At 40.8% G+C, this 62858-nt stretch overlaps 3 protein-coding genes and 2 non-coding genes across 5 annotated transcripts; 1 reads left to right on the top strand and 4 right to left on the bottom strand.

Annotated features, from left to right (window-relative positions):
- Positions 1 to 4310: 4310 nt before the first annotated feature.
- LOC125609684 lies at positions 4311 to 4416 on the bottom strand. Its single transcript, XR_007339836.1, has one exon. It is a non-coding gene; the product is annotated as a small nucleolar RNA R71 (small nucleolar RNA).
- A 5877-nt stretch (positions 4417 to 10293) lies between these two features.
- On the top strand, positions 10294 to 13062 carry LOC125608615. The gene is made up of 5 exons (XM_048779041.1): positions 10294 to 11409; positions 11595 to 11661; positions 11722 to 11829; positions 11911 to 12467; positions 12592 to 13062. Exons 1-5 carry the CDS (start codon positions 10294 to 10296, stop codon positions 13060 to 13062), a joined length of 2319 nt encoding a protein of 772 aa, XP_048634998.1.
- Positions 13063 to 21912: 8850 nt separating this feature from the next.
- On the bottom strand, positions 21913 to 23537 carry LOC106447795. The gene is made up of 2 exons (XM_048779040.1): positions 23274 to 23537; positions 21913 to 23163 (listed from the first exon to the last, which is right to left on the bottom strand). Exons 1-2 carry the CDS (start codon positions 23535 to 23537, stop codon positions 21913 to 21915), a joined length of 1515 nt encoding a protein of 504 aa, XP_048634997.1.
- A 3882-nt stretch (positions 23538 to 27419) lies between these two features.
- Positions 27420 to 30803, bottom strand: LOC106447794. Its single transcript, XM_013889760.2, has 4 exons — positions 29943 to 30803; positions 28874 to 29832; positions 28178 to 28279; positions 27420 to 28077 (listed from the first exon to the last, which is right to left on the bottom strand). The coding sequence occupies exons 1-4, from the start codon at positions 30801 to 30803 to the stop codon at positions 27420 to 27422; spliced, it is 2580 nt and encodes an 859-aa protein (XP_013745214.2).
- Positions 30804 to 36409: 5606 nt separating this feature from the next.
- LOC125609660 lies at positions 36410 to 36516 on the bottom strand. Its single transcript, XR_007339812.1, has one exon. It is a non-coding gene; the product is annotated as a small nucleolar RNA R71 (small nucleolar RNA).
- Between the last annotated feature and the right edge of the window lie 26342 nt (positions 36517 to 62858).

The raw sequence follows: 62858 nt of genomic DNA, 5'->3' as shown, positions 1-62858 counted from the left end.
GATGACCAGAAACCATATTTATGTTATTATAGCCATTATGACGGTACACGCTATCTACGCATTTAGTATTATTGATTGCTCTTAGTTAGGAGAGAAGGATAGGTTATGAAATCCTTGAGAGTACTTGAACTCCATGGTTTTATGTTGATTTCTATTATATTATTATTAGACTATGATTTCTATTATTGTTTCCATGTCTGAGTAATTATCTGTTTGACCTATATCCTAGGATTATTTGTGAAGCAAGCCTTAATGGTTGTAGCCACCAAGTCTGTTCTAATTTTTTACCTACAAAATCTTATGAAGCAAGCCTTAATGGTTGTAGCCACCAAGTCCTGTTCGAATTCCTCCTAATAAATCTCTAAAAATATATTAATAAATATATATATATATTTTTTTTTATTATCTATCTATCTATAATTCGAAAATAGAGAGAGAAAGGATGATAAATCTATCTACAACGGCTTTACCTTCCAAACTTGTTTGAAGAATACGATCCCATGTATACAAGCCCCAAGACAAGCAGTTGTGTCAAGTTTAGTGTTGGAAGTCAACTTTGGTTCCTTCAAACAATCTCAGCAAGTGTGAATAGTGACAGGTTGATCTACTTTAGTATCTTTAGTACTATCTGCAATCAGTAAGTCTAGAATAGTGCTAAAGAGTGATTAGATAACAAGCAAAAATCTAAAAGTTTATTATCCCCGTCTTGACTCAATAAAGACTTTTTGAAAAACGTTTTAATAAGACTCATATATAAATTACTATCAGTAAACTGTTGGGGTCGAAAACAGTTACGACGAAGTTAACATCCAAATCTCCGCAAAATACAATTATGAGTATCTATCCGCTACAAACTGTGTTTGGTCGGAAGAAAGTCGCGACATATGTTCACGAGATAAAACTTTGTTCAAATCCCGTTGGGATCAAACAGAACCTGTCTCAAGGTAACGGAAACGTATCTAAGCCAGCCACGGACAGGTTCGAATATGACGATCGGAACACGGACAAAACCAAGTTCAGTCACTACGCAACTACCGCACATGCACACTGCTCGGTCGCTACGTAGCGGCCGAGCGTGCGTTCCATTCGGTCGCTACGTAGCAACCGAGCTCTTCCGAAACGACGATACGACATGAATCCGTGCATTCTCGCCTATCCTTCGATGCTATCTCCCGAAGACCGTAGCGAACCCGTTTCATGTTTTCCGCCATTCGAAGTCATCAATCAAACTTTGCGATAAAAACCGCGGAAAGTTCGTTTTTATCGAAAGAAGTCGTATAAACGCTTCGAGTCGAAAGACGGCCCAAAGGGACCTAAGACATGACTCGAAGCCCACCTTATGATTTCCTAACCAGCAGCCCATAAACCGTGGGATGGTTTACGCTTGGTCGCAAGGAAAGATAAATGTCAAGTTTCCGTGGATAAATACGAAATTTGAAGATAATTACAAAGATCGGGAAAAATGGAATATCTCGCCGACAGCTCTCGTGGCCCAGGCTCTTACCTTGTTGTAACGCTCAAACGAGAATTCGGAAATAAGATCTACTTGCTCTCTTTTTACGATTTCTTATACTTTATCGTCTTTATTTCGTGTTCTGATTTCTTGGCGTGTGGCAATAGCAGATATCCGGGACCTCTGGAAAACTAGGGTTCTCCTACTTTCCTTATTTAAACAGAAATCGACAGTACGAATTTCGGTTCCACATAAACCTCCCCCAGACTTAAACTACACTGTCCCCAGATTAAATTCAGTCGGAGTTATGGTGAGAACTAAAGCATAAAGACTCAATGTTACAAGTGAGAACGATATACCATACCGGAATGGATGTCGACCGATGTAAGGATGTTGATATCGGTCACGGCAGGTAAGGCAGTGTCGATCGATGTCGACAGTTTCTCGTCGGTCGATACTCACGGCTATCATCTACTCGGATCTTTCTTTTTTTAATATGACCTGCCATAATTAAAACCAACATAAATTGTATATTAATAAAAACTAAATAAATATTACCTAATAGTGGGTTGCCTCCTTCTCAGCGCTTTGTTATAGTCATTTAGCTTGACTTAGGAGGTGATTGGGGTTGTGTTGAAAACTGGATATTCTGGAAAACAAGTGTCCATCTTATCTCTGCGCTTGTTGAACCATGTACCAGTGAAGTCTCTCATTGCTTCATCCCCTCTGCGCAGTTTTTCTTCATTGTTGCAGTTGTGTTTTCCGTCCTCTGCAATCTATCTTCAAGACTCTCATGGTGAACTGATGTCTTCTAGTGTGGTGTAAGTGTCAGCTGAGGTCTCCTTTCCATGGTAATGTGTGTCAGAATGTCTAATTTCATTTTTGGTACTAAACGGCCTTGGTTTGCAGCTTCGTCGGCCGATGTCTGTCTATGAATATCGGTCGATATGTTGTTGCGTCTGTCGATCGATGCAGATGCTTCTGATCGACGGGCAATGAAACCCTGAGTCTCCACCAATTCCCCTTGTGTAGCTTTAATCTTGGAAGTCAAAGCACTAATGCTAAGATCCATTGAAATAGATGTCATCACATTTCCCATCAAGCCTCTCTTCTGTAGTGTCCAGAGCTCTGTAGATCTCTTCTACCAACTGATCTATCTCTTCTCTGGAGTGAAAATCTTGTGGAAACTTCATCAGAGGTGAGTGTGGTGGATTGTTGTCGATCGATGCTGGTAAGCGATGGTAGCGATGGTTCGAACCGATGTTGTTAGGGATCTGAATGTTGTCTTCTGTCGATCGATGTATGGCGAGAAGCGTCACTCGCTTGCTGAATTGTGGCTATGTCTTGCCTCATCTCTTCCATGCATGTAGTTAACCACCGATGGTATCTTTCAGTGGATGGGTGGACACCATCAAGCTTCATCTGGAAATTACTGTTATACTTCTCTTGGGCTCCATAGACTCCATAGAACATCTCATTGATCTCTTCCTTGGTGTAGATCTCTTGTACAGCTTGGTCTGTGTGAATTAGCTAGCATGTTCAGGAAGAATATGTAGCTTGGCTCATCTCTCGAAGCTCTTTCCATTAGCTTTCTGATCTCCTCCTTGGACACACTGATGATGTGCCCATCCATATCTCTTGCACATCCCTGATCATTCTGTAGATTCCATACTCGTCCTTGTCTTCCCATTAGATTTTTTGGCTCCAAAAAGGTCAAAGGTGCTCCTGCCGAATTCTAGACGTCTATCGATCAATGTTGGCATGTTAACATCGAACGGTTTCTTCTTGGCTCTGTCGATCGATGCATGTATCTCTCTGTCGATTGCTGCTAGTCTATCTGCTTCACTGATTCGGCTGGAGCTTGTTCCTTTTCAAGAAGCTTCTGCAAGAAGTGAATCTGTTTCCACTTGTGCCTGAATCTCTGGTCTTAGAGGAAAAATTTGTAGACTATAATCCTTTCTTTCTGTATTCTTCATCATACAATCATCAGGGGTCTCAGGTGGTGCATTGATATACCTTGGATTTGACCCATTTTATCCATAGTATATTATTATTCTACTATATATATCTATGTTTTCTACTCTTCTAGGTATGTTTTCAGGTTCTGGTGCATTTCGGAGTAAAGCTATGACTTTGGAGCATAAAGGACATTTCACCCGAGCTGACCACTTAGAGGTCGACGAGAGGAAGAATAATCGATCGATGCGCATCAGTGCTGACGATCGATATCAGGAAATGCCTCAACAGATGAAGATTAATATCGATCGATGTACACAAGTACCATCGATCGATGTCGAGACACCAGACGCGACATTTTAGATTCAGCAGACTTAAAAACCAAGGCAAGCCAAATTACCAAAATGGCCTGACGAGTTTTTAACCTAGTAGAATATATACTGCCAGTGTTTTTGACGGCATGAGAGCTTTTCTTTTCAAGACCTAGTTTGTTACAAGTTCATTTGAGAGAAGATCACTTATGATTGGAACTCCTTGTTTCTATTTCCTTTTCATCTATTCTATGAATTCTTAATTCTCTATTGATATGAATTGCTTTGCTATGTGTGGTAGTTCAACTGTCTCAAGCTGAAGCCTCAATACTACACTCTCGTGTCGCAGATACCCTACTCTGGGTTACCGCACGAGCATCCTATGGACCATTTGGAACGGTTCGAGGATCTAATCACTGCCATTCGGATGGAAGGAGTCCCCGAAGATTACCTGCTGTGCAAGCTCTTCAGATACACGCTGAATGGAGAAGTGATGCACTGGCTTAGGCAGCAACCCACAGGATCTTTAACATCCTGGAGCGACATTAAGAATGCTTTCTTACGAACTTCTTGATGAGGCGCGCGCTGAAGAACTTCGGAACAAAATTTCCACATTCTCGCAGAAGGCTGGAGAGTCTTTCAAAGATGCATGGATTAATTTAAGTTCTTCCAGCGAGACTGTCCACACCACAGATTTAACAAAGTGCAGCTGCTAAGCACTTTCTTCCGAGGTCTCGCCTTACAGTATCAAATGGCCCTTGATACGGCGAGTGAAGGAAACTTCACTACTCGGAATCCGTTGGAAGCTGTGAGACTTATGAAAACCTTGCTAACAGCAGCAGCACCAAAAACACTGACTCTGAACGGAAGAAGTCTGTAGCCTCTATCGGGAAGGAACATATGGACGAAGTAAAGCTAAGTTAGATGTGGTGCACGAGCTTCTTAGGAAGCAAGTTTGTTCAGCTGAAGGAGAAGTAGCAGATACAGAAGGAGAAGAAGATGTGAACTACATCGGAGGTACCGGATTTCAAAAAATTTGGAAACCAGGGCGGAAACAGAAACTTCTTTGGAAATGGCCAAAGAAGTAACCAGAGTTCACAATTTCAAAAACCCTTCAACAACAGCAGCAAGATCAAAGAAAAGCAAGATCGAAGAAATGCTTGATCGAGTACTGTTGGGACAACAACAAATAACGTGGATTTCAACGGTAAGATAGACTCTGCCTACAACAATCTGAACACCAAAATCGAGACCTTAGGGACTCATGTGAGAAAAACCTGAAACCCAAGTAATTCAGACGGGCGAGACTATAAAGAGGCAAGAAGCTTTGCTAGAGAGGCAGGAGCCGACAAAGGAAAACACCACGTAAATGCCATCATAGATGATGAATTCTGGCAAGTGGTGAGAAATGAAAACCTTGAGGAAGGAGATTTCGAAATCGAAAGCTCCATGAGTCTCGGCGGATATCAATGGTGTCGACCGATGTCGATGAACTCGCATCGATCGACAGACCATGATGAAGATCGATGGACGGATTACTCCAGTCATCGATCGACGTCGTCTGCCAAATCGACTGATTGCAATGCGGTTCGAATTCTAACTCATGAAGAATTCGCAGCTAAGCATCCTCACCCACTCTCCCCTTTCTATGAAAAAATCGATCGATCGGTTGAGCCAACCATCGATCGACAGAGTGAGTCCGACGTCGATCGTCACAACACACCTCCCATCTATCGACAGGCACCTCTGACATACCGAGTGCGGTTACCCTCAATCGATAACGATTACATCAATGCACTCAGACCACCACCTAAACCATTAGCAAACCCACCCGAACCAAAACCCAACCCTTTAAATATTTCTCCAGAATCAGTTCAAGAAGAACAAGAATCTGACGGGAGAAGGTTAAGGAACAGAAAAGAGAAGATTCCTAAAAACCTTTAGAGGGAAGCTAACGATAAGGAGATGGATGGTTTCACTAAACGAGTCCTCATAATCCCAATCGAAAAACCTTTTGATGAAGCTTACTTCACACACCGGTTGTGGATGTTCTTCAGAGAAACAAAGGTAACTGAGGAGGACATTAGGAGAATGTTTCATCAAGTCAGAGAGAAGATGAAACACAGGATCACATTGACGAAGAAGAGTGATCCTGGAAAGTTTGCAATACCATGCGTAGTCAAGGGTGTTGAATTTCCCCATTCGATGTGTGACACAGGAGCATCAGTTAGTATCCCTAGGATCATGGCAGACCAGCTTGGTTTGACCATCGAACCCTCAACGGAATCCTTCACCTTCGTGGATCTTTCAGAGAAACGATCAGGAGGTATCATAAGAGATCTGGAGGTACTGATTGGTAATGCCCTTGTCCCTGTAGATTTTCATGTCTTTGACATCGAGCTTAACTTGAACTCTTCACTTCTGCTTGGAAGATCTTTCCTAGCTACAGTAGGAGCTTTATGTGACATGAACAAAAACAAATTGTGTCTAACGCTCATAGACCCAAACATCCACTACGACCCCATCCGACCTAAGAGAAAGGTAATTAATTCTGTGGATTATGGGAAAGAACTTGGCTTCATTGGCGCATGCCATTGTGGAGCAGGGTATGAATCAGAGTACAAAACAGAGTACTCGGAATCGATCGACACCCCAACATTTCCATCGATCGATTCCAATGAGTCAACGGTGACCGCTGACTGCAACAACACGTCCCTCGATGTTATGCACCCAGTTGACCATTTCGCTTCACCTAATCATTGTTACCAACATTTTGCCTTCCAACCTCCAACCAGGAGAGGACATGATGATTATTCCATAGGCACTTGGGCAGACAGTGGTTTCCATGAAAGTTTTGCAGTTGACACTGTAATTACTTCACCTCATGAGGAACATACCGAGGAATACGATGAGGATTACTGGAAAGAACGTGCAATAGAAATGTGTTTGCAAGATGAAAGACTTGAAACACATAAGTTCACCAACACGTTTCCAACATCGATCGACGCTGTGCACTCCACATCGGTCGATTCCCACCCTCGTCCAGCAAAACAACCGCTCACATCGATCGACACCCCGAAAGGAACATCGATAGATATTCGCGCCGCAGCGAAAATTCAGGAGCAGGAGAATATTCCCTCCCTAACTAGGTTTACAGATACCTATATAAATAGTTTTGTACCTCTGAAACCACCTACACAAATCAGAGCAAACACACAAGCAAATAAGATGAACACTCTTCCTTCTACATCAACAGAAAAATCCATGAAGAGCAATCATCTCAAGAACACAAGTTCTGCAGAAATTACTCTGCCATCGATCGATGTAATTGTATCTACATTGATCGATACTACTCTAAAATGAATAATTATGCAAACATTGATTACGGTTGTCTAACACCTGATGAATTTGGTATTTTCAGCGACCCAGATGGCAATGCACGTGCAATGGATGGAAGGATTTTACAAGTGTCCAGAGAGGACATAGCAGACATCCTTCAAGTAGCTAATGGACCTGACAACCTATTCTCACAGCAACGTGGCACTCCAGACGTCATTCTAACAGATCCTAACAACCACGCAGGAGTCGCCACAACAGAGACCAAACAAATCTATCACGCCAACCAAAAGGGCAAGCATCGATCGACGGTACAACGTAAAAATTGATCGACAGGGTAACACCAACGTCGATCGATATGGATGAACCGACGTCGATCGATAGACGGTATGAATGTGGGAACCGCGCTTTCGACATGTATGGAGCCAGAAAGTTCACTTGGGAACAAAGGGACGAGTATGGAGTCTACAGAGATGAGCGTGGACACGCACGAAGCGCAGCTGGTGAGATGATACCTGTCACAAAGGACAACATCAGGAAAATACTGGAGAGAGCATCTCTTTTTGAAGAGAGCCACATCTGTATTCCAGAACATGCCACATCCTTCACACTCACGAGACTAGCACCATAACTCTACACCAAAGAAGAAATCGATGAGATGGTGTTTGGAATTTGTGGAGCTCAGGAGAAAGTGGGAGAGGAGCTCAAAACATTGGTGGAAGATACACATCAGCCTTTGGATAGAGGCTACAATGAGCTTTTCAGATGTATGGCAGAAATGAGGACAGAAATTGAGAGTTTACGTCAGCAACTTGAGAAGGAAGCTACGACCTCAGCATCGATCGACACACCACGTGCAACATCGATCGACGTCAGTCTTCCTACAGCTCAGATCCCTGCAGAACCGCGATGTTCAACACAACACAGGGATGAATGGGAAATCTCATACATCGACACCAGGATAAACGACGTTTACTGCCCTCTCAACAACAACGTGGACTGGCTAAGCACTAAAATCGAGCTACTACAGCAAGATCTGGACACCATTCGCAAGAAGGACCAACAACCAGCCACATCGATCGACATGTGTACCTTCACATCGCTCGACGCCAAAGTCTCAGCCATGAATGAGAGGCTGAGGACTTACGAGGATATGCATGACCGTTTTATATCACCAGTCATGATAGATTTAAACAAATTGTCTAGTCAATTACTTCATGCCCAAAAGGATATTGAGAACATTACTGATCAAAGTTTTTTGCAGGCAAAATCAGCATCGATCGACAGGCTACGAGGACCTTGGATCGATGGCAAGAAACCTGTGGAGTTACTTCCTTACACAGCAGCAGAGGTTGACAAGAGCACATCCAAGATCTACACTGCTCTAGACACCATGGAGGAACGACTTGACAAACGCTGCGATGACATCTACTTTCCATTTGACAACAAAATCAGTGGACTAGACAACCACGCAGAATGGCTACAGAAAGAAGTCAAAGCCATTCAGAGGAACTCGCAGCTCAACACCAGATATCAGCATCGATCGATAGGACAAAAGCGAAATCGATCGACGGCAACTTGCCGAGATCGACCAACAAACACATAATCACATCGATCGACGCCGAGTCTACAACAATCGGCGAGCAGCTGATACACAAGACAGGAGAGTCAATGCAAAAGGAACTGACAGATCTTTTAGCATACGCCTATGACAACATAGGCTGGCACCAGGTGAGCATTGACAACGTTCAAGAAAGGCTACAGAACATCTCTAATGTACTTGAGAAGATGGATGACAAATGGACAAAAAATGATGAGGCCACAAGAAGTTTCATTGCATCTTGGCCCAGAATGCGCAGAGATGACGTGGATGCTTGCTTTCCAACAAGCAGCTGCTTCTCCACCCAATAGCCAATCACTACAACAGTCAAGCGAAATGACTATAACCAAGCGCTGAGTGGGAGGCAACCCACTATTAGGTATTTTATTTTGGTTTTATTAGCTAGCATTTAATTTCTTTCATTTTATCTCTTTCAGATTTAGGAGAACCAAGTAGGAGGACTTGAATATCGACCGACGACGAGACGTCGACATCGTTCGACATAGGCAACCACACGACGATCGATGTAACACTTACCCATCGATCGATATCTAATCCGGTCAGATGTATCTTCTTGTTATATTTCGTACATCATAAACTTTTCATCATAACTCCGGCTGAGTTACACTGGGACAGTGTAATTTAAGTCTGGGGGGAGATTTACTGATATAATTTATTTTAGGGAAGTTGACTGAGATATTATATATTTTAGGACTTATGACCAGAACCATACAAATCTTTTTTTTATTACTGGCATTTTTTAAATGCCAAGCGTGCCCTTTATCCATGTTATGAGAAAAAACGTATTTACGAGAATGCCATTACTTTTTAACGCCACGTAAGCAAAAATCCGGCGACACGTAGGAATACGCTTCCGTGTTTTCATTAAGTCAGCCGTAAAAGAATACGTCTTTCGTTACGGCTGGTATATGTATTAGTTTCGGCTGACTTATAATAAAATAGTTGACTTAGTAAAAAAAGCTGATTTAAGACAATAAGTAAACCACGCGTAAGGGTTGAGTTATATGAATCTAGTTGAGTTATTGGACAACGGCTGACTTACGTACTGAAGTAACGGCTGACTTAATCATCGATGGATTGATTTCTGAAAAATTTGGTTGAGTCGTAGTAAAGACACGACTCAGTTATATACCCACGGCTGAGTTAATGAACACCGAATGGCTGGGTTATGGGATGTTTGACGGCTGGGTTATCTTAAATCAGCCGAAACTGGATGGTTTAACATGAAACTCAGCTATATTGTGGTTGAGTTATTAGCGAAAGATTAATTACTAGAATAATATTGTTTTACTGCTGAATTGTTAAACGATATGGTTGGCTTATTGTATTTCATCCTATTTACAGCTGGGTTATCGAAAAAGATTAATTACTGAACTAGTATCCACGTTTCGGCAGACTTACTAACTACATGTGGACTGACTTAGGGTGTCTGAGTTATATATTATTTTGGTGGCTGAAAAACCAAATTTCCATGTCAGCTGCCATGTCATCAATTCGGATTTGCCATGTCATCAGTAACGAAAGAACTTCAAAACTAGGTTTTAATCAGCTTGTTCATATTCCTCTCCTCCCCTTTCATACCCGTTATTTCTCTTCTTCATATATCTCAGTTGGTTATGGATCTGGTTATTACTGTTTCCGGTAACTGGATTAAGAAAAACAAATATGTATTCAACGCTGATAGTAGAGGGTGTAGAGTTCTCCATTTAGATGAGAACTCTACACATGAAGCTTTCGCAAAGTCTGTTCTCGATGATTACGGATTGAATGAAATGAGTGATCATATTCAGCTAAGCTACATATTCTCGAATAAATCATTGAAAACAATGGCGCACGACACTCCACCAGTGTACGTGTCCAATACTCGGCAGTTGCAAGGTTTTGTAGCCCTAAAGAAAATCGAACAACTACGTCTTTGTGTTGAGATTACGGAGAACAAGGACGACAGAGCAAGAGAGAAGACTAAAACAAACTTCAGTTTTAGCTCAGAAGTAGAAGCGTCAGAAGTTGAGTCCAGAGACGATAATTACAGTGGGAGTTACGATGATTGCAGTTCGGAGAAGGAAGAAAAGGACAATGAGATTGATTGCTCTAGTATTGTGGAAGGAGAAAATCAGAACGTAGGCGGAGAAGATGAAACAGGCAAAGAAAAGGAAGAAGACGATGAATTTGATAGCCGATTTGATATGTTCGACGACTCGGACGGTGCGTCATCTGAAGATGATAACTTCAGCTCATACGGTGAGTCTCCTTTAGAAGACGAAGAGTCACCAACGATACCTCCCAAGAAGATATATCAGAACTTCTCGATGAGCGGGTCTAAAGAGAGTGAGGAGGTTCTTCTAAGGTTGGAGATGTCGTCGTTAAATCTTGCGGTAGGGCAACGATACGAGAGTAAAGCCGATTTGGAGAGACGACTGAAACTTCTTACAGTGAAGGATCGATTTGATTATGATGTAGACATATCAACCCGAACATTATTCATTGTTAAGTGTTGGGTTGATGGATGTATCTGGAGGGTTCGTGCTTCTACCAAAGGGGAATCCCCGGCGTTCTATGTTTGTATTTACGAATCGAATCATACATGTTCTACAACTGAGCGTTCTAATCGATGTCGAAATGCAACACCAGATATTTTAGGAGAGTTGTACAAGAACTTTCTCAGCGACGTTGGTCCGGCCGTTCGCCCTACGAGTGTTGGAATAGCTATCACTAAGCAGTTTGGTTTAAAGGTAATTACTTTGATGTAACTGAGTTATGTTTACGAAACAGCTGAGTAATATGTGTTTCTTAGCGGCTGATATATTTACACAATGCGGCCGAGTTATATTAAAATAGTGTTGAATTAGTTTTACGTTGTGACTGACTTAATTGTATGATGTGGCTGATTTATGTGTATCGTTTTTCATATGAACAGATGGAATATTGGAAATCTTACCGGACGCTGAAATTTGCAAGGGAAATCGTTAAGGGAACACCTGAGAGTGGGTTTGAACGCTTGCCTTCTTACTTATACATGATAATAACGTAAAATCCGAGTACAGTTGCGCGTCTTCAAATCGATGAGAATGGAAAATTCATGTATGTGTTTCTTGCGTTTGGTGCGAGCGTAAATGGGTTTCCTTTCATGCGCAAAGTTGTGGTTGTCGACGGTACGTTTCTTAATGGTTGATACAAAGGGACGCTTCTCACAGCACTAGCTCAGGATGGTAACTTTCAGATTTTTCCAATAGCCTTCGCAGTGGTTGACACTGAAAATGATGATTCCTGGCATTGGTTTTTTACGCAACTAAAACTTTTGATTCATGACGACGAGGGTCTTGCGATAATCTCGGATAGGCATAACTCGATTGGGAAAGCAATTACAAATGTGTATCCGCTTGCTTCTCGTGGAATTTGCACGTACCATCTATATAAGAATATACTAGGATGGTACAAAGAAAAAGATGCATTTCGTCTGGTGAAGAAAGCGGCGAGATGTTTTAGGATGTCTGACTTTACTCAGATTTTCGAGGAGATTGAAGCGATTAATCCAGCACTCCACGGCTACCTCCAAAGGGCTGATGTCCGACTGTGGACGCGTGTTCATTTCCCGGGCGAGAGGTACAATTTGATGACTACGAACATAGCGGAATCAATGAACAGAGCATTGTCGAATGCTAGAGGTCTTAGCATTGTTCGGATATTAGAATCGATACGGGTTATGATGACCAGATGGTTTGCTGAACGAAGAGAGGATGCCAGATCGCAGCGAACCACGCTTACTCGTGGTGTGGAGAAACTACTACATGTAAGTAAGCCTTTAAAAAAATTAGTCAGCCTTTAAATTCATAAGTCAGTCTTTACAGCTCTTAAGTCAGCCCTTAAGATGTACTAAGTCAGTCGTTTCACATTAATTATATATTTTTTAATAGGGTCGTGTAACTGCCGCCAGAGATTTGGCGGTACAGAGGATTGATGATCATCACACTGAAGTTAAATATGGATCTTCCGGCGAGTCTTTGCATGTTGTTAATTTGGTAGAGCGAAAGTGCACATGTCACCGTTTCGAACTCAAGAAATTACCATGTGTACACGCAATCGAAGCGGCGGAGTACAGGAATGTTTCTCGTATATCCATGTGCAGTCCTTACTATACCAGCAATTATTTGGTTAGCGCATACGCTGAATCAGTCATGCCGGTTGATTCAGCGCAACCTGTTCCAGAACTCGTGGCTAACCAACGCTGCTTGCCCCCGACTGTACGTCAACCACCAGGCAGACCGAAGAAAAATAGGATGAAATCTACTTTAGAAGTTGCACTATCAAACAAACGTCCTAGGAAAGAGCACACATGTTCTCGATGTAGACAGAGTGGTCATAATGCGAAAACTTGTCCGATGTAAGCAAGTGTTGTAGGATTTTCATGTTTTTGTATTACGGCTTAGTTTATGGTTTTAATGTTTTTGTATTACGGCTGATTTGTTTATTTTCATGTTTTTATTACGTCTGGGTTGTTGTAGGGATTTTCATGATTTTGTATTACGGCTTAGTTTATGGTTTTAATGTTTTTGTATTACGGCTGATTTGTTGATTTTCATGTTTTTCTTACGTCTGGGTTGTTGATTTTAATAGTTAATACTTATGGCCGGGCTGTTATTTTTCATGTCCTTTGGAAAGCATCTCAACGACTCTGATATGCGTAACGGCTGGGTTAGTGTTAACATGGGCTGAGTTTTTGTTTACTAAGGCTGAGTTACCTTTTTAACGGCTGAGTTATTTTGAATTAGTAGTATGAAATAGGATGATATCTGCTTTAGAAGTTGATAGTGCAACTTCTAAAGCAGATTTCATCCTATTTTTCTTATATCATTATGCGAAAACTTGTCCGATGTAAGCAAGTGTTGTAGGGATTTTCATGTTTTTGTATTACGGCTTAGTTTATGGTTTCAATGTTTTTGTATTACGGCTGATTTGTTAATTTTCATGTTTATTCTTTAAAAATTCCCGCCAAAAAAAAGAAAGGTCGTCAGACGACTGAGTTTCACACTGCCAATAAATAAGACTTTCAACTCTATATTTTTACACATTTTCTCTGTCTATCTAAATCAATTTCACCCCTGAGAGAGTAAATGAAATTTTTCCCTCTTCTTGAATTGCCTGAAGAAATTCAGGCGGTAGTGGTTGAACGTGCGGCCCGTAACTCCATCCAAGATCTCTATGGCCTCAAAGCATCGTCGAGGTCGATGACGGCGTTAGCAGAGCGGCGTGGGGTTTACCATTTCCTCGATGTTTTATCCGTTCCCTGGGGACTCAATATGCCTTCTGAGTTGTTGAAAGCTTGCTACGATGAGGGAAATCCAAGCACGCTTTATATAAAAGGTGTACAGTTTTTCTACTCCTTGGACCTTCATGAAGAAGGGCTTTCTCTCATTAAGCGTGCAGCAGATGCTGGATATGAGCGTGCTGTGTATACACACGCAATGACTCGAGCAATCTTTGAGGGTGAAGGGAAGTATTTTGATGGTATTCCATTTGAATCTGTTGACAGGATCGGTAAACTAGTGCACTCTGTTAAATGGGGTTGGGGTTTGTGGCATGGTGACTATTTTCGCGACCATAAGGTCCTGTTCATTTGATTTTTTATGTCATCGTTCTACAGATGCCCATGTGCAAATCTTGTGCAGCGACAATGTCACTGCTTGTGGCACATTGATGTCACTAAGGATGATAACATGTGTAACCGCTGTTTCTGGATCAAAGAGCTCGGCTTGTTCTTACGTGATTTTGAACCGATAAGCCTGTTAAGGGACACAAGGAAGTGGTGAAGATGTAATGTATCGAAACTTATCTTTTTATGTTATTTGCTATTCCAGTATGTTGTATGTCGAGACTAATATTCTATGGCTAAGTTGTTGTTTTCTAATATTTGATTAAATGCTATTTATAGGCTGAGTTAATTGTTTCGTTGGCTAAGTTAAATATATTTGAAGACTGAGTTAATGGTTCCTAAGGCAACGTAAAATCTATTTCGAAGCTGAGTTAATTTTTGTAAGGCTAAGTAAAATCTATTTAAGGGCTGAGTTAATTGTTTCCAAGGCTGAGTTAATTGTTTCTTAGGCTAGGTAAATGCTATTTGAAGACTGAATTATTTGTTTTTACAGCTTAGTTAATTTAATTTCACGGTTATTAAATGATTTGATTAAAACATAGGACTGAATTAAACTAACCTAACAAGAAACTCCATTAAAGAAAATTTTATTGTCTCGATAGTATAAAGGTCTCGATATTTGTTAGAAACTTGACTTATTTTCACACGCCTAAAATTAATTTTGATTTATTAAAATTCACGTGAAATCCCAACCGTCGCGAATCATGTTTCGACTGAGTTGGCTGAATTATATCTTACTGGCCAATTAGAGTCGAGGAAAACATCGAAAAACTCATGGCAACTGAATTTGATCACGCGCATAATAATGGTCTCGATTTACACTGGTCTGGATAAATGAACCGTCTTGCTGAGTTATTGTTAGTTATAATACATGAGTGCTTGCTGTATCCCTATATGTAAAGACATACTAATAATGAGTCTCGATATTATCATGGCAGCCAAAAATTCTCACACGCATAATAATGTTATTTTCTGATATTTGATTAAATGCTATTTAAAGGCTGAGTTAATTGTTTCCAAGGCTGAGGTAATTATTTCTTAGGCTAGGTACATGCTATTTGAAGGCTGAATTAATTCTTTTTACAGCTGAGTTAATTTTATTTCACGCCTAATATTGATGCATAAAAACTGATTTGTGTTAATTTATGTCACGACTGAGTTATATGAATAGGTAGAAAATAAAACATGATGTGTGTTACATAGTACATAAAATCCGGTCTTAAAAAACATAAAAATAAAAGAGAAGTTGATGACATGAGATTAATCATCCAGCATCCATTTTTCATGAAGCTTACACCAGTCAGGGTCGATGACCTTCACAGCTCCCAACTCTGCTTCGGCTTCACAATGCTGAGCGGTAAGTGTCTCCAACTCAGCCACGAGGTCAAATTCGCCTTCGGCCTTGATAATGGCATCAAGCAATTCCATGCGCGCAGCAATAGAATTTACTTTGCTGGAGGCGTCGTTCCTTTCAGATTCAGATTGCCTTTGTTCCTTGGCCAAGCGGAGAAGCGCCCTGTAATGCTCCGTCGTTTCCACTTTCCCTTTGTTATAACCTTCAACAGCATCCGCGCCATAGACATCCTCCATAGGACGTTTCATCGATATTTTCGATCCTTCCATTGCTACTTGATCACTTAATGAGGGTTTGGATTTCTGGCATTGTGCTCTTTATATTTATAGATAAAAATGATCTATTGGAGTCGTTTGGAAAGCATCTCTTCGACTACGAGATAATTCATGTCCTTTGGAAAGCATCTCTTCGACTACGAGTTAATTGTTTCCAAGGGCTGAGTTAATTATTTCAAAGGCTGAGTTAATTGTTTCTTAGGCTAGGTAAATGCTATTTGAAGGCTGAGTTAATGGTTCTTAAGGCTAAGTAAAATCTAATTAATTGTTTATTACTGGCATTTTTTACTGGCATTTTTTAAATGCCAAGCGTGCCCTTTATCCACGTTATGAGGCTAGGTAAATGCTATTTGAAGACTGAATTATTTGTTTTCACGGCTGAGTTAATTTATTTTTCCGGTTATTAAATGATTTATTAAAACATACTGACTTATCAAAAGACTGATTTACGGTTTCGGTCAGGTTATCGTTTAGATAGGACTGAATTAAACCAACCTAACAAGAAACTCCATTAACGAAAATTTTATTGTCTCAATAGTATAAAGGTCTCGATATTTGTTTGAACCTTGACTTATTTCCACACGCCTAATAAAGGGCGGCATAATTGATTGAAGCGACTAATATTAATTTTGATTTATTAGTTCGGATAACCACACAATATATAAGTATTATCTTTTTTATTTTAAAATATTTTTTAGATTTTAGATAATTCTTATTATTGTTAGTTATAATACATGAGTGCTTGCTGTATCCCTATATGTAAAGACATACTAATAATGAGTCTCGATATTATCATGGCAGTCAAAAATTCTCACACGCATAATAATGTTATTTTCTGATATTTGATTAAATGTTATTTAAAGGCTGAGTTAATTGTTTCAAGGCTAGGTAAATGCTATTTGAAGGCTGAATTAATTCTTTTTACAGCTGAGTTAATTTTATTTCACGCCTAATATTAATTTTGATTTATTAAATGCCAAGCGTGCCCTTTATCCACGTTATGAGGCTAGGTAAATGCTATTTGAAGACTGAATTATTTGTTTTCACGGCTGAGTTAATTTAATTTTCCGGTTATTAAATGATTTTATTAAAACATACTGACTTATGAAAAGACTGACTTACGGTTACGGTCAGGTTATCGTTTACATAGGACTGAATTAAACCAACCTAACAAGAAACTCCATTAACGAAAATTTTATTGTCTCGATAGTATAAAGGTCTCGATATTTGTTTGAACCTTGACTTATTTTCACACGCCTAATAAATGGCGGCATAATTGATTGAAGCGACTAATATTAATTTTGATTTATTAGTTCGGATAACCACACAATATATAAGAATTATCTTTTTTATTTTAAAATATTTTTTAGATTTTAGATAATTCTTATTATTGTTAGTTATAATACATGAGTGCTTGCCGTATCCCTATATGTAAAGACATACTAATAATGAGTCTCGATATTATCATGGCATAATTGATTGAAGCGACTAATATTAATTTTGATTTATTAGTTCGGATAACCACACAATATATAAGAATTATCTTTTTTTTTTTAAATATTTTTTAGATTTTAGATAATTCTTATTATTGTTAGTTATAATACATGAGTGCTTGCCGTATCCCTATATGTAAAGACATACTAATAATGAGTCTCGATATTATCATGGCAGCCAAAAATTCTCACACGCATAATAATGTTATTTTCTGATATTTGATTAAATGCTATTTAAAGGCTGAGTTAATTGTTTCCAAGGCTGAGTTAATTGTTTCTTAGGCTAGGTAAATGCTATTTGATGGCTGAATTAATTCTTTTTACAGCTGAGTTAATTTTATTTCACGCCTAATATTAATTTTGATTTATTAAAATTCACGTGAAATCCCAACCGTCGCGAATCATGTTTCGGCTTGAGTTGGCTGAATTATAAATAAGGTACTGAGAACAATCGGACTCTCAACAGTCAATTATTACACATTTTATCTATCTCTCTAAATCAATTATAGGCTGAGTTAGTGTAGATGAAATTTTTCCCTCTTCTTGAATTGCCTGAAGAAATTCAGGCGGTAGTGGTTGAACGTGCGGCCCGTAACTCCATCCAAGATCTCTTTGGCCTCAAAGCATCGTCGAGGTCGATGAAGGCGTTAGCAGAGAGGCGTGGGGTTTACCATTTCCTTGATGTCTTATCCGTTCCCTGGGGACTCAATATGCCTTCTGAGTTGTTGAAAGCTTGCTACGCTGAGGGAAATCCAAGCACGCTTTATATAAAGGGTGTACAGTTTTTGTACACCTTCGACTTTAAAGAAGAAGGGCTTTCTCTCATGAAGCGTGCAGCAGATGCAGGTTATGAGGGTGCTGTGTATACACACGCAATGACTCGAGCAATCTTTTGGGGTGAAGGGAAGTATTTATCTCGTATTCCAATAGAATCACTTGACAGGATCGGGAAACTAGTGCGATCTGTCAAATGGGGTTGGGGTTTGTGGCACACACCCGAGTTCAAAGAAAGAATTGCCCTGTTCATATCACATATTCTTCCAAAGTTCTACAGTTGCCAATGCGGAAATCCTGTGGAGCGAGACTGTCCCTGCTTGTGGCACATTGATGTCACTAAGGATGACAACATGTGTCCCCACTGTTTGTGGCTCAAAGAGATCGGCTTATTCTTACGTGAATTTGAACCGGTTAGCCTTTATAGGGACACAAGAAAATGGTGAAGATGTAATGTATCAGAACTTATCTTTTTATGTTATTTGTTATTCCAGTATGTATGTTATTTTCTGATATTTGATTAAATGCTATTTAAAGGCTGAGTTAATTGTTTCGTTGGCTAAGTTAAATATATTTGAAGACTGAGTTAATGGTTCCTAAGGCAACGTAAAATCTATTTAGAGGCTGAGTTAATTGTTTCTCAGGCTGAGTTAATTGTTTCTTAGGCTAGGTAAATGCTATTTGAATACTAAATTATTTGTTTTCACGGCTGAGTTAACTTAATTTTCCGGTTATTAAATGATTCTATTAAAACATACTGATTTATCAAAAGACTGATTTACGGTTTCGGTCAGGTTATCGTTTACATAGGACTGAATTAAACCAACCTAACAAGAAACTCCACTAACGAAAATTTTATTGTCTCGATTTGAACCTTGACTTATTTTCACACGCCTAATAAAGGGCGGCATAATTGATTGAAGCGACTAATATTAATTTTGATTTATTAGTTCGGATAATCACACAATATATATCCATATATGTAAAGACATACTAATAATGAATCTCGATATTATCATGGCAGCCAATTATTCCCACACGCATAATAATGTTCACGGTTTTCGATACTGGAATATGAACCGCAACTTTTAAAATAATTCTGATGCTGAGTATAACGAAAATTCGAGAAGGTTGAATAATATAATACCTATTTACAAAGGCGTGTTAAATACGAAACTTTACATCCCTACGACTCTGATATGCATAACGGCTGAGTTAGTGTTAACAGGGGCTGAGTTATTGATTAATAAGGCTGAGTTACGTTTGAATTAGTGTTAACGGGGGCTGAGTTCATTTTTACTTAGGCTGAGTTACGTTTGAATTAGTGCGAAGTTTTTATACTATAATTCATGTCCTTTGGAAAGCATCTATACAACTCTGATAAGGCTGAATTAGTGCGAAGTTTTTATACTAATGTGGTCGAATTTTTAAGAAAATAAACAAAATCTAATTCAAAAACCAAAATTATCAGGTCAAAACTCTTCAAACATGTCGACAAGAGCAAGCCAAACTCTAGTTATCATCCACTCAGGCTTATCGCCACCCTGCGCCCTACACCTTTTCAACCATCGCATTTGAGATCGAAACATCGTTCTGGCCACCAGATTGAAATGCGTCCATACTAAAAAAATTATGTCTCAGATCCCAAGTGTTTGTCCGCTAAAAGAAGAAGATAACAGAATATTAGAAACCCAGCGTTCCTTTAAACATATTACTGCTGTTTAATGGAATATATATACATAATCGGTGCTTACAGCGAGTATAAGAAACCAGCGTTCCTTAAAATGAGCAGGGATGAAGCGGTATGTCGGCCACTCATGAACCCATCCTTCTCGAAGAATTTTTGGATCGCCTGCGAAAGATCATGTAAAAATCTAAACCACGTAACAGAGGTTTTGTCAACGTAGACCCCTGGACCAGGGTTTAGAACCGGGAGGTTTTCCCGATCTGCAGAACTTAGAATGGCATTCACACTGCTGGCGAACTTTAATGACCAGCCAGGAACAATCTCCATATCCATATGGTTTAGGTTTTTATAAAGAGTGAATGATATTGGAAAGAGAATGAAAAGGGAAAATGGACATATATAGAGCCCAATGGAAATGCGAATAGTCGCCAAATTCAAAGAATAAAAATTCCTAGTTGCTATCTTATTTCCCCGCCAAACATCAATATTTATCAAACGTGGCGGCCGAGTTATATAGCCTATTACGGCTGATTTAATATTTGGGATTTAGGGTTTAGGGTTTAGTATTTAGAGTTTAGGTTTGTTTATTTAGGGATTTATGTTTAGGATTTGGAATAACGGTGTGATAAATATAACAAATAACATAAATTTAGTCTTAAAATGCGTTGTATATAGTTTAGGAGAGTTGTATTATGATCACACTCTATATCTACATGTAAAGTTTTAAGTAACTGCAAGACAACATATACATCAAGATCATGATCGATTCTAAACTCGTTAATTCAATAAATAAGAGACGTTCGGTTGATTATATATTCACTTATTAGGGAATGTTATAACCTTTTTAAGTATAAACATATCAATTATTTTAATTCAGGGTATGGTTTGAGTTATGGCTGAGCTATATCTAACGTAACGACTGACTTAATAAAATAAAACAACATTAAACAACTTAAGGTAATTGGAAAGTCTGATTGAAAATAACAAACACAGATTCATTTGGAAAGCTAATTGTTCTCCGCCCTGTTTCCTCCTTCATCGAGGATCTCTGCCGCCATCTTCAACCGTAAACCTTGAATATTTTTATCGTTTATCCCAGCAAAACTTACACCAAGCGCTAGACACTCCACAAACTCAACGCATACACCCCACAATCGCCAATCTGGGTGTTTTGTGGAGTGTACCTTTTGCTCCTCCTCCTGAATGCGAACTTCCTACTCGGGGTTCGGAGATTGGCAGGAATGTTTTGATTCAAAATATCGGGAAGCATAAACGTTATCGGTTTAAACTTTCAAGCATTTTCTTCTCACTTTTGGGTGTTACCTCTCCAATGATTGAATCATAGCAATCAACCTTCTCCTTCTTCAGATCCACGTGAAAAGCCACCCAGTGATTTCCGCCGGTTGGAAGACATCCGTACAAGTGATCCACGTGTTCATACCACTTCAAGTTTGTTTGAAAGTTACAGGGAAGCTTACCGTGTACAAGATTTTCATAACCATTCCCTGTGAACTTCATCATATTAGGTTTTATCTTGAACTGCTTGTAATCGTCAACCCACTTCTTCAAAAACCAAGGATCAATGAAGGCAATTCGCTTGGTCCAGAATGGGGTGGGATCTCGCATGGACCTCTTAATGAGGACGTTAATATACGCAGAGATATGCTACACAATAAATATTAACAAGTCAGCCGTAAACAAATATATAAGTCAGCCTTAATAGAAGATAGAAATCAGCTGAAATATAATGTAAAACTCTGTCGTAATTATAGACTTACATCATCAAACAACCATCCATATTGGCTATGCGGCCACGGTCTTTCAAGGATGAGTATGCTGTAGAAGTCACCCTCACGAGCGGCGGATCTTACAACTCTTTTCTTTGTTGGTGCTGGTGGTTTGGGTGGAATTCTCGAGATGTGTTGCATAAGTTTATCCAATACAATCGGATCAACAGGTGCTAGAGGGTCATATATTACTGATGAAGGCTCAACATTATTCCTCATGCATGTCGTTCCATTGTCTCCAATGTACAGAAAAACTGGTCTTGAAGAACTTCAGACAATGCAAACCCTTGTGGAGATAATTTAACCGTTTTCTCCCGATATTCCTTTACTATAGCAGATCTAATCAATTCCTGACTCTCCATAGGCGACTCCGGCAAGATTTCATTCTCCACCGCAAGAACTTCGTCGGTCATTACAGCAAATTCACTGTCCTCTACAGAATCTTCAACCTTGCATCTTTTTACATTGGCACGCGGTGTAGTTATATTCTTTCTCTTCTCATTATCGGCTTCTTGATTCTTTAACTCAGCCAGTTCTTCATTCATTAACTCAGCATGTTCTTGATTCGTTAACTCAGCCTGTTTTTGCTTCATTGAGGCAGCCGCTTTTCTCTTAGCGGCAGCTTTCTCCTTCCTCTTCAACACAGCCTCTGCTTGCACAGCTTTTTTCTTATCTTCTGCATCCTCATCCTTTATAGTACGGTTGCGCGTGGAGCGGCGACGTAAGTCTTCAGCCTTAGTTGCCTTTGCAGGAGAAACATATAGGAAATCAAGAACATTAGCACCCTCATCTTCAGCATGTGTTCCAAACTCCTTAGCCAAAGTTTTTTTCATCCCTCTCTCCTTATCAAGCTCGTTGGACAAATTGTTTCTAGGTCCCATATCCTTTCCAGGGGTTTCAGCTAACAGTGGACTACAGACAGACTTCTGCTGGGTATTAGGCTGCGGTGATGACAACGGTTCAGGTTGTTGGTCGGCGGCGACGTTTGAGAGGTTATCTTTGTTTTGGGGATTTTTTCCTATCCCCATAACTTTCAGACGCTCCTCCACTGCAACTTTCACCATGTCATCTATCGACTTCTGGTCCACCAATGGTTTTTTAAATCGCGCGTCCATCAGATCAAATTTTCTGGAAAGTTTATCCAGAGTACTCGCAATGGCCATCAGACTCGCGTTGTTCCCCGAATCTTTATTACCTTCTTCTTCGCTTGAACCCTTTCCCGTTGCAGCAGCTTTACCCTCATTGGTCTTAACTTTATTCTGCTTTTTAGTGGGTGGCTCAGCTTTCTTCTTCTTCTCGTTATCCTTCCCCTCCGCATTTCCATGCACTTCCCAAAAACCTTTTACAAATCTACCTGCATGTATGTCTGTTATCAAGTTAACGAGTTGTGGGTCGTCAGGTTGACACGACCATTCAGGAAACAACTCTTCGATTGACTCCTTCGAAACCATTCTCCTAACACGCACCTGTAACACCAGGGCATAATATAACTCAGCCACCAAATAAACACAACACTCAGCCATTAAGTCTAATAAATCAGCCATTTAAGAAATCAAAACGCAGCGTTACACCTTACCTGGCTATGTTGTTTTATCTCGGCAGACAACAAGTTTTCGAAATTTGCACGAGTACGCTTTCCACCCCATCGTAAAAGTGGAACGTCTTCATTATTCACCACTCTCCCAAAACACTCGCCAAAGCAGACGATGGATTCATACGCCCAAATCAATAACGCATCCTTTAGGCCGCTTAATGTGTATGACCCCCTGTCTGGAGCCAACGTTTTAATAGAGTCAATGAGAACTTCGTATGCAGTCCGACCCCATGGATACGACTTCATGGCTTCATCGTCAAACACTCTTTTGGCACTTTCAAATGGCACCCGAGAATTTTGATGCAAACAATAAAGTACCATGTGTTGAAGAACTAATAGCCCTAGCCATTTACGCTCTTAAAATGTCCAACTCGGGCAGACCTCTATTGAGTTCTTCAGTTCATCCAACGTGGGTCCCCTCCCAAGCGACACCTTCAGCTTCGCCCAAAACGGTTTGTATTTATCAGGATCAGGTTCAAAACTTTCTGTTGGCAATGGACCAGTGTTTAACCCAGTTATCTCACCAAATTCTACCAAGCTAAACCTGATAGGCTCATCAACCACCAGACTCCATATCTCCTTCCTATGTACTCGCAGCTGTCTACATAGTAGATAGTGTACTGTTCTACCAGACCACACGCTTCGGCGTTCAACTAGCCTAGCAACTACTCCAATGGGAAAGTTCACCAGTGCTTTCCATACATCTTCTCCTAGTGTTTCTATAATATGAGGTAAATCTCGTGAACGGAAATTGTGATTGATGTCTTTATTTTCTAGGTTAGAAGACCCTACAGGATAAAGTCTTGGAGGGTAACCCCGTGATTTAACATCAGAAACATCCATCTGAACAAATAAACAAACAATAACTCAGTCACGAAATATAACAATAACTCAATGAATATAAAAATAACTCTGCCACAACATTAAAATAACTCAGACACAACATAACAATAACTCAGAGAAAACATAACAATAACTCTGCCACAACATAACAATAACTCAGACACAACACAACAATAACCTAATCACAACTACACCCTAACTCACTCGAAACATAGCCCTAACTCACTCGAAACAACACCCTAACTCACTCGAAACAAAACCCCAAATCAATATTTAACGTCACGACATCCTACCGAAAAGATGAACTTGTAGATATGAATGCGGCGAAGACGATTTCGTACAAACGAACGATAACGATAACGGAGATCTCACAGTTATTTTTAGGAAGAGGAAGTAAACACAATGTCGACGACGATTTCGTATCCTTGCGGTTCCTTCTCCGTTTCCGACAATGTTTTTTTTTCTAATTGTTAGGTCAATCTGAGCATAAAAGTAAATAAAACTAACCAAAGGCTATTTATGTCATTTACCAGAGGTAACAAAACATTCTCGCTTTTATCAATTTGATTTAACGGCTGAGTTATATATTAATAAACGCATAGTTTTGTTTACATACGACTGAGTTAAAACAACTTAAAAGTTAATAAAGGCTGAGTTACATAACACGCGAAAGCTGACTTATGATGACAAAACATGACTAAACAGAGAAGTAGTAGTAGCAAAGTATCGCCATTCCAGCCACACAAACAACCACTTCCTCAAACACCGACTCTCACTCAAACATTCGCCTCCTTTTCTCTCAGATTCTGTCTTTACTCCATTCGCCAACCGAGCAACGTTAACTCGCAACTCCGAGATGTCTCTATTCATGCCATTTATCACTGCCTTAATATCTTCAACCTCTTCCACCAAGCACTCATCCGCCCATTTGAATAAATGACTCTGTTTTCACCAATGTAACCAGATCTAAGTATTACGTTTCCGAACATGGGAAATAAGAACCAGAACTAACCTTATGATATCCTTTTGCACAGCAATAGTACAATCTTCCTGGATTTGTTTCGCTTCCAGATGTAAAAATGTCAGATGGTGCACCACACCAACACTCTTTCGGCGTTCCTCTTTCCGTATTCCTACGTCGTCTGTAATAATTTCCTGAGGTGAAGGATGAGGAAGACATTGTTAAAATAGATTTCAAAGTCCTTGGAAACTAAAAATTGTTTTACTTTGTAAGAAGAGATACGACATCACAGATATAATACTATTAAATATATAAAATACAATATAATATCAGTGTCTCGATATTGTAAATGAAACATATATATAAAAACTCGTAATAATGAGTCTCGATATTATCATGGCAGCCAAATTTTCCCACGCGCATAATGATGGAACTTCCCATATACCGCCTCTTAAAATTAAATCGATGCTAGGTTATATAAATACAATGATGACTGAGTTATTTAATTACGATATGCCTGACTTATTTAAATAAAATGATCGCTGAGTTATACCTTAATTATATTAGATATGTGGCCGAGATAACATTCACAAACAGAAATAATGCGTTTCAAAATACAATTACGGCTGAGTTATTGAAACAAGTTATGGCTGAATTATATAAAATGTGTGGCCGAGATTACATTTAAACTAGTTGCGGCTGAAACATTGAAACAAGTTATGGCTGAAATAATGAAGTTCAAAATTCAGACACGAAAAGACTTTCAGGAACCAAAATTATCTGGACCGGACTCTTCAAACATGTGGCAGAGGTTACATTCAAACTAGTTGCGGCTGAATCATTGAAACAAGTTATGGCTGAAATAATGAAGTTCAAAATACAGACACGAAAAGACTTTCAGGAACCAAAATTATCTGGACCAGACTCTTCAAACATGTGGCAGAGATCAAGCCAAACGCTGGTTAGCATCCAAGTTGGCTTCTCGCCTCCTTCCAACCAAGTCCACCTCAAATGGCGCATCTGACAACGAAATAGACTTCTGGCCACAAGATTAAAATTACGCCAAACTGTCAAATGATGCCTTCGATCCCATGTGTTTGTCCGCTACGGCAAACAAAAAATACACAGATTACAGACCGATGGTATATATTAATATATATGAACAAATGTCGGGCCTTACAGCGAGTTGAAGAAACCAGCGTTCTTTAAAATGATCGGGAATGTCGCAGTATGTCGGCCATGCATGAACCCATCCTTCTGCAAGAATCGTCGGGATGACCAGGGAGAGATCAGTTAAAAATTTAAACCATGTAGGGCTGGTTGTGTCAAGCAAGTCACATGGACCAGGGTATAGAACAGGGAGGTTTTCACGATTTGCAGAGCTTAGTATCGCAAAAACACTGTTCTCTAACCTCTCTGAATTTCCAGGAACAATCGGCATGGCTTTTGATGGGGATAGAGAGATAGTGTTTAGGTTTTTTCTAGAGAGATAAAGGCGTAAGAAAGGTATTAGAGAGGGCACTATATATAGAGAAACATAGAAAGTGAAACGGCGGGAATTGAAATTTCTCAAAATTCATTTATCTTATTTCCCGCCAAACGACAACATTTAACAAACGTGGCGGCCGAGTTATATAGCCTATTACGACTGATTTAATATTTGGGATTTAGGGTTTAGGGTTTAGTATTTAGAGTTTAGGTTTGTTTATTTAGGGATTTACGTTTAGGATTTGGAATAACGGTGTGATAAATATATATAAATAACATAAATTTAGTCTTAAAATGCGTTGTATATAGTTTAGGAGAGTTGTATTATGATCACACTCTATATCTACATGTAAGGTTTTAAGTAACTGCAAGACAACATATACCTCAAGATCATGATCGATTCTAAACTCGTTAATTAAATAAATAAGAGACGTTCGGTTGATTATATATTCACTTATTAGGGAATGTTATAACATTTTTAAGTATAAACATATCAATTATTTTAATTCAGGGTATGGTTTGAGGTATGGCTGACTTTTATCTACCTTAACGGCTGCTTTATGAAGACGAATCGGCTGACTTATTAAATATTTTCCTATCTTAGGGTATGGTTTGAGGTTTGGCTGAGCTATATCTACCTAAACGGCTGTTTTATGAAGACGAATCGGCTGACTTATTAAATATTTCCCTATTTTAGGGTATGGTTTGAGGTTTGGCTGAGCTATATCTAACGTAACGGCTGCGTAATTTAAACAAGGTGGCTGAGTTACGATAAACAAATCATAACTTTAAGTCAAGTACAAAATATCTAGCCATAAGTCATACAAAACTCATCTTCATTCATCGCCAAATGACCCTACCAAACTACAACAACTTCCTTCATTGAAGACATCTGCTGCCATCTTCATTCTCAGACCTTGAATATTTTCATCCGATATCCCATCAAAATCTACACCAAGCGCTAGACACTCGACGAACTTCAATGAATACACTCCACAGTCGCCTCTCAGGTTGTTTTGTGGAACAATACGTTTTGTTCTTCGTCTGAATACAAACTTTTTCTTGGTAGGGACTCGGATATCATCAGGAATAAGGGCATTCAGAATCGCAGGGAGCATACGAGTAAGCGGCCCAAAGAAATTTAGCATTCTCAGATCACTTTCGAGTGTTTGCTCTCCAACGATTGAATCATAGCAATCAACCTTCTCTTTATGCAGATCCACGTGAAAAGCCACCCAATGATTGCCGCCAGTATTAATCACTCCGTACAAGTGATCTACATCTGTAAACCACCGCAACTTTGTCTGAATGTCTGTGGGGATCAAACCGTTTGCTAACCCCTCGTAACCACTTCCTTTGAATTTGACCATTTCCGGTTTGACTTCGAACTGCTTATAATCGTGAACCCAAGATTCAAGGAACCAAGAGTCTATAAAGGCAACGCGCTTGGACCAGAATGGGCTGGCATCTTGTTTGGACCTTTGAATGAGGACTCTAATATACGAAGCAATATGCTGCACAGATAATATATAACTCAGCTGTACCATACTTATAACTTAGCCGTAAAGTAAATATAACTCAGCTGCATACTTACATTTTGAACCAGCTATCCATATTCTTTGATGGGCCAAGGTCTTGGAGTGATGAGGATTCTGTAGAACTCAATATCCTCGTGAGCTTCCCATGTGGAATTTCCCTGATAATTTAACACAACTCAGTCTCTGCAAAATCTTTTTATTAGCTAAAATCAACGAAATGGTGCAAAAGTCCTTACTCGTGTGGCTTTAGGTGTTGCAAAAGATTATCCCTTTTAACCGGATCAACAGGTCCTAGGGGATCATATATTGCAGGTGAAGGTTCAAAACATTTTCTCATGCACGTCGTTACATTGTCTCCGATGTGGAGAAATGGTACAGAAGGACCAAATTCCGCACTCATTTGAGACCCATCTGGAGATAATTGAACAGCTTTCAGCCGATACTCCTTTATTCTTCCATACATTTTCCTTTCATCTTCCTCCACATCAGATTCCGGCCACAGTTCGTCTGAATACTTGGTGTTCTTAATTTTCTTAGTCGGAATGGGTATTCTTATTGTACCACTGCGAGTCCTTTTTGAAGCAGGAATATCCTTCTTTGAGTCATCCTCTTCTTGCTTCTTCTTCTTCTTCTTTAAATCAGCCTCTTCTTGCTTCTTTTTCTTCTTTAACTCAGCCTCTTCTTTCTTCTGCTTCTTCTTTAACTCAGCCTCTTCTTGCTTCTTCTTCCTCTTCAACTCAGCTTCTTCTTGCTTCTGCTTCTTCTTTAACTCAGCTTCATTCCTCTCCAAATCAGCCGCTAAGTTATTTCTTTTCTCTAAGCCCCTGCAACCGCGTCCGAATGGTGGTTCCTTACCAGGAGAATCAGAGACTAAATCAGCATTTGTTGCATCGGCATTACCAAACGCCGAATCCAAGTTCTTTTTCACCCCAGGAGCCTTATCCCTGACAACCTTCGAATTCAGCTTTGCTCCCATACCTTTCGCATCAGCTTTAGCAATATCATCTGCCAGATTCTTCTCAGATTGGCCTTTATCAGGGGTCTTTTGCGGTTGGCTGTCTTCGGACTGTTTATCAATAGGGGTCTTAGATGCAGGTTGACCACTATTGGAGTCCGGCTGTCGGTTGTCTTCTGAGACCATCACGTTTTGACCATCAGGTTGACCACTATTGGACTCCGGCTGTTGGTTGTCTTCTGAGACCATCACGTGTTGACCTTCAGGTTGACTACTATTGGACACCCCCAAAACTCTCAGACGCTCTTCAACTGTAGTTTTCACTGTATCTCCAATGGTATCCAAAAGGCCTTGGGAAAAATCTCCAAACTTGGTGTCGTATTCTGTTAATCTCGAGTCAAATTTTCGGTCCAACTTCTCGAGATGAGCAACTATGTTCAGCAGAACCGCTTCGCTACGACCCTTCTCCTTTGCACTCTCCTTCTCCTCTACAACAGCAGTTTCACCCTCATTGATTTTCACCTCCTTCTGTTTCTTACCTTTCTTCTGCTTCTTTGAGGGTGGCTCAGCCTCTGACGAAACTCCAGCCTTCGTTTTTTTGTTCTTCTCATTCGATTGCACATAAAAATCTCTAACAAACCTATCTGCATGTATATCTTTAATTAGGTTATCAAGTTGTGGGTCATCTGCTTCATCCTTCCACTGAGGAAACAGCTCTTCTAGACCCTCCTTCATCACCATTTTCCTCACACGCACCTACAACACAAAAACATAAATCAGTCATTAAAATTAACAACTCAACCATAAAATAATCCAATAACTCAGACATTACATTACAGGATTCATATGTCTGATTTAAACCTTACCGTTCCATGATCATTCATCTCCTTAGCTATTGTAGTAGCAAGACTTGCACGAGTACGACTTCCACCCCATCGCAAAAGCGGAATTTCGTCTGGATTCACTTTTCTGCCATAAAGCTCTCCGAACACTGTGACAGATTCATACGCCCAAACCAATAACACGTCCTTGAAGCCGCTAAGGGTGTACGACCCTCCTTGTGGATGCAACAACTTGATAGAATCAACAAGAAATTCATAGGCAGTCCGACCCCAAGGATAAGTCATCAGGGCGTCATCATCGAATACTCTTTTTGCACTTTCAAAGGGTATTCTACAATTATGATGCAAGCCATAAAGTCCAATGGCTTGAAGAAACAACAGCCCATACCATTTCCGCTGATCAGCACTCCAGAATGGACACTCCGTTAAAGCTTCTATAAGTTCATCAAACTTGGGTCCGTACCCAAGCGGCACTTTCAACAACTCCCACAACGCTTTGTAATTCTCTGGATCAGGTTCAAAATTTTCTTCTGGCAGTGGATTTGTGTTTAAACCCGTGATCTCACCAATTTCTATTAAGCTAAACCTGAGAGGTTGATCAACAACGAGAGACCAAATCTCCTTCTTATAGACTCGCAGCTGTCTACAAAGTAGATAATGTACGGTCTTACCAGACCACACCAATTTGCTTTCAGCCAGTTTAGCAATCAATCCAACAGGATACGTCTTCAGATTATCCCACACATCTATTCCAATTGCTTGTCTTAGTCGAGGGATCTCAGAAAAATTGCTATTCGTATTAATGCTTTTGTTTTCAAAAATAGAAGCCCCTTCAGGATAAAGTCTTGGAGGGTAATCCCTTGCTAGATCTTCGGAAACATCCATCTGATCAAAAAAGACATATATAACATATCAATGATAAATCAGAAGAAAGACATAAAATAAACAAGCCACAAAACATAACTCAGCCATCATTACATAAATAAATCAGTCTCAAAAAATACTAAATCAGTCACAATTACCTTCTATAAATCAGTCGTTAAGGATCCTAAATCAGCCGTAACGAATACTAACTCAAACTCAGACAAAACATATATCTAACTCACAGCATTAATTATACTCACTCAAATACTCGAAAAACTCAGAGCAAAACCTCGAAATATACCAGAGAATACGATTACGGAGATTTGAGGAGACAACCAATCTGAAGAAGAAGCTTACGGACACACGATTTCAGAGAAACGGAGACTAGAGAAGAAGATTACGGAGATTATTTCAGAGAAGCCGCTTTGCCGAGAAGAGTTGTAGTGAACACGATTTCGAAAACAGTTAGGGTTTAGTGGGAGAACAGTCTCGGAGAAGTTAATGATCGTCGTTTGATTTTCCTTCGTGTTAAGTGACGTGGTATCATTACTTCTGATGTGGATTTTCAAATTAAAATTAATCACAACTAAAAAAAATAATAAAGGGCTTAAACAGTAATTTACTAGGGTTCTAAAAACACTCTAGTTATTTTCAAAAGATTTGTATTAGTTTAGTCATTACCTCACTTTTTTGTATTAGTCTAGTCTTTTTCTCTTTATTTTATTCTTACGGAAAGAGGAATCTCAAATAAATTATGCTTAGCTATTGAAAATAGGGACTATAATCCTATATTGATTTAAACATAAACATCTAACCAATCTTTAGCACCATTTTAGATTTACAGATTGCAGATAGCACTAAAAATGCTAAAGCGGATCAACCTATCAACTACACACTTGCCTTGAACCGTATGAAGTAACCAAAGCTGATTTCCAACACTAAACCTGACATAACCGCTTGTCGTGGGGCTTTGTATACATGGGATCAGATTCTTCAGACAGGTCTTGAAGGTAACGTCTGGTTTAGATTATTTATCACATTTTCTCTCTCTAGATTTCGACCCTAGATTAGTTATAGAATAAAAAAAAATAATAATAATAAAAAAAATAATATATATATATATATATATAAGATCTATTGTTTAATTAGGATGAGTCTGAACATGACTTGGTGGCTAAAACCATTAAGGCTTGATTCATAAAGCCTCAAATAAAAGAGTTCGAAACGGGATTTGGAGGCGGCAATCTTCAAGGCTCGCTTTCGCAAAGAACTCTTGGATATAGGTCAAAAAGAAGTGAACAGAACTTAGTGGCAACCACCATTAAGTTTTGATTCATGGAAGCCTGTCCAATCTTGGTCACTGATCCTGCAATGGAAGCAGACTTTGACTCAAGAGAGAAATTTAGAGAGAGAGAAACTAGGAACTAACTTTTACCTTCAGCTCCAGATACCTGTCTGAAATCCTTGCATCTTGTGATCGATACTCCCAAGGTAAAGCATTCACTTTATACTTATGCTAAGAAATGAAATCAGTAAAGGGGATGTCAGACATGAATTGATGAGTTGTGTTATGTTAGAAATGGTTGCTAAGCTAGGATATTGCATAGTGTGCTTTTGTGATTAGGACTTTTTAAATGTGGTTGCAAAATTGCTGAGAAAAGATTTCTATGTTTTTAAAATCTAAAGTTCCCAAATATTTTCAAACTTCTTTTAGAGAGACTGCCTGTATGTTTTGCTTGAGGACAAGAAAAAGGGTAAGTCTGGAGGAGTTTATATACCTTGGATTTGACCCATTTTTATCCATGGTATATTATTATTTTACTATATATATATATATATATATGTTTTCTACTCTTCTAGGTATGTTTTCAGGTTCAGGTGCATTTCGGAGTAAAGCTATGACTTTGGAGCATTTTGGAGCATAAAGGACATTTCACCCGAGCTGACCACTTAGAGGTCGACGAGAGGAAGAATAATCGATCGATGCACATCAGTGCTGACGATCGATATCAAGAAATGCCTCGACAGATGATGATTAATGTCGATCGATGTACACAAGTACCATCGATCGATGTCGAGACACCAGACGCGACATTTTGGATTCAGCAGACTTAAAAACCAAGGCCAAGCCAAATTACCAAAATGCCCTGACGAGTTTTTAACCTAGTAGAATATATACTGCAAGTGTTTTTGACGGCAGGAGAGCTTTTCTTTTCTAGACCTAGTTTTGTTACAAGTTTCATTTAGGGGAGAAGATCACTTGTTATTGGAACTCTTTGTTTCTATTTCCTTTTCATCTATTCTATGAATTCTTATTTCTCTATTGATATGAATTGCTTTGCTATGTCTGAGTAGTTCAACTGTTAGATCCAGGGTTCAGATAGGTTTGTGGGATTAGCCCCAAACTATAGATCTGCCTTGTTGTGATATTCATGATAGATTTGTATTCATTGCTTGTTTTAGCCTTGCTAACTAGAACTTGATCATAGGATTGCATATTCAAGCATCCTTGTTATCCCATCCTGAAATATATCTATCATATTAGGATTGCTAGAGAGGGCTAACCGCCAATTTAGAATCTTAGTAGGGCATTTCATACTCGCGCATAGGCCTGGCTAGAACCCGTCGATCGATGTCCTCAATTGACAATCGATTGATGTTGGCAAAGGTGTATCGGTCGACGTCTTAATAGACTATCGATCGACACTCTCTTGTGTCTGCATCTAACCGGTGAGATACAAGATCTAGTCTGTTAACCAGTGGTACATGCGACAGCTGATCACTGAGTTAAGCGAATGAGCTCTAATATATCATGCATGCAACAGTTAGGCATCTATAGGAATTATAATCTCCAACACCTGAATAGTGGCCCTTCATCTAATATCATTTCCAACCTAAGTTACATTTTTCATTTACTCGCTTGTTACTATTGCTATTTCATTTAAATATTACAACCTTTAGAATTAATAAACACTAGATTTAATTGTTCCCTAGCTCCTTGTGGATTTGATCCCTAAGTACTACATCTGAACCTCTTTTGATGAGAGTAACACTCCTTAGGGTAATTTGAGTGGTATCATGCATCGTTTACTGCCATGATGGGGTTGTAGTAGTTGTTCTTCCAATCGTCTGAACTACAATCGACCAATTTTTCATGTGGTGTGTCGGTCGATTTCTGATGGCCCATGTCGATCGATGTTGCACTACAAGAAAACACGTCAGTTGCAAGGGAAAAATGCATCGCAATTCTGTTGCAAATCGGTTATTGCGAGGGTTTTGCAAGCAACCACATTCCCTCGCAAATCGCTCGTCGCAAATAAAAGTCACTCGCAGAACGCTCGCAAATTTGCAACGGAAATATCTTCCTTGCAAATTTGCAAGGCAACAAAAACTGTTGCAAATTTGCAACAAAAATGATATCCTCGCAAATATTTGCGACGGTTTAGTTTTTCCTCGCAAATTTGCAATTATTAGTTTCGTCGCAATTTTGCAAGGATTGATTTTCACGCAAATTTGCAAGTAATCTTTTTGTCGCAATTTTGCATTGGCGTTTTTTCCTTGCACATTTGCAAGGCTTGTTCCGTCGCAATTTTGCAAGTCATTTGCGAATAATAGCTTTTTCTTGCAGAATTTGGAATTTTATAAATTATTATTTAATTTTAAAATTCTTAAGAAAATTAAATTGCTAACGAAAATATATATTACTGAAATAGAAAAAAATTCAAGATTCATTACATAAACACATACAAAGAAGTTTCAAGTCATCAGAAAAAGATAGAAAACAAACTAAATAGCATCAGATTCTTCATCATCTCCAGAACCAGAACCATGAGACACGTCTTCAGACTGAAGAATGTCGGCCAAGGTAGAATCTTTGCTAGCGAGATAATGAACAGCGTTCAGCTTCGAAATTTCATTTCCCTGGCTCTTTATCACAAGAGCTTGATCGTCTATGATCTTCTTCAAACATTGTTCCTCAATACTGCTAAAAGGAAGCGAAGCGGGAACAGATCTGTTGGGGTCAAAATCGGTCACGAAAGAATCAATGTCTGAAAGTCCATAAAAATCGGTATGAACGTTTTTACGAAAAGTAATCTTCGTAAAGAAATCTTTACAAAGAGTCTTGCGGTAAAATCTTATTTGAATCTTGGTCGAGCCAAATACAGATTGTCCCAAGGCAACAGACACGTATCTAAACCAGCCACAGACAAGCTAGAGTATGGCGATCGGACCATGGACAAGCCAAGCAGGATCGCTACGCAGCGACCAAACATGCACACTGCTCGGTTGCTCCGTAGCGACTGAGCTCTAGCCAAGTTCGGTCGCTATGTAGCGACCGAGCACGCACATTGCTCGGTCGCTAAGTAGCAACCGAGCTCGATCCAAGCTCGGTCGCTAAGTAGCGACCGAGCTCGAGCCAAGCTCGATCACTACGTAGTGACCGATCATGCGCCCCGCTCGGTCGCTACGTAGCGACCGAGCATGCGTCCTGCTCGGTCGCTACGTAGCGACCGAGCTCAAGCCAAGCTCGGTCACTACGTAGCGACCGAGCACGCGTTCAGCTCGGTCGCTACATAGCGACCGAGCTCGAGCCAAGTTTGGTCGCTACGTAGTGATGGAGCACGCGACCGAGCACGCGTCCCGCTCGGTCGCTACGTAGCAACCGAGCACGCGTCCTGTTCGGTCGCTACGTAGCGACCGAGCTCAAGCCAAGCTTAGTTGCTACGTCGCGACCGAGCACGCACCCCCCTCGGTTGCTACATAGCGACCGAGCACGCGTCCCGCTCGGTCACTATGTAGCGACCGAGCTCGAGCCAAGCTCGGTCGCTACGTAGTGATGGAGCACGCACCCCGATCGGTCGCTACGTAGAGACCGTTACCGGGGACTAAGCTTTTACCTTTATTTTTCGGTTTAATATTTAGTCTGAGATATCTAACTTGCTTTGCTTCTTTGTTGGAACAGATGATCTAAGTTCATGACCAGTAGACATACTCGGAACAACGCACAAGGACCACTACATCAACTGACCAACGACGAACTCGCAAGATTATAAAGACAGAACCGTCAACAGCCAAGAACAATCGACACCAACATGGGGGATCACGGCAATATGGATGACCTCACTGCTGCGTTGGCACTAATTCAACAACAAATGCAGACTCAGCAACAACAGATGTTGCAGATGAAGTAGACCATCCAAAATCAGCAACAAGCTGCTCAAGAACAAGCAGCCGAGAACGCCACACGAGAAGAGCGTGGTGCTCTTATTGGGGAGCGAAACTTTCCGCGGAACTTCGCTACGAACCGCTCCCCCATCAACCCTCCACCATGTACTTGCCAAGATTATGAGATCAAATTTGCACTGATAGGTCTGGTACAGAAGAGCACGTTCAGCGGCATCACTTCAGACATTCCAATGGACCACATAGAGGCCTTTGAGAGAATCTGCAATTTCTCTCGCTCTAATGGAGTGCCACCAGATTATGTCAAATGCACGTTGTTCCCATTCTCTCTTGAAGGAAAAGCTTCTAGCTGGCTGCAATCTCTCCCAACCGGTTCTCTCACTACATGGGATCAGGTTTGATCAGCATTCATGAGCAACTTCTATACGAAGTCTAAAACCGCGGCTCTACGGCATAGGATCTCCAATTTCAAGCAGAAATCTGATGAGCCTTTTCATGAAGCCTGGGAGAGATATAAGGAATACCAGAGAGAGTGCCCGCACCATGGGTTTGACGATGACTATATATTGGAAGTGTTCTATGATGGAGTGAGCTACGAGTTTCGGAACACACTAGATTCTTCGAGTAATGGGGATTTCATGACTCACACCACGCCTGGCGCATTGATATACCTTGGATTTGACCCGTTTTCATCCATGATATATAGGTGTTTTACTATATATATATATCTATGTTTTCTACTCTTCTAGGTATGTTTTCAGGTTCAGGTGCATTTCGGAGTAAAGCTATGACTTTGGAGCATTTTGGAGCTTAAAAGACATTTCACCCGAGCTGACCATGTATAGGTCGATGAGAGGAAGAACAATCGATCGATGCACATCCAGTGCTGTCGATCGACACCATGAGATGCCTCGACAAATGAAGATTAATATCGATCGATGTACACAAGTACCATCGATCGATGTCGAGACATCGGACATGCGACATTTTGGATCCAGCGGACTTGAAGCCCTAGTCCATGCCAAATTACGAAAATGCCCTGACGAGTTTTTAACCTAGTAGATTATGTACTGCCTAAATGTTTTGACGGCAGAGAGAGCTTTTTGTTACAGTTTTACTTGGAGAGAGAGAGAGAGTTTGGAGAGAATATCACTTGTGATTGGAACTCCTTGTTTTCAATTCCTTTTCATATATACTATGAATTTCCATTTCTTCATTGTCATGAATTGCTTTGCTATGTCTGAGTAGTTCATTTATTAGATCCAGGGTTCAGATAGGTTTGTGGGATTAGCCCCAAACTATAGATCTGCCTTGTTGTGATATTCATGATAGATTTGTATTCATTGCTTGTTTTAGCCTTGCTAACTAGAACTTGATCATAGGACTGCATACTCAAGCACCCTTGTTATCCCATCCTGACATCTATCTATCATATTAGGATTGCTAGAGAGGGCTAACCGCCAATTTAGTATCTTAATAGGGCATATCATACTCGCGCATAGGCCTGGCTAGAACCCGTCGATCGATGTAGGTAAAGGTGTATCGGTCGACGTAAGTAAAGGTGTATCGGTCGACGTCCCTATAGGATCATCGGTCAACACTCTCTCGTTGTCAACATACTAACCGTTGATACACGATATCTAGCTTGTTAACCAATGAAACATGTGACAGCTGATCACTGAGTTAAGCGGTTGAGCTCTAACATATCATGCATGCAACAAATAGGCACCTATAGATATTATAATCTCCAACACCTGAATAGTGGCCCTGCATCTAATATCATTTCCAATCAAGTTACATTTACTATTTACTTCGCTTGTTACTATTGCTATTTCATTTAAACATTTACAACTCTTAGAATTAATAAACACTAGATTTAATTATTCCCTAGCTCCTTGTGGATTCGATCCCTAAGTACTACATCTGAACCTCTTTTGATGAGAGTAACACTCTTTAGGGTAATTTGAGTGGTATGACGCATTCGCCCTCATTGAGAACATGGCTTCAAGTTCACTCAACAAGAAAAAGGAGCACGATCGCTCCAAAAGTGTGAACAGTATAGATGATCTAGCAGCGAAGGTGGACCAACTGCTTAAGGGAAACCAGAGCCAAGTTTTCATAATGGAGGAAACAACTCCTAAGAAGAGTGCAGGCGACAAGGCGTTTGAAGCTGAACAAGCAGGAGACGATCAGCAGGAAGTGAGCTATGTAAATGGGCAAGGGTGGCAGCTAAAGAACTACCACCCAAACCCTAACGTAAGGAACAATCCACAGCTTTTCTGGCCTAAGGAAGACAAACCAGTTGATCCGACACAGAGCAACCAAGGTCAGTATGCGGGGTATCAGAAGAACTACCTACCCCGAACCTATGTTCTAAGCCAACCACAGAACAATCAAACTCAGATGCAGAACCACCAGAACACTCAGCCTGCTACTTTCGCCCATGTCGCTGTTCCGCAAGATGAAACAAAAACTATGTTGCAGCAACTACTTCAAGGACAACAGCTCCAAGGGAAAGCCTGAACCAGGTTACTACTGAGATCAATACCAGAATGAACCATATGTTCGGAGATTTGAGCATCAAGTACGATAATGTCGCGAGCCATATGAGACAGATGGACATTCAGATAGCTCAGACTGTTGAGAGCGTCAAGAGGCAGCAAGGTACTCTACCTGGTAAAACAGACAATAATCATAAGGAGTGCAATGCAGTTCAGCTGAGGAGCGGGAAGCAACTTTTTGAGCCGGAGAAGTGGAGGTTCACCACGGCCGAGAAAGGGAAGCAGAAAGAGTCGGAACAACTACCAGCCTATACCCCGACAGTATAGAGGATACGGAACCAGCAGTTGAAACAAGTTCGCCAGGGCCAGAACAACCAGCTGAAGCTGTTCGCCTTATCCCAGAGGTTGTTCCTCCTCGCGAATACATTCCTAAAGTCCCTTACCCTGTTCCAGCAAAGGCCACTCGTAAGGACAGAGAGGAGTTGAAGTGCAGGAAGATGCTGGAGGATCTAACCGTCCGATCCCCTTGATGGATGCGATCCAAATGATGTCCTCCATGCGCAGCTTTATGACGGGATTGATCTCAGGAAAAATATCAGAGGAGAGCGAATTCATGACAGTTTCCAAAGAGTGCAGCACAGTGCTTCAGAACAGGCAGATAAAGAAGTGAGGAGACCCCGACAAGTTCTTCCTCTCTATTCAGATTGGGAAGACAGTTTTTGCATCCTCCTTGGTTGATCTTGGATCCAGCGTGAACCTCATGCCCTACTCTGTAGCACGACGTCTAGGAAACACGCATTTCAAACCAACTAAGATGTCCTTGGTGTTCGCATATAGATCAGTCAAATCCCCGGTTGGTATTCTAGAGGATCTCCAAGTAAAAGTTGGAAACACCTCTGTTCCAGCAGACTTCGTTGTTCTGGAGCTGGAAGAAGAGTCTAAAGATCCTCTCATTTTGGGAAGACCATTCTTATGTACTGTTGGACCCATCATTGATGTGCGACAGGGGAAGATTGATCTGAATCTTGGGTACATAGTCATGCAATTCGAGATGGATGAGTTGCTAAAAAGCCGATGTTGGATGCGCAGACCTTTGAGGTTGATGAAGGGATTGATCCGCTCCAAACTCGCGAAGGAATGATCGAGGAGATTCTTACCGAAGACCCACTGGAGCTTGCACTAGTAAGAGCTGAGGCCGAGCAGAGTGTCATAAATATTGATGCAGATGGGTATGCCAAGATGCTTGACTCTGCAAGGAGTATGGGAAGAATGGTAGCGAGTCTAAGTCTGGGGGAGGAGAGCAACCACTCCAGCTGGAGCGACCCTACACCGAACTCGCCTGTTCTGTCGAACCAACCAGATGATCCCTGGAGCGAGCTTAAAGCTCCTAAGGTTGACCTAAAACCCCTTCCCAAGGGGCTCAGGTACGCTTTCTTTGGTCCGAATTCCACCTATCATGTCATGAATGCTGAACTAAATAATGTGGAAACTGCATTGCTTTTGTGTGAGCTTAGGAAATATCGTAAGGCATTAGGATATTCACTAGCTGACATACTTGGCATTTCACCTGATTTGTGCATGCATAGAATACACCTAGAAGATGAATCAATGACTTCTGTCGAACATCAGAGGAGGTTAAACCTGAATCTAAAAGATGTTGTTAAGAAAGAGATTATGAAACTTCTTGAAGCGGGTGTGATCTATGCCCTATATGATAGTAAATGGGTTAGCCATGTTCATGTAGTACCTAAGAAAGGTGGGATCACTGTTATCACAAATGAAAAGAACGAATTGATCCCTACTAGGACAGTGACAGGACATTGCATGTGCATTGATTTCAGGAAATTAAATGCAGCAACTAGAAAGGTTCACTTTCCACTCCCTTTTATTGATCAAATGCTTGAGAGATAGGCTAACCACCCATATTACTGCTTTTTAGATGGTTATTCAGGTTTCTTTCAGATCCCTATCCATCCAGACGATCAGGAAAAGACGACGTTCACATGTCCCTACGGAACGTACGCTTTGCAGGAGAATGCCATTCCGCTTGTGCAATGCGCCAGCAACATTTCAGCGCTGCATGATGTCAATCTTTACTGACCAGATTGAAGACATTATGGAAATTTTCATGGACGATTTCAGGGTCTATGGAAGCTCCTTTAGTGTCTGTTTGTCAAACTTGTGCATGGTACTAAAAAGGTGTGAGGAGAAACATCTGGTGCTCAATTGGGAGAAGTGCCACTTCATGGTCACATTTGGGATTGTTTTGGGGCACAAGATCTCCGAGAAAGGAATTGAGGTGGATAAGGCAAAGATCGAGGTGATGATGAGCCTGCAACCACCAACAACTGTGAAAGCTATCAGGAGTTTCTTGGGTCACGCTGGGTTTTACAGACGGTTCATTCAGGACTTCTCAAGGATAGCGAGACCACTCACCAGACTGCTTTGCAAGGAGATCAAGTTTGATTTCGACAGTAAGGGCTTAGCTGTGTTCCATACCATCAAATGAGCTCTAGTCAGCGCACCTGTTGTACAACCGCCAGACTGGGATCTCCCCTTCGAAATCATGACTGATGCAAGCGACTTTGCAGTTGGAGCAGTCCCTGGGCAGCGCAAAGATAAGAAACTTCATGTGATCTATTACGCAAGCAAAACCATGGATGAAGCTCAATGCAGATATGCTACGACTGAGAAGGAACTTTCGGCTATTGTTTTTGCATTCGAGAAGTTCTGATCCTACCTGGTGGGATCTAAGGTGATTGTGCACACCGACCATGCTGCTCTTAAGTACTTGCTCACAAAGAAAGATGCAAAACCAAGGTTGTTGAGGTGGATTCTTCTTCTCCAATAATTCGAACTTGAGATAAGAGATGAGAGGGGGGTCGAGAATGGGGTTGCAGACCATTTGTCCAGAATGAAGATTGAGGATGACACAACTCTTGATGAAGAACACCAAGTGGAACACGTCAACGCGATTGGTCTGTGTTTCGCGGAACAACCTCTGCGAACCACATCCGACTGTTCTCACATCACAGAGCAACCAGTAGCCGCGATCCAAAAGCAGTACTCTCACCTTCCTTGGTTCGCTGAGATTGCGAATTTTCTTGCTGCTGAAAAGCAACCTCTTAAGTTCACTGGAAACGACAAGAGGAAATTTTTAAGAGAGGCGAGGCATTATGTTTGGGATGAACCCTACTTGTACAAACATTGCAAGGATGGCTTATTCAGAAGGTGTGTTCCAGAGGCAGATATCCCAACAATCCTACATCATTGCCATGGTTCTTCTTACGCATGCCACTTCGCTACATTCAAAACGGTCTCAAAAATCCTTCAAACGGGTTTCTGGTGGCCAACTATGTTCAGGGATGCTCACGCCTACATAGCCAGATGCGATGCATGCTAGCGACTTGGGAACATCAGCAAGAGGAATGAGATGCCTCAGAATTACATTCTAGAGGTTGAGGTGTTCGACTGTCGGGGTGTCGATTTCATGGGACCATTCCCTCTGTCCTTCAAGAATGAGTACATCCTCGTCGCCGTTGACTATGTATCTAAGTGGGTAGAAGCGATGGCGAGCCCCACTAATGATGCAAAAGTGGCGACTAAGAAGTTCAGCTCTATCATCTTTCCGAGATTTGGAGTGCCTCGGGTGGTCATTAGCGATGGTGGAACACACTTCATCAACAAGGCATTTCAGGGCCTCTTTAAGAAGAATGGAGTAAAGCACAAGGTGGCAACCGCTTATCATCCACAAACGAGTGGACAGGTTTAGGTTTCCAACAGGAAGATCAAGAGCATTCTCCAGAAAACTGTCAACGCCTCACGCAAGGACTGGTCACTCAAGCTGGACGATGCCCTATGGGCTTACAGAACAGCCTACAAAACGCCGCTAGGGACCACCCCCTATCACCTGGTCTACGGTAAGGCGTGTCACCTTCCTGTCGAACTCGAATACAAGGCTGCATGGGCAATCAAGCTACTGAATTTCGACATCAAGCCAGCAACCGAGAGGCGCATGATCCAAATCCATGAGCTGGAAGAGATAAGGCACCTCGCCTATGAAAGCTCCAAATTTTATAAGGAAAAGACCAAGGCTTACCATGACAAGCGAATCATTGCCAGATGTTTCAAACCAAACGATAAGGTCTTGCTTTTCAATTCCAGGTTGAGGTTGTTCTCAGGCAAGCTGAAGTATAGATGGTCCGGACCCTTTACTGTTAAGGAAATTCGACCCTACGGAGCTGTTGTGTTACTGGACAGAAAAGGAGACGAGTTTGTAGTGAACGGTCAGCGCTTAAAGCATTACCTTGCTGACTCCACAATCGCAGAGGGCGAAGATATTCCCCTAAGCGATCCCCCCATCAGCCTGATCGGCTGGTCCAAGTCAAGCTAATGACTTCAACTAAGCGCTTGGTGGGAGGCAACCCACTGGTTCGTGTGTAAATTGTTTTTTCTATAGTCTATTTTACTTCTTTTCAGATTTATTTTGTAGGTCAAAAACATGAAAAATCGGACACTTCAGTCAGAACAACCAAAGGACTGTTCTTTTAGTAGAACAACCCATTGTCTGTTCCAGGTAAGTGTTCTGAACCAAAAAAAATAAAAAATAAAAATTAAATAAGGCCAGTTAGGGTTTTGCCTATTTAAGGCTCCACTCTTCCACTTTCCCGTTTCACTCCGCCGTACACTGATCCCCCACCCTTGCGATTTTTAAGCAACCACCAAAGCTTAGATTTTCATCCGTTTTAAGTGGTTTTTGCTTCTCAATCATTTGGAATTTCGAGTTCTCTCTATTTTTGCAGTCCATTTCACCATTCTCAACTGGTAAGAGGCTCGACAATCCTCATCCAAATCGCAAAACTCGGTTTGCCAAGTTCATCATTCTAACCGCTTCATAGATCGATTCTTGTTGTACTACTTGATTTCAATTTTCCCTTTTGCTGTCAGGGTTGTTTAGAAGATGAACTCATGTTTCAATTCACATTTGCAATTTGCGATTGATAGGAATGTTCGGATTCGGTTTTTGGATAGTTTAATGGAGTTATTGGGTTGAGTTTAGATATGTTGGTTGCAGCATCAAGGTAATTTGCGGTTTGCATAATGAGAGATGGATATTGTTCAATTCCATTTCTTCTGTGCGACATAACAGAACTAAAAGCTTGATTTTGTTTGCTTTGCAGATGGCACATACTAAGCAATCAGCCAAGAGATTGCGTGCAAACTGCACGAGCAGTACGGCACCCCCGCAAGCACAACAACAAACCTCCGCGACCTACCTATGGCCCCGTGAACAAGAGTGTTACTACGCCCTCCTCCGGGTTGACATGTTACCCACTCGTTTCTGCCACGCAGAAACTCTGGCTGATCTTGGGATCGACGAGGACGTGTTCGAGACGCTACACGCCATAGGAATAGCTCCTCTGTGCTATTCAACACATGAGCTATACCCCGACCTTGCTCGCCAAGCGCTCGCCACCGCCACGATCACGTACGAGGATTCCAATGCACCCTCCTACGCCAACTGCTCATTCTCTTTCATGGCCGATGGAGAGTACTGCTCCTTATCCCTCGGCAAGCTCAATGAGATCTATGAGATAGCCAATGAACCGAAAGGAGTAGCGGTGGCGAAAAAGTTCTCTCCTTCAAACGCCTTTTGGGATTGCATTACGAACGGGAACTTCACACCCGGAAAGGCTTACCAGTCGCAGATCAGGAACCCGGCGCTTCGTGTCATTGCAAAGATCATCTCAAACATCCTGTTCGCTAAGGATCTGACCTCTAAGGTCACCAACGGGGAGCTGCAAGCCCTGTACGCTGGTATTGACGATGAAATCCGAGCTTCTGGATCCGGCATTCCCATTCAAAGGTCAAGACGAACCCCGGTTTCAACTTCATGACCATGATCTTCGAGAGGCGGCAGTGTCTTATGCACGGTTCGAACAAGAAGGACAGAAGCGGTAGCTTGCTCACACCGCTCTTCAAGCATTTTGGCATTGATCTCAGCAACTACAGCGTCAACAAAGAGGTTCAGTACCTAGACATCAAGTACCTTATGGCGTTCCACATCATGCATGATGAAGAGACCTACAGCTTCTTTGATAAGGCCGGTACCCAGCTTTTCACCAAACTGCCTCACCCCGAGATCAACAGGTTCAGCGTGTTCGACAACATACGCTTCCTCCCTCCACCTAAGCTCCTTTGCACTGATCCACGTGCTGCAGCACCTGACGCGGACATGGAAGATGTTGAGGACATCACCCCAGAAGCTGAACCGTCATACGACCTCGGAGACCTGGCTGATGTGACCAATGATCAAGCTTACCGACGCTGGATGGTTCATCGCTCGCGCAACAGACGTCCGTTTGATCCAACCGAGAGCGGCGAGTCCGACTGAGTCCGCAAGGACTATTCTCTATCCATTGTTCTATTCATCTGAACTCTTTATTTTCATGTTTTATTTTTATGCTTTGTGTTGATTTTCGGCTGACCTCAGCTTCATTTCACACAAGGGATGGTGTAATTTAAGTCTGGGGGAAGCACTGTGTGCTGAAACTCTATTTCTTTGCTTTTGAGTCAGTCCTTATGTCATTTGGATATTTTATTGAGTCAGTTTAGAATCGAGTCAGTTAAAACTCTTGTGGGAATTAGGACCTTGTGATATATTCTTTTAACCACCTCGTGCTCTAACATTCTTATCCGGTGACCTTAGCAGTGATGAAAGACCCACACTTGGACCTGGAACACCCTCTGACTTATCTCATTTGATTCTCCAGAAGCTCTCATCCGATCAGGTTACACTGGGTAGACTCAACTCCACCTAACTTGAACCTAATCTTGACTGAAATTCTTCTTGTTATGGGCACTAGATTAGGGAAACGAGACCCACGCTCAGGGCTTCTTATTCTTTTTACCAATCTTGTTGATCCTGAGTGGCTAGCTCATCTTTAGCTAGTTCCAACCTTGTACCTAAGCCTTATTTTCACCCTCATGCACTCTGTTTTTCAATGTCATATGTGCAGATATGTGCAAAAAGGTCGAAGAGGATAGGATTGACGCATCCCCTTACTCGTTAATGCCTTACATTCAGAGAAGAAAGAGAGAGAGAGCATAATGAGAACAGTTGACAAGATCAATCCTTAATAAGAAGAACAGTCAAGGGTGCATGATCTAACCAGAGGAACAATGGCGACCCATGAGAAACAAAAGGATAGACCACCAGTGGCTGCAAAAACATTCACCCCGATACCTTTCCCTCGAAACCCCATCACTTTTGCAAAAACAAAAAAAAAGTGTACAGAATGCTTTTATTATTTTGGAGATGGGGAAGGTAATTTTGGAAGATACACGCCACTGGGAAAGGTTGGGCAAGGAGTTGGTACCAATTTTTGAGGAATAAGAAAAGAAGTCAAGAGCTGGAGAACAGTCACATGATTGATCCGATGTGGAGAACAACCACATCCGTAAAGCAGAAACGAGTAAGGGTTGTGGACTTCAATAGATCCGTCCTCTTTTGCTATTTTGTGCGATATCCTGCATACACTCAAATACGGTAACCCCTAAACACTCTCAGCTCCACCTTAAAACAACATGTTCCTTATTAACCCGTCTACCCTGAATAGTGCCTGTAATGAGAAGCTCACGCTGTTCTTAATTGATGTTTAATTAGTTTTGTCTCGATAGTGCGACCTTTTCAGGTATGAGATAGAGAGTATGGAGCTGATTCTCGAACAGCGCTCGTGGGTGTTCTGGTAAGGGTGTGCGGTCTAAATCTACAGCTTGTATGGTTCAGAGATGTGTGGTAAGAGCATGGTTATTCAGGAAAAGCGAGTTCCCACTCTTTCAAACCTTTCTCCCTGTTCTTGAGGCTTGGCCTTGTTCGAGGACAAACAAGGATCTAAGTCTGGGGGAATTGATATATGGTGTTTTTAATACCATTATATGTGTGCTTTGAGCTAATTCTCAGTCCTAATTCGTGTTTAATTTATATCATTCCAGGTTTGGAGCAGGTGAAAGAACAAAGAAGAGAGATTCATGAAGTCAGATGTCGTTTTGGAGAATTCGATGCGGAACAGCCATCTAGAACAACCTGAAGGTTGTTCCCGAAGAGAAGAAGCGTCTGATTGTTCCCGATCATTAAGGAAACTTCCTATTCTGGAAGTTTTCCCTAGATTCCATTATCTTATATGTTTACCACCAGCGCCTCCATATAAAAAGGCTTATGCTATCATTTATTTTTCCAACTCTAGTTTTACAAGAGACCTAGAACTATTTTGGATTAGCAACTTGTAAGGGAGAAGGCTTCATCTCTGATTCTCACGAGAAGATCATCCTGAACCCTTGTCTTTCTACTTTATTTTATGTGCAGTATTATTCAGAAAACATGTCTGTGTTATCCTGCTTTATGATTGAGTAGTAGACTAAGCTTGCTTAGGGTTGTAGGGTGTTAATCGCATTGAACTGAACACAAATAAGTGATCTTAATTGTTCTTTATTCATATTGTTCTTACTGCTTGCATTGAATTGATCCCTCAATGTTCGATCTCTGATTTAATCACCTAGCTAACCGCTTTGGAGATAAATTGACATATATTGAATGAGCTTTGTATCCCTAATCAGCGAGAGTAGATATTAGGGTATTAAGTGAACTAATCGGATCTCGTCTCTAAGGCTTGTTATCGCTTCTTGTTCCAAGTGAGAACTTAGGATTCAAGACCGATCTGCAAAGGGAGCAATACCACGATAGTGGATTGTTCTAGCCGAGTGATCTGAGTTATAGACTGCACCTCATTGCACTTGAATAGTTGTTCAGTCTTTCATTGACACCCGATTAATAACCCTAAGCCGGCTTTCATTTAGATCGAATTTTAAATCTCTAGGTATTCTAGTTACTTGTGTCACGATTAACTCTCAAAACCTGATATCACTCAAATTACCCTAAAGAGTGTTACTCTCATCAAAAGAGGTCGAGTTATAGTACTTAGGGATCGAATCCACAAGGAGCTAGGGAACCGATTAGATCTAATAGTTATATGATTAAGCTAGGCTAATAGGTTTTAAAGCAGTAAATAAAGCAAGTAATAAATAAAGCAATAAACAAGATGAACAAGGTAATTGTTCAGCTTGGCAAGGAGTAGTTTGATGAAAGGATGGTTGCTAGATCTAGGGTTTCTATTCAGGTGTTGGAGATTATAATTCCTATAGGTACCTATTTGTTGCATGCATGATATGTTAGAGCTCATTCGCTTAACTCAGTGATCAGCTGTCGCATGTACCACTGGTTAACAAGCTAGATCTCGTGTCCCAACGGTTAGTATGCCGACAACGAGAGAGTGTCGATCGATGGTCTATTAAGACGTCGACCGATACACCTTTGCCAACGTCGATCGATAGTCAGTTGAGGACATCGATCGACGGGTTCTAGCCAGGCCTATGCGCGAGTATGAAATGCCCTATTAAAATACTAAATTGGCGGTTAGCCCTCTCTAGCAGTCCTAATATGATAGATAGATGTCAGGATGGGATAACAAGGGTGCTTGAGTATGCAATCCTATGATCAAGTTCTGGTTAATTACTCTAAAACAAGCAATGAATACAAATATATCATGAATATCACAACAAGGCAGATCTATAGTTTGGGGCTAATACCACAAACCTATCTGAACCCTAAACCTAACAGGTGGATCTATTCAGACATGAAGTTTGTCACAGAAATCATAGATGAAATAGATGTAAAACTGAAATGAAATAGATAAGAAAACCAATGGAGTTCCAGGAGGACTCTGATAGGAGTTCCTCCCTTCTCTCCTAAGACAACTATGGAAATGAAAGTGTGTAAAAAGCGTAAAGAAGTGGTAGTCGTCAACAATGGCTTAGAAATAACATAAATAGGATTTCTGGTCGTCCAAGGGCATTCTGGTAATTTGTGGCTTCTAGGGCTCCAATCAGGTGCTTGTACGACGGGGGCAGTTATTCAGGCTTTCTTTTTTTCTTCAAAAGCTTTTGCGCATTATAGTGTGAAGTTGAATTTAACTTCTTTGAATAGGAGGGCTATGAGTGGTCTGCGATATTGCTGAAGTCTTGAATAAACCTCCTATAGAATCCGGCATGTCCGAGAAAACTTCTCACACCTTTTACATTTGTGGGTGCAGGTAAACTGGTCATTACCTCAATCTTGGCTCAGTCTACTTCTATATCGTTAACCATGAAGTGATATTTTTCCCAATTTAGAACAAGGTTCTTTTCTTTACATCTTGCCAAAATTTTACATAGGTTATCGAGGCAGTTTTTGAAACTGGATCCATAGAGTGAGAAATCGTCCATAAAGACTTCCATGAAGTCTTCTATCATATCTGTAAAGATTGACATCATACATCGTTGGAAAGTAGGAGGGCATTACAAAGACCGAATGGCATTCGGCGGTATGCAAATGTTCATAAGGGCATGTAAATGTGGTATTTTCTTGATCGTCAGGATGTATAGGGATTTGGAAGAATCCAGAATATCCGTCTAGAAAACAGTAATATTGGTGATTCGCCAATCTTTCCAACATTTGGTCAATGAAGGGTAACGGAAAATGGTCTTTTCTGGTGGCAGCGTTAAGCTTCCTATAATTGATACACATTCTATTTCCAGTGACGGTTCGCATAGGAATGAGTTCATCTTTATCATTCTTTACCACTGTAATACCTCCTTTCTTAGGTACAACATGCACATGGCTCACCCAGTTACTATCTGAAATTACGTAAATGACTCCAGCATCTAGTAGCTTAATAATTTCCTTCTTAACTACTTCTTTCAGATTTGGGTTTAGCCTCCTCTGTTGTTCTATTGATGATTTGGAGTCGTGTTCTAGGGGAATTTGGTGAACGCACAAGTCTGGAGAGATAACAGGAATATCCTCGAGAGAGTACCCGATTGCCTTCCTATACTTGCACAATTTATTTAATAAAACGCAAGTTCTCCATTAGTCAGGTTGGCATTTACGATTGCTTCAACAAGATTTTTGATGCTTTTTCGGCATTCCAATTTTTTAGAGAAGATGGTTGTCGATCGACAGCGTCTTTTAAATATCGATCGACATTAATTTCCAAATCATCATCCTCCTCGTTATCGACATTTTTGATTTATGCACTCGCGTTCATTAATCGCGCGTATTCATCGGCCATGCTGTCTATGCTGAACATTTCTTCTTCGGTGATCGGTAGCGCTTTTTCTATGGGGTCGTCCGAGCATAGGTCTACTAAAGATTCTTCAGCCAACTCAGAGGTATCGTCCACATAAAAGGCTTGGTTATCAACTAAAGGTCGTTTTATCAGTTTTTCCATATCGAAGGTCATTGGAATATTTCCAATGTTTAGACATATCCGACATTCCTTGACGTCGATGATTGCCCCAGCCGTAGCTAGAAATGGTCTGCCTAAAATGAGGGGATCTTTTTGTTCGTTATGGTAGTTCAACAAAACGAAGTCCGTTGGTACGTGACAATCGTTAATTCTTATAGTCACGTCATCAAGCACCCCTTCAGGCACTCTAACGGATCTATCAGCAAGAACCAAAGTTATTTTAGTCGGTTTTAACTCGTTGTACTCCAGAGATATCGCAACAGAGTAAGGCATGAGGTTTACGCTGGAGCCTAAATCACAAAGAGATCGAGGGAAACGTTTGTTTCGTATGTTGCAATCCAGAACAAAGCTGCCAAGGTCAGACCTCTTGATCGGGGTTTCACCTTTTATTATGACACTTACTTCCTCTGAAACCATCATGACGTTGTGTTCTGCGGTGTGGAAGCTGTTAGATACCATGTCCTTTACATATTTCTTTATCGAGGGTGATACTTTCATGGCATCACTTAATGGCATCTCTACCGTGATTTTATCAAATTGGGTCTTGCAAATTGCTCTATCCAATTATCCCTTAGTTTGCGACTTGCTGAGAGGAAAGGGGGGTAAAGTCCTATACAGTCTCTCCACTACCGGTTCGGCAGGAGTCGAGTGTCGATCAACAGTGTTTCCAGTTAATCGATCGATATTTATTGTAGTCGCTCGATCGACATTATTCCCTTCTGGTCGATCGATTTCTACATCGTCTTTCAACTCCTCCTCTTCTTCATTGAGGCTAATCATTGCCTTCTTAGCTTTTTCAGTGTTGGACTGCTCTTTCTCTCGAGAGGGTTTTGATCCTGGATCAGGATCATCGAGAAGCATTGGTCATGATCTACTTTCGCTGGTTTTCTCGGTTTCAGCGGGTTTTTCTGTAAAAGTGTTTCCTACAGTATTCGAGATAAGGCGCTTTCCGCTTCTAAGTAACACATCATTAACTTGACGTCTAGTTTTTGCGTCGGTTCTCCAAAGGAGACGTCCGAATTCTATTTTGATGGCAGTCGCATTTTCTCCTACTTGACTGCCAGTCTCTTAATGTGTTCACTTAGAGCGTCGAATTTCCTCATTAGCTCACTGTAAATTATATTTATCTTTCCGTTCAGGCTAGTGGCCAATTTATGATTTCCCGTGAAGGCTTGGTTTAATCTAAATTTCGCTCTGCCTCGGCGTGATTCAATAGTAGCTTCATAATTTCAGGTAAAGTTGTTAGTGTCAGGATCGGGATGCTGATCTTCTAGGTTTGGGTTATCTATGAAATCAACCTGTTGATCTAGTTCAAATAGGACATCATCGTCAAACTGAGAAATTCCAAACTGATTTTACTCCGCTATAGCGGAATGGAGTGACTCCAAAGATTCATTAATTTCAGCTAAACGTGGGCCATATATGGAATCTACCTCTCTTCCTCGTTCTACGTCCATCATCTCGTAGGATCTACCCATTGCTACATTCTTAATCAAGCGATTTGCTTCATCAGGGCTCCTGGTTGTGAAACTCCCTTCACTTTCTGTATCAAGTGTGGTTTGGTAATGTAGGCTAACACTTCCGTAAAAGGCGTTAATAAGTTGTGGTTCTGAATAACCATGGTGGAGCATTCAAGTTGATAACTCTTGAATCTTCCCCAGGCATTTTTGAATGACTCCCGTGGATCTTGGCGGAATGTGGAGATCTTTTTCCTCACATCCCAATAACGTGTCTCATCGAAAAAGTGATTAATGAAAACACTCCTAATTTCCTTCCAGCAGGTCAGAGATCCTTGTGGTAGTTGATCTAACCATTTTTTGGTGTCTCCTTCTAAGGAACATTCAGACATATTCGTAAGAGACATGGTTATGATGATCTGAATAATGTTTAAATAAATGAATAGCAAGAGAAACAATAAATAGAGTAATGAAAGCAAGGGAGTTCAAGATCATCTCTGTTATGCAGTTCAGATCTCTCTCTCTCTCTAATCCTAAGCTCTCTCTCCAATGGTAGAATGGTTGCTTCTCTCCAAAATTAGGTCTGAAAAGGCTCCAGGCAAGTCTGTCTTTAAAATGATACAAAACCCTCAAAATATAGCCTAACATGAGGCCAAAGACTTAAAATGTAATTATCGGAATTTTTGTGAAACATGCAATCTTCTTAATTTGTCATTAACTAGCGGGTGGCTTCGCTGTCGATCGATGGTAACAACACACCATCGATCGATTATTCTTGGTGATTGTCGGTCGATATTCTGACTCAATAATTGATTCTCTCTCTGTTTCCAGCAAAGCTCTCAAAAAGTCTCCAAATAGCCCCAAATACATCATTTTCCTCAAGCAAGTACCTGAACCTGTAATTACTCTAAAAAGAGTACTCCAAATACATATAAAAGACTTTGAAAACCTATATTAACCATGACTAAAAATGGATAAAATCCATGGCCTATCACGGGTAAATACATAGAAGAGTTTCTGCATGTTTAATTAATATAATAATTGCGAAAGAGAGTATAAAGAAAAAGAGAGAAAGAGAGTCATATCTGTGGGAAGAATCTCAAAAGAAAATAGAAGAAACAGACTGAAGACGTGTCCCTCCATAATTTGTTCAATTTTTTTTTCTTTTAACCTTTTAATTACCATGATATATTATAACAATAAAATATGCATAAAAAACACCATTGAAAACTCATACTAGTGCTGATGCTATAAGATCTCATTCCACTTTTTGTAACATCCGTATTCTCCAAAATAAAATAATAAATAGTAATCATGAAATCTCCATTTATTAATCCTAATAAATAATCTCCAAACACCATAACTCAAATAAAAGAGTTAAATTCTGAAATATCGATAAAAATATAAAAACCGCATGTATGAAAAAAATTAAATAAAATGCCCAAAGCACCAATCCGATAACAATCCTTCCGGCTCTTCAGTCTCACCTGAAAAGGGAAATAAAGGAGGGGTGAGTAACAGGGGAGTTACTCCGTGAGGTATTGAATGACAAGAATTTATTTAGATTCTCAAGCCGCTTAACGTCCTTCACCGACGGCTTTGGAATCTGATTTGTCGACAACAACACACCATCCACAATGATGATAAGACTCATCTTCAACTTCCTAGACGGTGGCATTTCTTTATCACCTGCAACCATCGCCGCCACATCTGCAATGGTGATATCACACTTCCCAACACCAATCAACCGGTCCCAAAACATCAAATCTCCTTTCTTCGGTCGATCCTGGTCATCAACCACATACCCCTCATCGAACTCTACACAAGGGAGTCCCGTAACGTGCCCAAATTGTGCCAGCAAGAACCTCATCGGGTAACCCCCAAAAACAGGCCACAACTCAAACCTCTTCTTCGTTACCAACTATCTAGTAAGCAACCCATGGACTAACTTCGCCGAAACAGCACACCTCCTCACTGGCAGTCTAAATAAGTTTCAAAAGCAAGACCCCAACAGCTTGTGTCCATCTCCTCTGTTCCTTCAAGAACATCCCTCACCAAAAGACTGTACTCCATCGATGCGTTACAGTTGTGCCGTTTGATCAGATATCGGTCTGTCGCAAACAACCGACTAGGTAGCCTCTCATTCACTGTCAAGGCCTCTGGCTGCTCAAACTCTAATGGACAGCAAAACCAGCTTTTTGTTAACAAATTTTTTTAAATGACAAAAAATTTTCCAAAAATCTCGATATCAAACCCTAAATCGAATTTCTTAATCCCAATAACAGAACCCTAAACCCCGATATTGGCAACCTTGAACATCTCCGATTCGAAATCCAACTATGCAACCAAACATTGCTCCAAAACCCCGACATCAAACCCTAAATCGAATTACTCCGAGTTGTTATCCCCAAACCAAATCTCTAAACGAAACGTGAAAGAAGCAAATAATTAATTTACCTTTTGCCTCGCCCTTTGCAACTCTATTCCTTCGCGACGACATCGTCTTCTCCGTAAGTCTCTGCAGTTACAGCGTGCTCCGTAGTTAATCTCGTTTGTCGCCTTCTCCCAAACATGGTTCCTCGATTTACTTTTACTGAAGCGGTAAAAAAACTGTAAACATAAAACCTTATTTTTGGGGCCCACTAAAAAACCCAAAAACCTATAGCACTTTCGTTTCGCGTCCACAACCACTAACCCTACATTTTTCAAAATTCAAATCTCCTGACCAGCCAAACCAGAGAGAGAAGACTAATTACCTAAATACCCACACCTGGTTTCACCTTTTAAAAGGCAAATGAGTCTTCAACAGGTGGAAAGTACCTCAGTAGCACATTGTGCTCTTCCATTAATAAAGAGACACAATGTGCCTATATATGTTAATAACTCGTTCTCTTACATTTTGCCAACTAAACCATTTCTTTCTTTTTGTCACATATGTTGAATGTAAATTCAAAAATTATTTATCATACTTTATTAGTTTATTATATTTAAACACAGCCACACAAATAATAAATTATTTAATTGATTTAGTCTCAGCCACACATAAAAACATATTATTAACTTCCACTGCAACTCTCTCTCTCTCTCTCTCTCTCTCTCTCTCTCTCTCTCTCTCTCTCTCTCTCTCTCTCTCTCTCTCTCTCTCTCTCTCTCTCTCTCCTCTCTAATTGTGAGACTGAGAATTAGTTTAAGATATGATAACAGAAAAAACGAGAGGAGAAAATGCGAATCAGAGAGTTCGGGACAAAATCAAATTTTAATTTAAAATTTAAAAGACTAAACACGTGCAAATATGTGAGAGTTGACCATTCTTGCTTGAGCTTTCTCTCTGCGATTGCAATTAAAGCTTGACAGCGACGACGAGTGAACAGCTCAGACAGGTGCTGTCACGGCTTGATACTACAGAAAAAAATCTAGCCGTGGTTAAGGTTACAAATGTGGATTGGGATTCTGAATCAGTCATAGTCGCCGGAATAAAACCGTCACGATTCTCGCCGGGTTAATGAAGAAGAGTGTGCAGAAACTGTAACTTTCTGTTAGCATATTCATGGAAGGAGATCCAGAGTCCATTCATCCCATTCTTGCTGAAACGAAAATAATAAAACTTGGATCTAACTCATTCCGACTGAGTTACCATAATCATGGAGAGGAGATCCGGTGTCCATTCATCCCTCTCCCCACCTATAAATAGTTGGCTTTGGACCATCACAAAGTAACATGAAAGAAAATCCTAAGGAAACACATAAGGAAAGGTTGTAGGCAAGGGGTTGGAAGATCTAGTTCCAACTTAGAGATCAAAAACTCATCTTCCAAAACCGAAACCGTTCAAGAAGATTTCCGCAATGATCAATCGAGGTATTCCGATAATCCTCTTGAAAGTTCTATTATGTGACTAGTCTAGATGTTAAAGATCTTAGGGTTCATGTAAAATCAAGTTTACATGTGGTATCAGAGCCAATGGTTATAAACATCAAGCTAATCTGGAAAGTATAATAGATTTATGATTTATAAAATTAAAGTAGATGTATACTTAAGTAATGATAATTATATCTAAATAATGTTTAAGTTTGTCAGTATAAAACTTATGAGAGTTTTCAGGAATCTTGAATCATACATTATATGTATGTATTCTATTTCGATCTCTGAAATGAAAATTAATCAATGCATCAATTTTTTATACATAAATCAAATAGAAATTAAATTAATTAATTTATGCATAGTCTTTATAAAATAGTATTTTCATATAAATAGCAAAATTATGATAAAGATATCACCAGAGTGAGTTTATTCTATAATGATTTGCACAGTGAAAATTATCGTTCAAATAAGTATTTGATATTTTGAGTAATAAGTAGTTACCCACAGGTAGACTATGAACACAAAACACGATCAAATGACTTATAGAGTGTTTGTATTGGTAGACTAAGTATATTCACATATAACCTGGTCCGAGTAATTTGATACATCACTTTTAAATGTTTTTCAAATACTATGATTATTGATGAAAATATGGTTGCTACCCACAGGAGCACCATAATTTATGGGCATTGTATTCAATAAATATATGTGTTAATTATGTTTAAAAGCCTAGTCAAAACTATAATTTTTTTTTAAAGATTGTCATATAAAGTCTCGGCTATTCCAGTACTAACCGGTACCGACTTCTCAGAATGAAAAGAGAAAATTGAGTTCATATTAAGATTACTATACTTGAATTTGATACTCTGCAATAATGAGTTAAATTCACTAGTAGTGGATAGTATTTTGAAAGAAAATAATTTCCATAAAGCTTGGGTGAAATTGAATAGATCTTGGGGTCGAAAACGGTTACGACGAAGTTAACATCCAAATCTCTACAAAACACAAGTATGAATGTCTTTACGCAACAAATCGTGCTCGGTCAAAAGAACGTCACAACATATGTTCTCGAGATAAAACTTTGTTCGAATGCTATTTGGATAAACACAAGCTGTCCCAAGATAATGGAAACGTACCCAAACCAGCTATGGATAGGTTCGAGTATGACGATCGGAACACGGACAAACCAAGCTCAGTCACTACGCAACTACCGCACACGCGCACTGTCCGGTCAATGCGTAGCGACCAAGCTCGAGCCAAGCTCGGTCGCTACGTAGCGACCGAGCGTCCGTCCCACTCGGTCGTTATGTAGCGACCGAGCGCTCGTCCCGCTCGGTCGCTACGTAGCGACCGAGCATGCGTTCCGTTTGGTCGCTACCTAGCGACCGAGCTCTTCCGAAACGTCGATACGACGCGAGTCCATGCATTCTTGTCTACCCTCCGATGCTATCTCCGAAGACCGTAGCGAACCCATTTCATGTTTTCCGCCATTCGAAATCATCAATCAAACTTTATGATAAAAACCGCAGAAAGATCGTTTTTATCGATAGAAACCGTAATAAACGCCTCTAGTCAAAAGACGGCCCAAAGGGACCTAAGACATGACTCGAGTCCCAACTTACAATTTCTTAACCAACAGCCCGTAAGACGCATTACGGTTTACGCTTGGTTCGCAAGGAAAGATAAATGTCAAGTTTCTGCGGATAAATACGATATTTTGAAGATAATTACGAAGATCGGGAAAAATAGAATATCTCTATTTTTATGCTATGACGGCTTAAGGGCAGAAGGGGAAAAGCGTAAACCGACCTAGGAGCGAGTATATAAGGAGTCCTAGGCGAGAAGCATGGAGAAAGACTTTTTCAGAGCAAACTTAGCACTTAGAGCAATTAGGTAACTTTTCGTTTTTGTTATTTCGAGCTGCGACTCAATTAGGTTTAGCCGTATTAGGGTTGCTAAAACTAGGAATCTCGCCGACAGCTCTCGAGCCCAGGCTTATACCTTGTTGTAAACGCTCATACGCAAACTCGGAATAAGACTTCTCTTTGCTCTCTTTTTACGATTTTTATACTTTGTCGTTGTTATCTCGTGTTCTGATTGCTAGCATGTGGTATTAGCAGATATCCGGGACCTCTGGGAAGTTAAGGTTTTCCTAGTTTCCTAATTTAGACGGAAATCGACAGTGCGAATTTTGGTTCCCACAGTTTAGCGCTAGAAGTAGGGGGTACGGATCAATCTAACTCGCAACCACATCACGCTCAACCAGACATGTCAACTGACGACGCGTACAACATGCAAACTCCTCTTAACGGAGGCAGCGGCACTGATCTCCACACTCCAGCAGCGGACGTATCCGCGGACAACGCACCAGCCAACGCCGCGGCGCTCGAGGAGTTTAAAAAGATATTCGCCACCTACGAAAAAAGGTCGGAAGAACAGGATTACCTCGTGAGCACCTTGACCAAACAGGTTGAAACCTTAACGGCAAGGACTCGAGCAATCCATCCCCGCGGAACCACTAAAGGCCGCGGGAAAAGACTTGACTTCGCAACCCCACTCGATAGGCCTGGAACCGCGCGGGAACGACCTTCGGGTCAAAATCCTAGCGAAAAATCTTCCATCGAAAAGGGGAATCATGAGAGTCCTCCGCCTCCTGCAAAGGATTCGGAGGATAATGAAGTCGAGCACGTCGACTTGGATCCCATCGACGTTTCCAACGATACCGAGGAGGACGTCAATAGACATCCAGAAGGACCAAAAGCCGATCCGCTCGGGAAAGCTCTCCGTTCGACAAACCAATGACGGAGGAGGGGGAAATCCTCTATTGGAACGAGCAAGAAGAGCTGGCTGAAAAGCAAACCGAGCTCACACGCAGTAAACGCCGACAGGCTCGGAAATCTGCTGACGAGACGTCGGATATCCGCGATCTTCGCGACTACGTCACCAAAACTGTGGCAGAAGTTAGAGCAATGAAATCCCAGATCCATCACGCTACTAGCGCTGCTCCCGAGATCGACAGGCTGCTGGAAGGGGCTCGGAAGACCCCCTTCACCACTCATATCTCTAATATGAGGGTATCTGACCCGGGGAAAATCAAAGTGCCAAAGTGTGATGGTACAACAGATCCGAAGGCGCACCTTCAGGCTTTCCACATCACGATGGGAAGAGAAAGACTGAAGGACGGCGAAAAAGACGCCGGCTATTGCCGCCTATTCGTCGAGAATCTTGAAGGAGCAGCCCTCGAATGGTTCGCACGTCTTAAGCGAAACTCTATCCGGAGTTTCTGACAGCTCGCATCGGAGTTTCTCAAACAATACTCTATGTTCATAGATAGAGAAACTTCCGATGTCGATCTCTGGAGCCTCTCCCAGAGGGAGGACGAACCCCTCCGCGAGTTCATCAGCCGATTTAAGCTGGTAATGTCCAGGGTCAGCGGGATAAGTGACAAGGTGTCCATTGACACGCTCAGAAAGACGCTCTGGTACAAGTGGAAATTCAGAAAATGGATAACCCTCGACAAACCGCGGACGATCCAGGACGCCCTCCACAAGGAGACGGACTACATTATAATCAAAGAGGAAACGAAAGTCTTATCGCAAAAATATAAGTCGACGAGACCATCCTCGAAAGACGTGGACCCAAAAACGAAGAAGAAGAACTGTCGTATCGATAAGTACATCCATCACGAGGGGGAAGATCTCTAAGGAACGCACAATTACGCGATCATTTCGGACCAAACCGAACCATGGGTAATACGTGGACTCGCAATCAAGGATATGACGAAAACACCTTCTGCGAGTTTGATACCACTCAAATTACCCTAAGGAGTGTTACTCTCATCAAAAGAGGTTCAGATGTAGTACTTAGGGATCGAATCCACAAGGAGCTAGGGAACAATTAAATCTAGTGTTTATTAATTCTAAGGGTTGTAAATGTTTAAATGAAATAGCAATAGTAACAAGCGAAGTAAATAATAAATGTAACTTGGTTGGAAATGATATTAGATGCAGGGACACTATTCAGGTGTTGGAGATTATAATACCTGTAGATGCCTATTTGTTGCATGCATGATATGTTAGAGCTCAATCACTTAACTCAGTGATCATCTGTCGCATGTTTCACTGGTTAACAGACTAGATCTCGTGTCTCAACGGTTAGTAAGTCGACAACGAGAGAGTGTCGATCGATGGTCTATTATGACGTCGACCGATACACCTTTGCCAACGTCGATCGATTTTCAGTTGAGGACATCGATTGACGGGTTCTAGCCAGGCCTATGCGCGAGTATGATATGCCCTACTAAGATACTAAATTGGCGGTTAGCCCTCTCTAGCAGTCATAGTATGATAGATAGATGTCAGGATGAGATAACAAGGGTGCTTGAGTATGCAATCATATGATCAAGTTCTAGTTAGCAAGGCTAAAACAAGCAATGAATACAAATCTATCATGAATATCACAATAAGGCAGATCTATAGTTTGGGGCTAATCCCACAAGCCTATCTGAACCCTGAATCTAATAATTGAACTACTTAGAAATATCAAAGCAATTCATAACAATAAAAGAATAGAAACTCATAGTATAGATGAAAAGAAATGAAAACAAAGAGGTCTAGAAAAGCTCTCCTGTCGTCAAAACACTTAGGCAGTATATAATCTACTAGGTTAAAAACTCGTCAGGACATTTTGGTAATTTGGCTTGGCCTTGGTTTTTAAGTCTGCTGAATCCAAAATGGCGCGTCTCTGGTGTCTCGACATCGATCGATGGTACTTGTGTACATTGATCGATATTAATCTTCATCTGTCGAGGCATCTCCTGATATCGATCGTCAGCACTGATGCGCATCGATCGATTGTTCTTCCTCTCGTCGACCTCTACGTGGTCAGCTCGGGTGAAATGTCCTTTAAGCTCCAAAATGCTCCAAAGTCAGAGCTTTACTCCGAAATGCACCTGAACCTGAAAACATACCTAGATGAGTAGAAAACATAGATATATATATATAGTAAAATACTTATATACCATGGATAAAAATGGGTCAAATCCAAGGTATATCAACTCCCCCAGACTTACCCTTTTGCTTGTACTCAAGCAAAACATACAGGCAGTCTCTCTGAAAGAGGTTTGAAAATATTGGGGACTTTAGATTTTATAGCATAGAAATCTTTCCTCAACAATTTTGCAACCACATTTAAAAAGTCCTAATCACAAAAGCACACTATGCAATATCCTAGCTTAGCAACCATTTCTAACATAACACAACTCATCAATTCACGTCTGACATCCCCTCTACTAATTTAATTTCTTAGCAAAGATATAAAGTGAATGTTTTACCTTGGGAGTATCGATTACAGGATGCAAGGATTTCAGACAGGTATCTGGAGCTGCAGGTAAAAGTTAGTTCCTAGTTTCTCTCTCTCTAAATTGCTCTCTTGAGTCAAAGTCTGCTTCCATTGCAGGATCAGTGACCAAGATTGGACAGGCTTCCATGAATCAAAACTTAATGGTGGTTGCCACCAAGTTCTGTTCACTTCTTTCTGACCTATATCCAAGAGTTCTTTGTGAAAGCGAGCCTTGAAGATTGCCAAGTCCCGTTTCGAACTCTTTTATTGGAGTCTTTATGAATCAAGCCTTAATGGTTTTAGCCACCAAGTCATGTTCAGACTCATCCTAATTAAACAATAGATCTTATTTATTTAGAGAGAGAAAATGTGATAAATAATCTACACCAGGCGTTACCTTCCAGACCTGTCTGAAGAATCTGATCCCATGTATACCAAGCCCCAAGACAAGCGATTATGTCAGGTTTAGTGTTGGAAATCAGCTTTGGTTACTTCATACGGTTCAAGGCAAGTGTGTAGTTGATAGGTTGATCCGCTTTAGCATCTTTAGTGCTATCTGCAATCAGTAAATCTAAAATGGTTCTAAAGATTGGTTAGATATTCATGTTTAAATCAATATAAGGTTATAGTCCTTATCTTCAATAGCTAAGCATAATTTATTAAAATTCCTTTTTTATATAAGAATAAAATAAATTATATCAGTAAATCTCCCCCCCCCCAGACTTAAATTACACTGTCCCAGTGTAACTCAGCCGGAGTTATGATGAATAGTTCATGATGTACGAAATGTAACAAGTAAGGAAGATATATCTGACCGGATTAGATATCGATCGATGTGTAAGTGTTACATCGATCGTCGTGTGGTTGTCTATGTCGAGCGATTTCGACATCTCGTCGTCGGTCGATATTCAGGTCCTCCTACTTGGGTCTCCTAAATCTGAAAGAAATAAAACGAAAGTAAATAAATTCTAGCTAATAAAACCTAAATAAAATACCTAATAGTGGGTTGCCTCCCACTCAGCGCTTGGTTATAGTCATTTAGCTTGACTGTGGTAGTGATTGGCTATTGGGGGAGAAACAGCTGCTTGTTGGAAAGCAATTATCCACGTCATCTCTGTACATTCTGGACCAAGATGCAATGTAACTTCTTGTGGCCTCATCATTTCTTGTCCATTTGTCATCCATCTTCTCAAGTACATTGGACATGTTCTGTAGCCTTTCTTGAACGTTGTCAATGCTGACCTGGTGCCAGCCTATGTTGTCGTAGGCGTATGCTGAAAGTTCTGTCAGTTCCTTTTGCATTGACTCTATCGTCTTGTGTGTCAGTTGCTCGCCGATTGGTGGAGACTCGGCATTGATCGATGCGATTATGTGTTCGTTGGTCGATCTCGGCGAGTTGCCATCGATCGATTTCGCTCGTGTCCTGTCGATTGATGCTGATATCTGGTGTTGAGCTGTGAGTTGCCTCTGAATGGCGTTGACTTCTTTCTGTAGCCATTCAGCGTGGCTGTCTAGTCCACTGATTTTGTTGTCGAATGGAAAGTAGATGTCATCGCAGCGTTTGTCAAGTCGTTCCTCCATCGTGTCTAGAGCAGTGTAGATCTTGGATGTGATCTTGTCAACCTCTGCTGTTGTGTAAGTAGGAATGTCAAACAGGTTGGACCGTCCCGTCCCGGCCCGCCGCGGGCTCAGCATCTCGCGGGTCCAGGCGGTCCCACCCCGCGCGGGCTGCGGTCTAGAGAAAGTCAGCCCAATCCCGTACCGCCTAATTGCACAGTCCCTTACAAGCCGTCCCGCGGGCTGGACGCGAAAGGAGTGCAGCGTGACGTTTCTCGACGCTGCAGGCTGCTCCAATGACCACTACATACCTAAGTGCACATAATGAATGATATATGAACACATGACCCATCTACTATTGGAGCTTAACAAAATTTTACATATGTTGGTCTTGGTTTTGAAATTCATGAAGTCTGTATTTTTTTTTTCAATTACAACTTGTGCTTCATTCACCACAACAATATCAACGACACTCTTTCTCTAAATCCAATCCTAAGAGAATGTATGTCGAGGGTTACAGTTTGATCGTGAAGTTAGTATCCTAACCATCCTTTAATTCTATCAAGATTTGGAGCCTTTGTTAGGAGTTCTAAGGAGTATCAAGCTATGGGCGCCTACGATGAAAAGCTGGAATGCAAATGAATTGGTATCAATTGCGAAATTGCGATCCAAGAAGATGAAAAGCTAAGTCTCAACCAAAGTAAAATTTAGAGAAACACCAAATAGTCCAAATCCTAGTATTCAAAACCAAAATCATGCAACTTAAACAAGAAATCTGAAATTGTAATTGAAGCAAAACACCAAATCAAGATAACATTTTAAACTTGCTCATCTACT

The sequence above is a fragment of the Brassica napus genome, chromosome A5 (assembly GCF_020379485.1).
Source record: "Brassica napus cultivar Da-Ae chromosome A5, Da-Ae, whole genome shotgun sequence".
NCBI classification, from domain to species: Eukaryota; Viridiplantae; Streptophyta; class Magnoliopsida; order Brassicales; family Brassicaceae; genus Brassica; species Brassica napus.
The sequence above is the reverse complement of the archived record's forward strand: the minus strand, read 5'-3'. Positions and strand labels throughout refer to the sequence as shown.

Excerpts from the sequence above, each read along its gene's own strand:
- LOC125608615 (XM_048779041.1), top strand. The coding sequence starts at position 10,294 with ATGGATCTGGTTATTACTGTTTCCGGTAACTGGATTAAGAAAAACAAA. Across the intron at positions 11,830-11,910 it reads CAAAGTTGTGGTTGTCGACG|CCTTCGCAGTGGTTGACACT; the intron begins GTACGTTTCTTA and ends TTTTTCCAATAG. Across the intron at positions 12,468-12,591 it reads GTGTGGAGAAACTACTACAT|GGTCGTGTAACTGCCGCCAG; the intron begins GTAAGTAAGCCT and ends ATTTTTTAATAG.
- LOC106447795 (XM_048779040.1), bottom strand. The coding sequence starts at position 23,537 with ATGAAGTCGTATCCATGGGGTCGGACTGCATACGAAGTTCTCATTGAC. Across the intron at positions 23,164-23,273 it reads AGATAAAACAACATAGCCAG|GTGCGTGTTAGGAGAATGGT; the intron begins GTAAGGTGTAAC and ends CTGGTGTTACAG.
- LOC106447794 (XM_013889760.2), bottom strand. The coding sequence starts at position 30,803 with ATGGATGTTTCCGAAGATCTAGCAAGGGATTACCCTCCAAGACTTTAT. Across the intron at positions 29,833-29,942 it reads AGATGAATGATCATGGAACG|GTGCGTGTGAGGAAAATGGT; the intron begins GTAAGGTTTAAA and ends TTTGTGTTGTAG. Across the intron at positions 28,280-28,873 it reads GAGTTAAAGAAGAAGCAGAA|GGAAATTCCACATGGGAAGC; the intron begins GCAAGAAGAAGC and ends TTAAATTATCAG.